This window comes from Prorops nasuta, unplaced genomic scaffold (genome assembly GCF_024137725.1).
Source record: "Prorops nasuta isolate Cenicafe-Biocafe unplaced genomic scaffold, Cenicafe_Pnas_1.2 PNAS00029, whole genome shotgun sequence".
NCBI classification, from domain to species: domain Eukaryota; kingdom Metazoa; phylum Arthropoda; class Insecta; order Hymenoptera; family Bethylidae; genus Prorops; species Prorops nasuta.
This window is the reverse complement of record NW_027116826.1, coordinates 2,776,214-2,848,302: the sequence shown is the minus strand read 5'-3', so window position 1 is coordinate 2,848,302 and position 72,089 is coordinate 2,776,214.

Genomic DNA, 72,089 nt, shown 5'->3' with positions numbered 1-72,089 from the left:
AGTACTTATATAGGTCATGGGGGGTCACATGGGGTCATAGAGTACTTATATAGGACTAGGGGGGTCACATGGGGTCATTGAGTGCTTATATAGGACTAGGGGGGTCACAAGGGGTCATTGAGTACTTATATAGGACATGGGGGGGTCACATGTGGTCATTGAGTACTTATATAGGTCATGGGGGAGTGACATGGGGTCATTGAGTACTTATATAGGACTAGGTTGGGTCACATGGGGTCATTGAGTACTTATATAGGACTAGGGGGGTCACATGGGGTCATTGAGTACTTATATAGGACTAGGGGGGTCACATGGGGTCATTGAGTACTTATATAGGTCATGGGGTGGTCACATGGGGTCATTGAGTACTTATATAGGACTAGGATGGGTCACATGGGGTCATTGAGTATTTATATAGGACTAGGGGGGTCACATGGGGTCATTGAGTACTTATATAGGACTAGGGGGGTCACATGGGGTCATTGAGTACTTATATAGGTCATGGGGGGTCACATGGGGTCATTGAGTACTTATATAGGTCATGGGGGGGTCACATGGGGTCATTGAGTACTTATATAGGACTAGGGTGGGTCACATGGGGTCATTGAGTATTTATATAGGACTAGGGGGGTCACATGGGGTCATTGAGTACTTATATAGGACTAGGGTGGGTCACATGGGGTCATTGAGTACTTATATAGGACTAGGGGGGTCACATGGGGTCATTGAGTACTTATATAGGACTAGGGGGGTCACATGGGGTCATTGAGTACTTATATAGGACTAGGGGGGTCACATGAGGTCATTGAGTACTTATATAGGACTAGGTTGGGTCACATGGGGTCATTGAGTACTGATATAGGACTAGGGGGGTCACATGGTGTCATTGAGTACTTATATAGAACTAGGGGGGTCACATGGGGTCATTGAGTACTTATATAGGACTAGGGTGGGTCACATGGGGTCATTGAGTACTTATATAGGACTAGGGGGGTCACATGGGGTCATTGAGTACTTATATAGGACTAGGGGGGTCACAAGGGGTCATTGAGTACTTATATAGGACATGGGGGGGTCACATGGGGTCATTGAGTACTTATATAGGACTAGGGTGGGTCACATGGGGTCATTGAGTACTTATATAGGACTAGGGGGGTCACATGGGGTCATTGAGTACTTATATAGGACTAGGGGGGTCACAAGGGGTCATTGAGTACTTATATAGGACATGGGGGGGTCACATGGGGTCATTGAGTACTTATATAGGACTAGGGGGGTCACATGGGGTCATTGAGTACTTATATAGGACATGGGGGGTCACATGGGGTCATTGAGTACTTATATAGGACTAGGGGGGTCACATGGGGTCATTGAGTACTTATATAGGACTAGGGTGGGTCACATGGGGTCATTGAGTATTTATATAGGACTAGGGGGGTCACATGGGGTCATTGAGTACTTATATAGGACTAGGGGGGTCACATGGGGTCATTGAGTACTTATATAGGTCATGGGGGAGTCACATGGGGTCATTGAGTACTTATATAGGACTAGGGGGGTCACATGGGGTCATTGAGTACTTATATAGGACTAGGGGGGTCACATGGGGTCATTGAGTACTTATATAGGTCATGGGGGGGTCACATGGGGTCATTGAGTACTTATATAGGACTAGGGTGGGTCACATGGGGTCATTGAGTATTTATATAGGACTAGGGGAGTCACATGGGGTCATTGAGTACTTATATAGGACTAGGGGGGTCACATGGGGTCATTGAGTACTTATATAGGTCATGGGGGGGTCACATGGGGTCATTGAGTACTTATATAGGACTAGGGTGGGTCACATGGGGTCATTGAGTATTTATATAGGACTAGGGGGGTCACATGGGGTCATTGAGTACTTATATAGGACTAGGAGGGTCACATGGGGTCATTGAGTACTTATATAGGACTAGGGTGGGTCACATGGGGTCATTGAGTACTTATATAGGACTAGTGGGGTCACATGGGGTCATTGAGTACTTATATAGGACTAGGGGGGTCAAATGGGGACATTGAGTACTTTTATAGGACATGGGGGGGTCACATGGGGTCATTGAGTACTTATATAAGACTAGGGGGGTCACATGGGGTCATGGAGTACTTATATAGGACATGGGGGGGTCACATGGGGTCATTGAGTTCTTATATAGGACTAGGGTGGGTCACATGGGGTCATTGAGTACTTATATAGGACTAGGGGGGTCACATGGGGTCATTGAGTACTTATATAGGACTAGGGTGGGTCACATGTGGTCATTGAGTACTTATATAGGAGTAGGGGGGTCACATGGGGTCATTGAGTACTTATATAGGACTAGGGGGGTCACATGGGGTCATTGAGTACTTATATAGGACTAGGGTGGGTCACATGGGGTCATTGAGTACTTATATAGGACTAGGGGGGTCACATGGGGTCATTGAGTACTTATATAGGACTAGGGGGGTCACAAGGGGTCATTGAGTACTTATATAGGACATGGGGGGGTCACATGGGGTCATTGAGTACTTATATAGGACTAGGGGGGTCACATGGGGTCATTGAGTACTTATATAGGACATGGGGGGTCACATGGGGTCATTGAGTACTTATATAGGACTAGGGGGGTCACATGGGGTTATTGAGTACTTATATAGGACTAGGGGGGTCACATGGGGTCATTGAGTACTTATATAGTTCATGGGGGGGTCACATGGGGTCATTGAGTACTTATATAGGACTAGGGTGGGTCACATGGGGTCATTGAGTATTTATATAGGACTAGGGGGGTCACATGGGGTCATTGAGTACTTATATAGGACTAGGGGTGTCACATGGGGTCATTGAGTACTTATATAGGTCATGGGGGAGTCACATGGGGTCATTGAGTACTTATATAGGACTAGGGGGGTCACATGGGGTCATTGAGTACTTATATAGGTCATGGGGGGGTCACATGGGGTCATTGAGTACTTATATAGGACTAGGGTGGGTCACATGGGGTCATTGAGTACTTATATAGGACTAGTGGGGTCACATGGGGTCATTGAGTACTTATATAGGACTAGGGGGGTCAAATGGGGACATTGAGTACTTTTATAGGACATGGGGGGGTCACATGGGGTCATTGAGTACTTATATAAGACTAGGGGGGTCACATGGGGTCATGGAGTACTTATATAGGACATGGGGGGGTCACATGGGGTCATTGAGTTCTTATATAGGACTAGGGTGGGTCACATGGGGTCATTGAGTACTTATATAGGACTAGGGGGATCACATGGGGTCATTGAGTACTTATATAGGACTAGGGGGGTCACATGGGGTCATTGAGTACTTATATAGGACTAGGGGGGTCACATGGGGTCATTGAGTACTTATATAGGACTAGGGGGGTCACATGGGGTCATTGAGTACTTATATAGGTCATGGGGGGTCACATGGGGTCATAGAGTACTTATATAGGTCATGGGGGGGTCACATGGGGTCATTGAGTACTTATATAGGACTAGGGTGGGTCACATGGGGTCATTGAGTACTTATATAGGACTAGGGGGGTCACATGGGGTCATTGAGTACTTATATAGGACTAGGGGGGTCACAAGGGGTCATTGAGTACTTATATAGGACATGGGGGGGTCACATGGGGTCATTGAGTACTTATATAGGACTAGGGGGGTCACATGGGGTCATTGAGTACTTATATAGGACATGGGGGGTCACATGGGGTCATTCAGTACTTATATAGGACTAGGGGGGTCACATGGGGACATTGAGTACTTATAAAGGACTAGGGTGGGTCACATGGGGTCATTGAGTATTTATATAGGACTAGGGGGGTCACATGGGGTCATTGAGTACTTATATAGGACTAGGGGTGTCACATGGGGTCATTGAGTACTTATATAGGTCATGGGGGAGTCACATGGGGTCATTGAGTACTTATATAGGACTAGGGGGGTCACATGGGGTCATTGAGTACTTATATAGGTCATGGGGGGGTCACATGGGGTCATTGAGTACTTATATAGGACTAGGGTGGGTCACATGGGGTCATTGAGTATTTATATAGGACTAGGGGGGTCACATGGGGTCATTGAGTACTTATATAGGACTAGGGGGGTCACATGGGGTCATTGAGTACTTATATAGGACTAGGGGGGTCACATGGGGTCATTGAGTACTTATATAGGACTAGGGGGGTCACATGGGGTCATTGAGTACTTATATAGGACTAGGGTGGGTCACATGGGGTCATTGAGTATTTATATAGGACTAGGGGGGTCACATGGGGTCATTGAGTACTTATATAGGACTAGGAGGGTCACATGGGGTCATTGAGTACTTATATAGGACTAGGGTGGGTCACATGGGGTCATTGAGTACTTATATAGGACTAGTGGGGTCACATGGGGTCATTGAGTACTTATATAGGACTAGGGGGGTCAAATGGGGACATTGAGTACTTTTATAGGACATGGGGGGGTCACATGGGGTCATTGAGTACTTATATAAGACTAGGGGGGTCACATGGGGTCATGGAGTACTTATATAGGACATGGGGGGGTCACATGGTGTCATTGAGTTCTTATATAGGACTAGGGTGGGTCACATGGGGTCATTGAGTACTTATATAGGACTAGGGGGGTCACAAGGGGTCATTGAGTACTTATATAGGACATGGGGGGGTCACATGGGGTCATTGAGTACTTATATAGGACTAGGGGGGTCACATGGGGTCATTGAGTACTTATATAGGACATGGGGGGTCACATGGGGTCATTCAGTACTTATATAGGACTAGGGGGGTCACATGGGGACATTGAGTACTTATATAGGACTAGGGTGGGTCACATGGGGTCATTGAGTATTTATATAGGACTAGGGGGGTCACATGGGGTCATTGAGTACTTATATAGGACTAGGGGTGTCACATGGGGTCATTGAGTACTTATATAGGTCATGGGGGAGTCACATGGGGTCATTGAGTACTTATATAGGACTAGGGGGGTCACATGGGGTCATTGAGTACTTATATAGGTCATGGGGGGGTCACATGGGGTCATTGAGTACTTATATAGGACTAGGGTGGGTCACATGGGGTCATTGAGTATTTATATAGGACTAGGGGGGTCACATGGGGTCATTGAGTACTTATATAGGACTAGGGGGGTCACATGGGGTCATTGAGTACTTATATAGGTCATGGGGGGGTCACATGGGGTCATTGAGTACTTATATAGGACTAGGGGGGTCACATGGGGTCATTGAGTACTTATATAGGACTAGGGGGGTCACATGGGGTCATTGAGTACTTATATAGGACTAGGGGGGTCACATGAGGTCATTGAGTACTTATATAGGACTAGGTTGGGTCACATGGGGTCATTGAGTACTGATATAGGACTAGGGGGGTCACATGGGGTCATTGAGTACTTATATAGGTCATGGGGGGGTCACATGGGGTCATTGAGTACTTATATAGGACTAGGGGGGTCACATGGGGTCATTGAGTACTTATATAGGACTAGGGGGGTCACATGGGGTCATTGAGTACTTATATAGGTCATGGGGGGGTCACATGGGGTCATTGAGTACTTATATAGGTCATGGGGGAGTCACATGGGGTCATTGAGTACTTATATAGGACTAGGGTGGGTCACATGGGGTCATTGAGTACTTATATAGGACTAGGTTGGGTCACATGGGGTCATTGAGTACTTATATAGGACTAGGGGGGTCACATGGGGTCATTGAGTACTTATATAGGACTAGGATGGGTCACATGGGGTCATTGAGTATTTATATAGGACTAGGGGTGTCACATGGGGTCATTGAGTATTTATATAGGACTAGGGGGGTCACATGGGGTCATTGAGTACTTATATAGGTTATGGGGGGTCACATGGGGTCATTGAGTACTTATATAGGTCATGGGGGGTCACATGGGGTCATTGAGTACTTATATAGGACTAGGGTGGGTCACATGGGGTCATTGAGTATTTATATAGGACTAGGGGGGTCACATGGGGTCATTGAGTACTTATATAGGACTAGGGGGGTCACATGGGGTCATTGAGTACTTATATAGGTCATGGGGGGGTCACGTGGGGTCATTGAGTACTTATATAGGACTAGGGTGGGTCACATGGGGTCATTGAGTACTTATATAGGACTAGGGGGGTCACATGGGGTCATTGAGTACTTATATAGGACTAGGGGGGTCACATGAGGTCATTGAGTACTTATATAGGACTAGGTTGGGTCACATGGGGTCATTGAGTACTGATATAGGACTAGGGGGGTCACATGGTGTCATTGAGTACTTATATAGAACTAGGGGGGTCACATGGGGTCATTGAGTACTTATATAGGACTAGGGTGGGTCACATGGGGTCATTGAGTACTTATATAGGACTAGGGGGGTCACATGGGGTCATTGAGTACTTATATAGGACTAGGGGGGTCACAAGCGGTCATTGAGTACTTATATAGGACATGGGGGGGGTCACATGGGGTCATTGAGTACTTATATAGGACTAGGGTGGGTCACATGGGGTCATTGAGTACTTATATAGGACTAGGGGGGTCACATGGGGTCATTGAGTACTTATATAGGACTAGGGGGGTCACAAGGGGTCATTGAGTACTTATATAGGACATGGGGGGGTCACATGGGGTCATTGAGTACTTATATAGGACTAGGGGGGTCACATGGGGTCATTGAGTACTTATATAGGACATGGGGGGTCACATGGGGTCATTGAGTACTTATATAGGACTAGGGGGGTCACATGGGGTTATTGAGCACTTATATAGGACTAGGGGAGTCACATGGGGTCATTGAGTACTTATATAGGTCATGGGGGGGTCACATGGGGTCATTGAGTACTTATATAGGACTAGGGTGGGTCACATGGGGTCATTGAGTACTTATATAGGACTAGGGGGGTCACATGGGGTCATTGAGTACTTATATAGGACTAGGGGGGTCACATGGGGTCATTGAGTACTTATATAGGACTAGGGTGGGTCACATGGGGTCATTGAGTATTTATATAGGACTAGGGGGGTCACATGGGGTCATTGAGTACTTATATAGGACTAGGGGGGTCACATGGGGTCATTGAGTACTTATATAGGACTAGGAGGGTCACATGGGGTCATTGAGTACTTATATAGGTCATGGGGGGGTCACAAGGGGTCATTGAGTACTTATATAGAACTAGGGTGGGTCACATGGGGTCATTGAGTATTTATATAGGACTAGGGGAGTCACATGGGGTCATTGAGTACTTATAAAGGACTAGGGGGGTCACATGGGGTCATTGAGTACTTATATAGGTCATGGGGGGGTCACATGGGGTCATTGAGTACTTATATAGGACTAGGGTGGGTCACATGGGGTCATTGAGTATTTATATAGGACTAGGGGGGTCACATGGGGTCATTGAGTACTTATATAGGACTAGGGGGGTCACATGGGGTCATTGAGTACTTATATAGGACTAGGGGGGTCACATGAGGTCATTGAGTACTTATATAGGACTAGGTTGGGTCACATGGGGTCATTGAGTACTGATATAGGACTAGGGGGGTCACATGGTGTTATTGAGTACTTATATAGAACTAGGGGGGTCACATGGGGTCATTGAGTACTTATATAGGACTAGGGTGGGTCACATGGGGTCATTGAGTACTTATATAGGACTAGGGGGGTCACATGGGGTCATTGAGTACTTATATAGGACTAGGGGGGTCACATGGGGTCATTGAGTACTTATATAGGACATGGGGGGGGTCACATGGGGTCATTGAGTACTTATATAGGACTAGGGTGGGTCACATGGGGTCATTGAGTACTTATATAGGACTAGGGGGGTCACATGGGGTCATTGAGTACTTATATAGGACTAGGGGGGTCACAAGGGGTCATTGAGTACTTATATTGGACATGGGGGGGTCACATGGGGTCATTGAGTACTTATATAGGACTAGGGGGGTCACATGGGGTCATTGAGTACTTATATAGGACATGGGGGGTCACATGGGGTCATTGAGTACTTATATAGGACTAGGGGGGTCACATGGGGTTATTGAGCACTTATATAGGACTAGGGGAGTCACATGGGGTCATTGAGTACTTATATAGGTCATGGGGGGGTCACATGGGGTCATTGAGTACTTATATAGGACTAGGGTGGGTCACATGGGGTCATTGAGTACTTATATAGGACTAGGGGGGTCACATGGGGTCATTGAGTACTTATATAGGACTAGGGGGGTCACATGGGGTCATTGAGTACTTATATAGGACTAGGGTGGGTCACATGGGGTCATTGAGTATTTATATAGGGCTAGGGGGGTCACATGGGGTCATTGAGTACTTATATAGGACTAGGGGGGTCACATGGGGTCATTGAGTACTTATATAGGTCATGGGGGAGTCACATGGGGTCATTGAGTACTTATATAGGACTAGGGGGGTCACATGGGGTCATTGAGTACTTATATAGGACTAGGGGGGTCACATGGGGTCATTGAGTACTTATATAGGTCATGGGGGGGTCACAAGGGGTCATTGAGTACTTATATAGGACTAGGGTGGGTCACATGGGGTCATTGAGTATTTATATAGGACTAGGGGAGTCACATGGGGTCATTGAGTACTTATAAAGGACTAGGGGGGTCACATGGGGTCATTGAGTACTTATATAGGTCATGGGGGGGTCACATGGGGTCATTGAGTACTTATATAGGACTAGGGTGGGTCACATGGGGTCATTGAGTATTTATATAGGACTAGGGGGGTCACATGGGGTCATTGAGTACTTATATAGGACTAGGAGGGTCACATGGGGTCATTGAGTACTTATATAGGACTAGGGTGGGTCACATGGGGTCATTGAGTACTTATATAGGACTAGTGGGGTCACATGGGGTCATTGAGTACTTATATAGGACTAGGGGGGTCAAATGGGGACATTGAGTACTTTTATAGGACATGGGGGGGTCACATGGGGTCATTGAGTACTTATATAAGACTAGGGGGGTCACATGGGGTCATGGAGTACTTATATAGGACATGGGGGGGTCACATGGGGTCATTGAGTTCTTATATAGGACTAGGGTGGGTCACATGGGGTCATTGAGTACTTATATAGGACTAGGGGGGCCACATGGGGTCATTGAGTACTTATATAGGACTAGGGTGGGTCACATGTGGTCATTGAGTACTTATATAGGACTAGGGGGGTCACATGGGGTCATTGAGTACTTATATAGGACTAGGGGGGTCACATGGGGTCATTGAGTACTTATATAGGACTAGGGTGGGTCACATGGGGTCATTGAGTACTTATATAGGACTAGGGGGGTCACATGGGGTCATTGAGTACTTATATAGGACTAGGGGGGTCACAAGGTATCATTGAGTACTTATATAGGACTAGGGGGGTCACATGTGGTCATTGAGTACTTATATAGGACTAGGGGGGTCACATGGGGTCATTGAGTACTTATATAGGACTAGGGTGGGTCACATGGGGTCATTGAGTATTTATATAGGACTAGGGGGGTCACATGGGGTCATTGAGTACTTATATAGGACTAGGAGGGTCACATGGGGTCATTGAGTACTTATATAGGACTAGGGTGGGTCACATGGGGTCATTGAGTACTTATATAGGACTAGGGGGGTCACATGGGGTCATTGAGTATTTATATAGGACTAGGGGAGTCACATGGGGTCATTGAGTACTTATAAAGGACTAGGGGGGTCACATGGGGTCATTGAGTACTTATATAGGTCATGGGGGGGTCACATGGGGTCATTGAGTACTTATATAGGACTAGGGTGGGTCACATGGGGTCATTGAGTATTTATATAGGACTAGGGGGGTCACATGGGGTCATTGAGTACTTATATAGGACTAGGAGGGTCACATGGGGTCATTGAGTACTTATATAGGACTAGGGTGGGTCACATGGGGTCATTGAGTACTTATATAGGACTAGTGGGGTCACATGGGGTCATTGAGTACTTATATAGGACTAGGGGGGTCAAATGGGGACATTGAGTACTTTTATAGGACATGGGGGGGTCACATGGGGTCATTGAGTACTTATATAAGACTAGGGGGGTCACATGGGGTCATGGAGTACTTATATAGGACATGGGGGGGTCACATGGGGTCATTGAGTTCTTATATAGGACTAGGGTGGGTCACATGGGGTCATTGAGTACTTATATAGGACTAGGGGGGCCACATGGGGTCATTGAGTACTTATATAGGACTAGGGTGGGTCACATGTGGTCATTGAGTACTTATATAGGACTAGGGGGGTCACATGGGGTCATTGAGTACTTATATAGGACTAGGGGGGTCACATGGGGTCATTGAGTACTTATATAGGACTAGGGTGGGTCACATGGGGTCATTGAGTACTTATATAGGACTAGGGGGGTCACATGGGGTCATTGAGTACTTATATAGGACTAGGGGGGTCACAAGGTATCATTGAGTACTTATATAGGACTAGGGGGGTCACATGTGGTCATTGAGTACTTATATAGGACTAGGGGGGTCACATGGGGTCATTGAGTACTTATATAGGACTAGGGGGGTCACATGGGGTCATGGAGTACTTATATAGGACATGGGGGGGTCACATGGGGTCATTGAGTTCTTATATAGGACTAGGGTGGGTCACATGGGGTCATTGAGTACTTATATAGGACTAGGGGGGTCACATGGGGTCATTGAGTACTTATATAGGACTAGGGTGGGTCACATGTGGTCATTGAGTACTTATATAGGACTAGGGGGGTCACATGGGGTCATTGAGTACTTATATAGGACTAGGGGGGTCACATGGGGTCATTGAGTACTTATATAGGACTAGGGGGGTCACATGGGGTCATTGAGTACTTATATAGGTCATGGGGGGGTCACATGGGGTCATTGAGTACTTATATAAGACTAGGGGGGTCACATGGGGTCATTGAGTACTTATATAGGACTAGGGGGGTCAAATGGGGACATTGAGTACTTTTATAGGACATGGGGGGGTCACATGGGGTCATTGAGTACTTATATAAGACTAGGGGGGTCACATGGGGTCATTGAGTACTTATATAGGACTAGGGGGGTCACATGGGGTCATTGAGTACTTATATAGGACTAGGGGGGTCACATGGGGTCATTGAGTACTTATATAGGACTAGGGGGGTCACATGGGGTCATTGAGTACTTATATAGGACTAGGGGGGTCACATGGGGTCATTGAGTACTTATATAGGACTAGGGGGGTCACATGAGGTCATTGAGTACTTATATAGGACTAGGTTGGGTCACATGGGGTCATTGAGTACTTATATAGGTCATGGGGGGTCACATGGGGTCATAGAGTACTTATATAGGTCATGGGGGGGGTCACATGGGGTCATTGAGTACTTATATAGGACTAGGGTGGGTCACATGGGGTCATTGAGTACTTATATAGGACTAGGGGGGTCACATGGGGTCATTGAGTACTTATATAGGTCATGGGGGGTCACATGGGGTCATAGAGTACTTATATAGGTCATGGGGGGGTCACATGGGGTCATTGAGTACTTATATAGGACTAGGGTGGGTCACATGGGGTCATTGAGTACTTATATAGGACTAGGGGGGTCACATGGGGTGATTGAGTACTTATATAGGACTAGGGGGGTCACATGGGGTCATTGAGTACTTATATAGGACTAGGGGGGTCACATGGGGTCATTGAGTACTTATATAGGACATGGGGGGGTCACATGGTGTCATTGAGTACTTATATAGGACATGGGGGGGTCACATGGGGTCATTGAGTACTTATATAGGACTAGGGTGGGTCACATGGGGTCATTGAGTACTTATATAGGACTAGGGGGGTCACATGGGGTCATTGAGTACTTATATAGGACTAGGGGGGTCACATGGGGTCATTGAGTACTTATATAGGACTAGGGGGGTCAAATGGGGACATTGAGTACTTTTATAGGACATGGGGGGGTCACATGGGGTCATTGAGTACTTATATAGGACTAGGGGGGTCACATGGGGTCATTGAGTACTTTTATAGGACTAGGGGGGTCAGATGGGGTCATTGAGTACATATATAGGTCATGGGGGGGTCACATGGGGTCATTGAGTACTTATATAGGACTAGGGTGGGTCACATGGGGTCATTGAGTATTTATATAGGACTAGGGGGGTCACATGGGGTCATTGAGTACTTATATAGGACTAGGGGGGTCACATGGGGTCATTGAGTACTTATATAGGACTAGGGGGGTCACATGGGGTCATTGAGTACTTATATAGGACTAGGGGGGTCACATGGGGTCATTGAGTACTTATATAGGACTAGGGGGGTCACATGGGGTCATTGAGTACTTATATAGGACTAGGGGGGTCACAAGGGGTCATTGAGTACTTATATAGGACTAGGGGGGTCACATGTGGTCATTGAGTACTTATATAGGACTAGGGGGGTCACATGGGGTCATTGAGTACTTATATAGGACTAGGGGGGTCACATGGGGTCATTGAGTACTTATATAGGACTAGGGGGGTCACATGGGGTCATTGAGTACTTATATAGGACTAGGGGGGTCACATGGGGTCATTGAGTACTTTTATAGGACATGGGGGGGTCACATGGGGTCATTGAGTACTTATATAGGACTAGGGTGGGTCACATGGGGTCATTGAGTACTTATATAGGACTAGGGGGGTCACATGGGGTCATTGAGTACTTATATAGGACTAGGGGGGTCACATGGGGTCATTGAGTACTTATATAGGACTAGGGGGGTCACAAGGGGTCATTGAGTACTTATATAGGACTAGGGGGGTCACATGTGGTCATTGAGTACTTATATAGGACTAGGGGGGTCACATGGGGTCATTGAGTACTTATATAGGACTAGGGGGGTCACATGGGGTCATTGAGTACTTATATAGGACTAGGGGGGTCACATTGGGTCATTGAGTACTTATATAGGACTAGGGGGGTCAAATGGGGACATTGAGTACTTTTATAGGACATGGGGGGGTCACATGGGGTCATTGAGTACTTATATAGGACTAGGGTGGGTCACATGGGGTCATTGAGTACTTATATAGGACTAGGGGGGTCACATGGGGTCATTGAGTACTTATATAGGTCATGGGGGGTCACATGGGGTCATAGAGTACTTATATAGGTCATGGGGGGGTCACATGGGGTCATTGAGTACTTATATAGGACTAGGGTGGGTCACATGGGGTCATTGAGTACTTATATAGGACTAGGGGGGTCACATGGGGTCATTGATTACTTATATAGGACTAGGGGGGTCACATGGGGTCATTGAGTACTTATATAGGACTAGGGGGGTCACATGGGGTCATTGAGTACTTATATAGGACTAGGGGGGTCACATGGGGTCATTGAGTACTTATATAGGACTAGGGGGGTCACATGGGGTCATTGAGTACTTATATAGGACTAGGGGGGTCACATGGGGTCATTGAGTACTTATATAGGACTAGGGGGGTCACATGGGGTCATTGAGTACTTATATAGGACTAGGGGGGTCACATGGGGTCATTGAGTACTTATATAGGACTAGGGGGGTCACATGGGGTCATTGAGTACTTATATAGGACTAGGGGGGTCACATGGGGTCATTGAGTACTTATATAAAACTAGGGGGGTCACATGGGGTCATTGAGTACTTATATAGGACTAGGGGGGTCACATGGGGTCATTGAGTACTTATATAAGACTAGGGGGGTCACATGGGGTCATTGAGTACTTATATAGGACTAGGGGGGTCACATGGGGTCATTGAGTACTTATATAGGACTAGGGGGGTCACATGGGGTCATTGAGTACTTATATAGGACTAGGGGGGTCACATGGGGTCATTGAGTACTTATATAGGACTAGGGGGGTCACATGGGGTCATTGAGTACTTATATAGGACTAGGGGGGTCACATGAGGTCATTGAGTACTTATATAGGACTAGGTTGGGTCACATGGGGTCATTGAGTACTTATATAGGTCATGGGGGGTCACATGGGGTCATAGAGTACTTATATAGGTCATGGGGGGGGTCACATGGGGTCATTGAGTACTTATATAGGACTAGGGTGGGTCACATGGGGTCATTGAGTACTTATATAGGACTAGGGGGGTCACATGGGGTCATTGAGTACTTATATAGGTCATGGGGGGTCACATGGGGTCATAGAGTACTTATATAGGTCATGGGGGGGTCACATGGGGTCATTGAGTACTTATATAGGACTAGGGTGGGTCACATGGGGTCATTGAGTACTTATATAGGACTAGGGGGGTCACATGGGGTGATTGAGTACTTATATAGGACTAGGGGGGTCACATGGGGTCATTGAGTACTTATATAGGACTAGGGGGGTCACATGGGGTCATTGAGTACTTATATAGGACATGGGGGGGTCACATGGTGTCATTGAGTACTTATATAGGACATGGGGGGGTCACATGGGGTCATTGAGTACTTATATAGGACTAGGGTGGGTCACATGGGGTCATTGAGTACTTATATAGGACTAGGGGGGTCACATGGGGTCATTGAGTACTTATATAGGACTAGGGGGGTCACATGGGGTCATTGAGTACTTATATAGGACTAGGGGGGTCAAATGGGGACATTGAGTACTTTTATAGGACATGGGGGGGTCACATGGGGTCATTGAGTACTTATATAGGACTAGGGGGGTCACATGGGGTCATTGAGTACTTTTATAGGACTAGGGGGGTCAGATGGGGTCATTGAGTACATATATAGGTCATGGGGGGGTCACATGGGGTCATTGAGTACTTATATAGGACTAGGGTGGGTCACATGGGGTCATTGAGTATTTATATAGGACTAGGGGGGTCACATGGGGTCATTGAGTACTTATATAGGACTAGGGGGGTCACATGGGGTCATTGAGTACTTATATAGGACTAGGGGGGTCACATGGGGTCATTGAGTACTTATATAGGACTAGGGGGGTCACATGGGGTCATTGAGTACTTATATAGGACTAGGGGGGTCACATGGGGTCATTGAGTACTTATATAGGACTAGGGGGGTCACATGGGGTCATTGAGTACTTATATAGGACTAGGGGGGTCACAAGGGGTCATTGAGTACTTATATAGGACTAGGGGGGTCACATGTGGTCATTGAGTACTTATATAGGACTAGGGGGGTCACATGGGGTCATTGAGTACTTATATAGGACTAGGGGGGTCACATGGGGTCATTGAGTACTTATATAGGACTAGGGGGGTCACATGGGGTCATTGAGTACTTATATAAGACTAGGGGGGTCACATGGGGTCATTGAGTACTTTTATAGGACATGGGGGGGTCACATGGGGTCATTGAGTACTTATATAGGACTAGGGGGGTCACATGTGGTCATTGAGTACTTATATAGGACTAGGGGGGTCACATGGGGTCATTGAGTACTTATATAGGACTAGGGGGGTCACATGGGGTCATTGAGTACTTATATAGGACTAGGGGGGTCACATGGGGTCATTGAGTACTTATATAGGACTAGGGGGGTCAAATGGGGACATTGAGTACTTTTATAGGACATGGGGGGGTCACATGGGGTCATTGAGTACTTATATAGGACTAGGGTGGGTCACATGGGGTCATTGAGTATTTATATAGGACTAGGGGGGTCACATGGGGTCATTGAGTACTTATATAGGTCATGGGGGGTCACATGGGGTCATAGAGTACTTACATAGGTCATGGGGAGGTCACATGGGGTCATTGAGTACTTATATAGGACTAGGGTGGGTCACATGGGGTCATTGAGTACTTATATAGGACTAGGGGGGTCACATGGGGTCATTGAGTACTTATATAGGACTAGGGGGGTCACATGGGGTCATTGAGTACTTATATAGGACTAGGGGGGTCACATGGGGTCATTGAGTACTTATATAGGACTAGGGGGGTCACATGGGGTCATTGAGTACTTATATAGGACTAGGGGGGTCACATGGGGTCATTGAGTACTTATATAGGACTAGGGGGGTCACATGGGGTCATTGAGTACTTATATAGGACTAGGGGGGTCACAAGGGGTCATTGAGTACTTATATAGGACTAGGGGGGTCACATGTGGTCATTGAGTACTTATATAGGACTAGGGGGGTCACATGGGGTCATTGAGTACTTATATAGGACTAGGGGGGTCACATGGGGTCATTGAGTACTTATATAGGACTAGGGGGGTCACATGGGGTCATTGAGTACTTATATAGGACTAGGGGGGTCACATGGGGTCATTGAGTACTTATATAGGACTAGGGGGGTCACATGGGGTCATTGAGTACTTATATAGGACTAGGGGGGTCACATGGGGTCATTGAGTACTTATATAGGACTAGGGGGGTCACAAGGGGTCATTGAGTACTTATATAGGACTAGGGGGGTCACATGTGGTCATTGAGTACTTATATAGGACTAGGGGGGTCACATGGGGTCATTGAGTACTTATATAGGACTAGGGGGGTCACATGGGGTCATTGAGTACTTATATAGGACTAGGGGGGTCACATGGGGTCATTGAGTACTTATATAGGACTAGGGGGGTCACATGGGGTCATTGAGTACTTTTATAGGACATGGGGGGGTCACATGGGGTCATTGAGTACTTATATAGGACTAGGGTGGGTCACATGGGGTCATTGAGTACTTATATAGGACTAGGGGGGTCACATGGGGTCATTGAGTACTTATATAGGACTAGGGGGGTCACATGGGGTCATTGAGTACTTATATAGGACTAGGGGGGTCACAAGGGGTCATTGAGTACTTATATAGGACTAGGGGGGTCACATGTGGTCATTGAGTACTTATATAGGACTAGGGGGGTCACATGGGGTCATTGAGTACTTATATAGGACTAGGGGGGTCACATGGGGTCATTGAGTACTTATATAGGACTAGGGGGGTCACATGGGGTCATTGAGTACTTATATAGGACTAGGGGGGTCAAATGGGGACATTGAGTACTTTTATAGGACATGGGGGGGTCACATGGGGTCATTGAGTACTTATATAGGACTAGGGTGGGTCACATGGGGTCATTGAGTACTTATATAGGACTAGGGGGGTCACATGGGGTCATTGAGTACTTATATAGGTCATGGGGGGTCACATGGGGTCATAGAGTACTTATATAGGTCATGGGGGGGTCACATGGGGTCATTGAGTACTTATATAGGACTAGGGTGGGTCACATGGGGTCATTGAGTACTTATATAGGACTAGGGGGGTCACATGGGGTGATTGAGTACTTATATAGGACTAGGGGGGTCACATGGGGTCATTGAGTACTTATATAGGACTAGGGGGGTCACATGGGGTCATTGAGTACTTATATAGGACATGGGGGGGTCACATGGTGTCATTGACTACTTATATAGGACATGGGGGGGTCACATGGGGTCATTGAGTACTTATATAGGACTAGGGTGGGTCACATGGGGTCATTGAGTACTTATATAGGACTAGGGGGGTCACATGGGGTCATTGAGTACTTATATAGGACTAGGGGGGTCACATGGGGTCATTGAGTACTTATATAGGACTAGGGGGGTCAAATGGGGACATTGAGTACTTTTATAGGACATGGGGGGGTCACATGGGGTCATTGAGTACTTATATAGGACTAGGGGGGTCACATGGGGTCATTGAGTACTTATATAGGACTAGGGGGGTCACATGGGGTCATTGAGTACTTATATAGGTCATGGGGGGGTCACATGGGGTCATTGAGTACTTATATAGGACTAGGGTGGGTCACATGGGGTCATTGAGTATTTATATAGGACTAGGGGGGTCACATGGGGTCATTGAGTACTTATATAGGACTAGGGGGGTCACATGGGGTCATTGAGTACTTATATAGGACTAGGGGGGTCACATGGGGTCATTGAGTACTTATATAGGACTAGGGGGGTCACATGGGGTCATTGAGTACTTATATAGGACTAGGGGGGTCACATGGGGTCATTGAGTACTTATATAGGACTAGGGGGGTCACATGGGGTCATTGAGTACTTATATAGGACTAGGGGGGTCACAAGGGGTCATTGAGTACTTATATAGGACTAGGGGGGTCACATGTGGTCATTGAGTACTTATATAGGACTAGGGGGGTCACATGGGGTCATTGAGTACTTATATAGGACTAGGGGGGTCACATGGGGTCATTGAGTACTTATATAGGACATGGGGGGGTCACATGGTGTCATTGAGTACTTATATAGGACATGGGGGGGTCACATGGGGTCATGGAGTACTTATATAGGACATGGGGGGGTCACATGGGGTCATTGAGTTCTTATATGGGACTAGGGTGGGTCACATGGGGTCATTGAGTACTTATATAGGACTAGGGGGGTCACATGGGGTCATTGAGTACTTATATAGGACTAGGGTGGGTCACATGTGGTCATTGAGTACTTATATAGGACTAGGGGGGTCACATGGGGTCATTGAGTACTTATATAGGACTAGGGGGGTCACATGGGGTCATTGAGTACTTATATAGGACTAGGGTGGGTCACATGGGGTCATTGAGTACTTATATAGGACTAGGGGGGTCACATGGGGTCATTGAGTACTTATATAGGACTAGGGGGGTCACATGGGGTCATTGAGTACTTATATAGGACTGGGGGGGTCAGATGGGGACATTGAGTACTTTTATAGGACATGGGGGGGTCACATGGGGTCATTGAGTACTTATATAAGACTAGGGGGGTCACATGGGGTCATTGAGTACTTATATAGGACTAGGGGGGTCACATGGGGTCATTGAGTACTTATATAGGACTAGGGGGGTCACATGGGGTCATTGAGTACTTATATAGGACTAGGGGGGTCACATGGGGTCATTGAGTACTTATATAGGACTAGGGGGGTCACATGGGGTCATTGAGTACTTATATAGGACTAGGGGGGTCACATGAGGTCATTGAGTACTTATATAGGACTAGGTTGGGTCACATGGGGTCATTGAGTACTTATATAGGTCATGGGGGGTCACATGGGGTCATAGAGTACTTATATAGGTCATGGGGGGGTCACATGTGGTCATTGAGTACTTATATAGGACTAGGGTGGGTCACATGGGGTCATTGAGTACTTATATAGGACTAGGGGGGTCACATGGGGTCATTGAGTACTTATATAGGTCATGGGGGGTCACATGGGGTCATAGAGTACTTATATAGGTCATGGGTGGGTCACATGGGGTCATTGAGTACTTATATAGGACTAGGGTGGGTCACATGGGGTCATTGAGTACTTATATAGGACTAGGGGGGTCACATGGGGTCATTGAGTACTTATATAGGACTAGGGGGGTCACATGGGGTCATTGAGTACTTATATAGGACTAGGGGGGTCACATGGGGTCATTGAGTACTTATATAGGACATGGGGGGGTCACATGGTGTCATTGAGTACTTATATAGGACATGGGGGGGTCACATGGGGTCATTGAGTACTTATATAGGACTAGGGTGGGTCACATGGGGTCATTGAGTACTTATATAGGACTAGGGGGGTCACATGGGGTCATTGAGTACTTATATAGGACTAGGGGGGTCACATGGGGTCATTGAGTACTTATATAGGACTAGGGGGGTCAAATGGGGACATTGAGTACTTTTATAGGACATGGGGGGGTCACATGGGGTCATTGAGTACTTATATAGGACTAGGGGGGTCACATGGGGTCATTGAGTACTTATATAGGACTAGGGGGGTCACATGGGGTCATTGAGTACTTATATAGGTCATGGGGGGGTCACATGGGGTCATTGAGTACTTATATAGGACTAGGGTGGGTCACATGGGGTCATTGAGTATTTATATAGGACTAGGGGGGTCACATGGGGTCATTGAGTACTTATATAGGACTAGGGGGGTCACATGGGGTCATTGAGTACTTATATAGGACTAGGGGGGTCACATGGGGTCATTGAGTACTTATATAGGACTAGGGGGGTCACATGGGGTCATTGAGTACTTATATAGGACTAGGGGGGTCACATGGGGTCATTGAGTACTTATATAGGACTAGGGGGGTCACATGAGGTCATTGAGTACTTATATAGGACTAGGTTGGGTCACATGGGGTCATTGAGTACTGATATAGGACTAGGGGGGTCACATGGGGTCATTGAGTACTTATATAGGACTAGGGGGGTCACATGGGGTCATTGAGTACTTATATAGGTCATGGGGGGGTCACATGGGGTCATTGAGTACTTATATAGGACTAGGGTGGGTCACATGGGGTCATTGAGTATTTATATAGGACTAGGGGAGTCACATGGGGTCATTGAGTACTTATATAGGACTAGGGGGGTCACATGGGGTCATTGAGTACTTATATAGGTCATGGGGGGGTCACATGGGGTCATTGAGTACTTATATAGGACTAGGGTGGGTCACATGGGGTCATTGAGTATTTATATAGGACTAGGGGGGTCACATGGGGTCATTGAGTACTTATATAGGACTAGGAGGGTCACATGGGGTCATTGAGTACTTATATAGGACTAGGGTGGGTCACATGGGGTCATTGAGTACTTATATAGGACTAGTGGGGTCACATGGGGTCATTGAGTACTTATATAGGACTAGGGGGGTCAAATGGGGACATTGAGTACTTTTATAGGACATGGGGGGGTCACATGGGGTCATTGAGTACTTATATAAGACTAGGGGGGTCACATGGGGTGATGGAGTACTTATATAGGACATGGGAGGGTCACATGGGGTCATTGAGTTCTTATATAGGACTAGGGTGGGTCACATGGGGTCATTGAGTACTTATATAGGACTAGGGGGGTCACATGGGGTCATTGAGTACTTATATAGGACTAGGGGGGTCAAATGGGGACATTGAGTACTTTTATAGGACATGGGGGGGTCACATGGGGTCATTGAGTACTTATATAGGACTAGGGGGGTCACATGGGGTCATTGAGTACTTATATAGGACTAGGGGGGTCACATGGGGTCATTGAGTATTTATATAGGACTAGGGGAGTCACATGGGGTCATTGAGTACTTATATAGGACTAGGGGGGTCACATGGGGTCATTGAGTACTTATATAGGTCATGGGGGGGTCACATGGGGTCATTGAGTACTTATATAGGACTAGGGTGGGTCACATGGGGTCATTGAGTATTTATATAGGACTAGGGGGGTCACATGGGGTCATTGAGTACTTATATAGGACTAGGAGGGTCACATGGGGTCATTGAGTACTTATATAGGACTAGGGTGGGTCACATGGGGTCATTGAGTACTTATATAGGACTAGTGGGGTCACATGGGGTCATTGAGTACTTATATAGGACTAGGGGGGTCAAATGGGGACATTGAGTACTTTTATAGGACATGGGGGGGTCACATGGGGTCATTGAGTACTTATATAAGACTAGGGGGGTCACATGGGGTGATGGAGTACTTATATAGGACATGGGAGGGTCACATGGGGTCATTGAGTTCTTATATAGGACTAGGGTGGGTCACATGGGGTCATTGAGTACTTATATAGGACTAGGGGGGTCACATGGGGTCATTGAGTACTTATATAGGACTAGGGGGGTCAAATGGGGACATTGAGTACTTTTATAGGACATGGGGGGGTCACATGGGGTCATTGAGTACTTATATAGGACTAGGGGGGTCACATGGGGTCATTGAGTACTTATATAGGACTAGGGGGGTCACATGGGGTCATTGAGTACTTATATAGGTCATGGGGGGTCACATGGGGTCATTGAGTACTTATATAGGACTAGGGTGGGTCACATGGGGTCATTGAGTATTTATATAGGACTAGGGGGGTCACATGGGGTCATTGAGTACTTATATAGGACTAGGGGGGTCACATGGGGTCATTGAGTACTTATATAGGACTAGGGGGGTCACATGGGGTCATTGAGTACTTATATAGGACTAGGGGGGTCAAATGGGGACATTGAGTACTTTTATAAGACATGGGGGGGTCACATGGGGTCATTGAGTACTTATATAGGACTAGGGGGGTCACATGGGGTCATTGAGTACTTATATAGGACTAGGGGGGTCACATGGGGTCATTGAGTACTTATATAGGTCATGGGGGTTCACATGGGGTCATTGAGTACTTATATAGGACTAGGGTGGGTCACATGGGGTCATTGAGTACTTATATAGGACTAGTGGGGTCACATGGGGTCATTGAGTACTTATATAGGACTAGGGGGGTCAAATGGGGACATTGAGTACTTTTATAGGACATGGGGGGGTCACATGGGGTCATTGAGTACTTATATAAGACTAGGGGGGTCACATGGGGTGATGGAGTACTTATATAGGACATGGGAGGGTCACATGGGGTCATTGAGTTCTTATATAGGACTAGGGTGGGTCACATGGGGTCATTGAGTACTTATATAGGACTAGGGGGGTCACATGGGGTCATTGAGTACTTATATAGGACTAGGGGGGTCAAATGGGGACATTGAGTACTTTTATAGGACATGGGGGGGTCACATGGGGTCATTGAGTACTTATATAGGACTAGGGGGGTCACATGGGGTCATTGAGTACTTATATAGGACTAGGGGGGTCACATGGGGTCATTGAGTACTTATATAGGTCATGGGGGGTCACATGGGGTCATTGAGTACTTATATAGGACTAGGGTGGGTCACATGGGGTCATTGAGTATTTATATAGGACTAGGGGGGTCACATGGGGTCATTGAGTACTTATATAGGACTAGGGGGGTCACATGGGGTCATTGAGTACTTATATAGGACTAGGGGGGTCACATGGGGTCATTGAGTACTTATATAGGACTAGGGGGGTCAAATGGGGACATTGAGTACTTTTATAAGACATGGGGGGGTCACATGGGGTCATTGAGTACTTATATAGGACTAGGGGGGTCACATGGGGTCATTGAGTACTTATATAGGACTAGGGGGGTCACATGGGGTCATTGAGTACTTATATAGGTCATGGGGGTTCACATGGGGTCATTGAGTACTTATATAGGACTAGGGTGGGTCACATGGGGTCATTGAGTATTTATATAGGACTAGGGGGGTCACATGGGGTCATTGAGTACTTATATAGGACTAGGGGGGTCACATGGGGTCATTGAGTACTTATATAGGACTAGGGGGGTCACATGGGGTCATTGAGTACTTATATAGGACTAGGGGGGTCACATGGGGTCATTGAGTACTTATATAGGACTAGGGGGGTCACATGAGGTCATTGAGTACTTATATAGGACTAGGTTGGGTCACATGGGGTCATTGAGTACTGATATAGGACTAGGGGGGTCACATGGGGTCATTGAGTACTTATATAGGACTAGGTTGGGTCACATGGGGTCATTGAGTACTGATATAGGACTAGGGGGGTCACATGGGGTCATTGAGTACTTATATAGGACTAGGGGGGTCACATGGGGTCATTGAGTACTTATATAGGTCATGGGGGGGTCACATGGGGTCATTGAGTACTTATATAGGTCATGGGGGAGTCACATGGGGTCATTGAGTACTTATATAGGACTAGGGTGGGTCTCATGGGGTCATTGAGTACTTATATAGGACTAGGTTGGGTCACATGGGGTCATTGAGTACTTATATAGGACTAGGGGGGTCACATGGGGTCATTGAGTACTTATATAGGACTAGGGGGGTCACATGGGGTCATTGAGTACTTATATAGGTCATGGGGGGGTCACATGGGGTCATTGAGTACTTATATAGGTCATGGGGGGGTCACATGGGGTCATTGTGTACTTATATGGGACTAGGGGGGTCACATGGGGTCATTGAGTACTTATATAGGACTAGGGGGGTAACAATGGGGTCATTGAGTTCTTATATAGGACTAGGGGGGTCACATGGGGTCATTGAGTACTTATATAGGACTAGGGTGGGTCAATTGTGGTCATTGAGTACTTATATAGGAGTAGGGGGGTCACATGGGGTCATTGTGTACTTATATGGGACTAGGGGGGTCACATGGGGTCATTGAGTACTTATATGGGACTAGGGGGGTCACATGAGGTCATTGAGTACTTATATAGGACATGGGGGGATCACATGGGGTCATTGAGTACTTATATAGGACATGGGAGGGACACATGGGGTTATTGAGTACTTATATAAGACTAGGGGGGTCACATGGGGTCATTGAGTACTTATATAGGACATGGGGGGGGGATCACATGGGGTCATTGAGTACTTATATAGGACTAGGGTGGGTCAATTGGGGTCATTGAGTACTTATATAGGACTAGGGGGGTCACATGGGGTTATTGAGTACTTATATAGGACTAGGGTGGGTCACATGGGGTCATTGAGTACTTATATAGGACTAGGGTGGGTCACATGGGGTCATTGAGTACTTACATAGGACTAGGGGGGTAACAATGGGGTCATTGAGTTCTTATATAGGTCTAGGGAGGTCACATGGGGTCATTAAGTACTTATATAGGACATGGGGGGGTCACATGGGGTCATTGAGTACTTATATAGGACTAGGGTGGGTCACATGGGGTCATTGAGTACTTATATAGGACTAGGGGGGGCACATGGGGTCATTGAGTACTTATATAGAACATGGGGGGGTCACATGGGGTCATTGAGTACTTATATAGGACTAGGGGGGTCACATGGGGTCATTGAGTACTTGTATAGGACTAGGGGGGGCACATTGGGTCATTGAGTACTTATATAGGACATGGGGAGTCACATGGGGTCATTGAGTACTTATATACGACTAGGGGGGTCACATGGGGTCATTGAGTACTTATATAGGACTAGGGGGGTCACATGAGGTCATTGAGTACTTATATAGGACTAGGTTGGGTCACATGGGGTCATTGAGTACTGATATAGGACTAGGGGGGTCACATGGTGTCATTGAGTACTTATATAGAACTAGGGGGGTCACATGGGGTCATTGAGTACTTATATAGGACTAGGGTGGGTCACATGGGGTCATTGAGTACTTATATAGGACTAGGGTGGGACACATGGAGTCATTGAGTACTTATATAGGACTAGGGGGGTCACATGGGGTCATTGAGTTCTTATATAGGACTAGGGGGGTCACATGGGGTCATTGAGTACTTATATAGGACATGGGGGGGTCACATGTGGTCATTGAGTACTTATATAGGACTAGGGGGGTCACATGAGGTCATTGAGTACTTATATAGGACTAGGTTGGGTCACATGGGGTCATTGAGTACTGATATAGGACTAGGGGGGTCACATGGTGTCATTGAGTACTTATATAGAACTAGGGGGGTCACATGGGGTCATTGAGTACTTATATAGGACTAGGGTGGGTCACATGGGGTCATTGAGTACTTATATAGGACTAGGGGGGTCACATGGGGTCATTGAGTACTTATATAGGACTAGGGGGGTCACATGGGGTCATTGAGTACTTATATAGGACATGGGGGGTCACATGGGGTCATTGAGTACTTATATAGGACTAGGGGGGTCACATGGGGTCATTGAGTACTTATATAGGACATGGGGGGTCACATGGGGTCATTGAGTACTTATATAGGACTAGGGGGGTCAATTGGGGTCATTGAGTACTTATATAGGACTAGGGGGGTCACATGGGGTTATTGAGTACTTATATAGGACTAGGGTGGGTCACATGGGGTCATTGAGTACTTATATAGGACTAGGGTGGGTCACATGGGGTCATTGAGTACTTACATAGGACTAGGGGGGTAACAATGGGGTCATTGAGTTCTTATATAGGTCTAGGGAGGTCACATGGGGTCATTAAGTACTTATATAGGACATGGGGGGGTAACAATGGGGTCATTGAGTTCTTATATAGGTCTAGGGAGGTCACATGGGGTCATTGAGTTCTTATATAGGACATGGGGGGGTCACATGGGGTCATTGAGTACTTATATACGACATGGGGGGGTCACATGTGGTCATTGAGTACTTATAAAGGACTAGGGTGGGACACATGGAGTCATTGAGTACTTATATAGGACTAGGGGGGTCACATGGGGTCATTGAGTTCTTATATAGGACTAGGGGGGTCACATGGGGTCATTGAGTACTTATATAGGACATGGGGGGGTCACATGTGGTCATTGAGTACTTATATAGGACTAGGGGGGTCACATGAGGTCATTGAGTACTTATATAGGACTAGGTTGGGTCACATGGGGTCATTGAGTACTGATATAGGACTAGGGGGGTCACATGGTGTCATTGAGTACTTATATAGAACTAGGGGGGTCACATGGGGTCATTGAGTACTTATATAGGACTAGGGTGGTTCACATGGGGTCATTGAGTACTTATATAGGACTAGGGGGGTCACATGGGGTCATTGAGTACTTATATAGGACTAGGGGGGTCACAAGGGGTCATTGAGTACTTATATAGGACATGGGGGGGGTCACATGGGGTCATTGAGTACTTATATAGGACTAGGGTGGGTCACATGGGGTCATTGAGTACTTATATAGGACTAGGGGGGTCACATGGGGTCATTGAGTACTTATATAGGACTAGGGGGGTCACATGGGGTCATTGAGTACTTATATAGGACATGGGGGGTCACATGGGGTCATTGAGTACTTATATAGGACTAGGGGGGTCACATGGGGTTATTGAGCACTTATATAGGACTAGGGTGGGTCACATGGGGTCATTGAGTACTTATATAGGACTAGGGGGGTCACATGGGGTCATTGAGTACTTATATAGGACTAGGGGGGTCACATGGGGTCATTGAGTACTTATATAGGACATGGGGGGTCACATGGGGTCATTGAGTACTTATATAGGACTAGGGGGGTCACATGGGGTCATTGAGTACTTATATAGGACTAGGGGGGTCACAAGGGGTCATTGAGTACTTATATAGGACATGGGGGGGTCACATGGGGTCATTGAGTACTTATATAGGACTAGGGGGGTCACATGGGGTCATTGAGTACTTATATAGGACATGGGGGGTCACATGGGGTCATTGAGTACTTATATAGGACTAGGGGGGTCACATGGGGTTATTGAGCACTTATATAGGACTAGGGGAGTCACATGGGGTCATTGAGTACTTATATAGGTCATGGGGGGGTCACATGGGGTCATTGAGTACTTATATAGGACTAGGGTGGGTCACATGGGGTCATTGAGTACTTATATAGGACTAGGGGGGTCACATGGGGTCATTGAGTACTTATATAGGACTAGGGGGGTCACATGGGGTCATTGAGTACTTATATAGGACTAGGGTGGGTTACATGGGGTCATTGAGTATTTATATAGGACTAGGGGGGTCACATGGGGTCATTGAGTACTTATATAGGACTAGGGGGGTCACATGGGGTCATTGAGTACTTATATAGGTCATGGGGGAGTCACATGGGGTCATTGAGTACTTATATAGGACTAGGGGGGTCACATGGGGTCATTGAGTACTTATATAGGACTAGGGGGGTCACATGGGGTCATTGAGTACTTATATAGGTCATGGGGGGGTCACAAGGGGTCATTGAGTACTTATATAGGACTAGGGTGGGTCACATGGGGTCATTGAGTATTTATATAGGACTAGGGGAGTCACATGGGGTCATTGAGTACTTATAAAGGACTAGGGGGGTCACATGGGGTCATTGAGTACTTATATAGGTCATGGGGGGGTCACATGGGGTCATTGAGTACTTATATAGGACTAGGGTGGGTCACATGGGGTCATTGAGTATTTATATAGGACTAGGGGGGTCACATGGGGTCATTGAGTACTTATATAGGACTAGGAGGGTCACATGGGGTCATTGAGTACTTATATAGGACTAGGGTGGGTCACATGGGGTCATTGAGTACTTATATAGGACTAGTGGGGTCACATGGGGTCATTGAGTACTTATATAGGACTAGGGGGGTCAAATGGGGACATTGAGTACTTTTATAGGACATGGGGGGGTCACATGGGGTCATTGAGTACTTATATAAGACTAGGGGGGTCACATGGGGTCATGGAGTACTTATATAGGACATGGGGGGGTCACATGGGGTCATTGAGTTCTTATATAGGACTAGGGTGGGTCACATGGGGTCATTGAGTACTTATATAGGACTAGGGGGGCCACATGGGGTCATTGAGTACTTATATAGGACTAGGGTGGGTCACATGTGGTCATTGAGTACTTATATAGGACTAGGGGGGTCACATGGGGTCATTGAGTACTTATATAGGACTAGGGGGGTCACATGGGGTCATTGAGTACTTATATAGGACTAGGGTGGGTCACATGGGGTCATTGAGTACTTATATAGGACTAGGGGGGTCACATGGGGTCATTGAGTACTTATATAGGACTAGGGGGGTCACAAGGGGTCATTGAGTACTTATATAGGACTAGGGGGGTCACATGTGGTCATTGAGTACTTATATAGGACTAGGGGGGTCACATGGGGTCATTGAGTACTTATATAGGACTAGGGGGGTCACATGGGGTCATTGAGTAGTTATATAGGACATGGGGGGGTCACATGGTGTCATTGAGTACTTATATAGGACATGGGGGGGTCACATGGGGTCATGGAGTACTTATATAGGACATGGGGGGGTCACATGGGGTCATTGAGTTCTTATATAGGACTAGGGTGGGTCACATGGGGTCATTGAGTACTTATATAGGACTAGGGGGGTCACATGGGGTCATTGAGTACTTATATAGGACTAGGGTGGGTCACATGTGGTCATTGAGTACTTATATAGGACTAGGGGGGTCACATGGGGTCATTGAGTACTTATATAGGACTAGGGGGGTCACATGGGGTCATTGAGTACTTATATAGGACTAGGGGGGTCACATGGGGTCATTGAGTACTTATATAGGTCATGGGGGGGTCACATGGGGTCATTGAGTACTTATATAAGACTAGGGGGGTCACATGGGGTCATTGAGTACTTATATAGGACTAGGGGGGTCAAATGGGGACATTGAGTACTTTTATAGGACATGGGGGGGTCACATGGGGTCATTGAGTACTTATATAAGACTAGGGGGGTCACATGGGGTCATTGAGTACTTATATAGGACTAGGGGGGTCACATGGGGTCATTGAGTACTTATATAGGACTAGGGGGGTCACATGGGGTCATTGAGTACTTATATAGGACTAGGGGGGTCACATGGGGTCATTGAGTACTTATATAGGACTAGGGGGGTCACATGGGGTCATTGAGTACTTATATAGGACTAGGGGGGTCACATGCGGTCATTGAGTACTTATATAGGACTAGGTTGGGTCACATGGGGTCATTGAGTACTTATATAGGTCATGGGGGGTCACATGGGGTCATAGAGTACTTATATAGGTCATGGGGGGGTCACATGGGGTCATTGAGTACTTATATAGGACTAGGGTGGGTCACATGGGGTCATTGAGTACTTATATAGGACTAGGGGGGTCACATGGGGTCATTGAGTACTTATATAGGTCATGGGGGGTCACATGGGGTCATAGAGTACTTATATAGGTCATGGGGGGGTCACATGGGGTCATTGAGTACTTATATAGGACTAGGGTGGGTCACATGGGGTCATTGAGTACTTATATAGGACTAGGGGGGTCACATGGGGTGATTGAGTACTTATATAGGACTAGGGGGGTCACATGGGGTCATTGAGTACTTATATAGGACTAGGGGGGTCACATGGGGTCATTGAGTACTTATATAGGACATGGGGGGGTCACATGGTGTCATTGAGTACTTATATAGGACATGGGGGGGTCACATGGGGTCATTGAGTACTTATATAGGACTAGGGTGGGTCACATGGGGTCATTGAGTACTTATATAGGACTAGGGGGGTCACATGGGGTCATTGAGTACTTATATAGGACTAGGGGGGTCACATGGGGTCATTGAGTACTTATATAGGACTAGGGGGGTCAAATGGGGACATTGAGTACTTTTATAGGACATGGGGGGGTCACATGGGGTCATTGAGTACTTATATAGGACTAGGGGGGTCACATGGGGTCATTGAGTACTTTTATAGGACTAGGGGGGTCAGATGGGGTCATTGAGTACATATATAGGTCATGGGGGGGTCACATGGGGTCATTGAGTACTTATATAGGACTAGGGTGGGTCACATGGGGTCATTGAGTATTTATATAGGACTAGGGGGGTCACATGGGGTCATTGAGTACTTATATAGGACTAGGTTGGGTCACATGGGGTCATTGAGTACTTATATAGGTCATGGGGGGTCACATGGGGTCATAGAGTACTTATATAGGTCATGGGGGGGTCACATGTGGTCATTGAGTACTTATATAGGACTAGGGTGGGTCACATGGGGTCATTGAGTACTTATATAGGACTAGGGGGGTCACATGGGGTCATTGAGTACTTATATAGGTCATGGGGTGTCACATGGGGTCATAGAGTACTTATATAGGTCATGGGTGGGTCACATGGGGTCATTGAGTACTTATATAGGACTAGGGTGGGTCACATGGGGTCATTGAGTACTTATATAGGACTAGGGGGGTCACATGGGGTCATTGAGTACTTATATAGGACTAGGGGGGTCACATGGGGTCATTGAGTACTTATATAGGACTAGGGGGGTCACATGGGGTCATTGAGTACTTATATAGGACTAGGGGGGTCAGATGGGGACATTGAGTACTTTTATAGGACATGGGGGGGTCACATGGGGTCATTGAGTACTTATATAAGACTAGGGGGGTCACATGGGGTCATTGAGTACTTATATAGGACTAGGGGGGTCACATGGGGTCATTGAGTACTTATATAGGACTAGGGGGGTCACATGGGGTCATTGAGTACTTATATAGGACTAGGGGGGTCACATGGGGTCATGGAGTACTTATATAGGACTAGGGGGGTCACATGGGGTCATTGAGTACTTATATAGGACTAGGGGGGTCACATGAGGTCATTGAGTACTTATATAGGACTAGGTTGGGTCACATGGGGTCATTGAGTACTTATATAGGTCATGGGGGGTCACATGGGGTCATAGAGTACTTATATAGGTCATGGGGGGGTCACATGTGGTCATTGAGTACTTATATAGGACTAGGGTGGGTCACATGGGGTCATTGAGTACTTATATAGGACTAGGGGGGTCACATGGGGTCATTGAGTACTTATATAGGTCATGGGGGGTCACATGGGGTCATAGAGTACTTATATAGGTCATGGGTGGGTCACATGGGGTCATTGAGTACTTATATAGGACTAGGGTGGGTCACATGGGGTCATTGAGTACTTATATAGGACTAGGGGGGTCACATGGGGTCATTGAGTACTTATATAGGACTAGGGGGGTCACATGGGGTCATTGAGTACTTATATAGGACTAGGGGGGTCACATGGGGTCATTGAGTACTTATATAGGACATGGGGGGGTCACATGGTGTCATTGAGTACTTATATAGGACATGGGGGGGTCACATGGGGTCATTGAGTACTTATATAGGACTAGGGTGGGTCACATGGGGTCATTGAGTACTTATATAGGACTAGGGGGGTCACATGGGGTCATTGAGTACTTATATAGGACTAGGGGGGTCACATGGGGTCATTGAGTACTTATATAGGACTAGGGGGGTCAAATGGGGACATTGAGTACTTTTATAGGACATGGGGGGGTCACATGGGGTCATTGAGTACTTATATAGGACTAGGGGGGTCACATGGGGTCATTGAGTACTTATATAGGACTAGGGGGGTCACATGGGGTCATTGAGTACTTATATAGGTCATGGGGGGGTCACATGGGGTCATTGAGTACTTATATAGGACTAGGGTGGGTCACATGGGGTCATTGAGTATTTATATAGGACTAGGGGGGTCACATGGGGTCATTGAGTACTTATATAGGACTAGGGGGGTCACATGGGGTCATTGAGTACTTATATAGGACTAGGGGGGTCACATGGGGTCATTGAGTACTTATATAGGACTAGGGGGGTCACATGGGGTCATTGAGTACTTATATAGGACTAGGGGGGTCACATGGGGTCATTGAGTACTTATATAGGACTAGGGGGGTCACATGAGGTCATTGAGTACTTATATAGGACTAGGTTGGGTCACATGGGGTCATTGAGTACTGATATAGGACTAGGGGGGTCACATGGGGTCATTGAGTACTTATATAGGACTAGGGGGGTCACATGGGGTCATTGAGTACTTATATAGGTCATGGGGGGGTCACATGGGGTCATTGAGTACTTATATAGGACTAGGGTGGGTCACATGGGGTCATTGAGTATTTATATAGGACTAGGGGAGTCACATGGGGTCATTGAGTACTTATATAGGACTAGGGGGGTCACATGGGGTCATTGAGTACTTATATAGGTCATGGGGGGGTCACATGGGGTCATTGAGTACTTATATAGGACTAGGGTGGGTCACATGGGGTCATTGAGTATTTATATAGGACTAGGGGGGTCACATGGGGTCATTGAGTACTTATATAGGACTAGGAGGGTCACATGGGGTCATTGAGTACTTATATAGGACTAGGGTGGGTCACATGGGGTCATTGAGTACTTATATAGGACTAGTGGGGTCACATGGGGTCATTGATTACTTATATAGGACTAGGGGGGTCAAATGGGGACATTGAGTACTTTTATAGGACATGGGGGGGTCACATGGGGTCATTGAGTACTTATATAAGACTAGGGGGGTCACATGGGGTGATGGAGTACTTATATAGGACATGGGAGGGTCACATGGGGTCATTGAGTTCTTATATAGGACTAGGGTGGGTCACATGGGGTCATTGAGTACTTATATAGGACTAGGGGGGTCACATGGGGTCATTGAGTACTTATATAGGACTAGGGGGGTCAAATGGGGACATTGAGTACTTTTATAGGACATGGGGGGGTCACATGGGGTCATTGAGTACTTATATAGGACTAGGGGGGTCACATGGGGTCATTGAGTACTTATATAGGACTAGGGGGGTCACATGGGGTCATTGAGTATTTATATAGGACTAGGGGAGTCACATGGGGTCATTGAGTACTTATATAGGACAAGGGGGGTCACATGGGGTCATTGAGTACTTATATAGGTCATGGGGGGGTCACATGGGGTCATTGAGTACTTATATAGGACTAGGGTGGGTCACATGGGGTCATTGAGTATTTATATAGGACTAGGGGGGTCACATGGGGTCATTGAGTACTTATATAGGACTAGGAGGGTCACATGGGGTCATTGAGTACTTATATAGGACTAGGGTGGGTCACATGGGGTCATTGAGTACTTATATAGGACTAGTGGGGTCACATGGGGTCATTGAGTACTTATATAGGACTAGGGGGGTCAAATGGGGACATTGAGTACTTTTATAGGACATGGGGGGGTCACATGGGGTCATTGAGTACTTATATAAGACTAGGGGGGTCACATGGGGTGATGGAGTACTTATATAGGACATGGGAGGGTCACATGGGGTCATTGAGTTCTTATATAGGACTAGGGTGGGTCACTTGGGGTCATTGAGTACTTATATAGGACTAGGGGGGTCACATGGGGTCATTGAGTACTTATATAGGACTAGGGGGGTCAAATGGGGACATTGAGTACTTTTATAGGACATGGGGGGGTCACATGGGGTCATTGAGTACTTATATAGGACTAGGGGGGTCACATGGGGTCATTGAGTACTTATATAGGTCATGGGGGGTCACATGGGGTCATTGAGTACTTATATAGGACTAGGGTGGGTCACATGGGGTCATTGAGTATTTATATAGGACTAGGGGGGTCACATGGGGTCATTGAGTACTTATATAGGACTAGGGGGGTCACATGGGGTCATTGAGTACTTATATAGTACTAGGGGGGTCACATGGGGTCATTGAGTACTTATATAGGACTAGGGGGGTCAAATGGGGACATTGAGTACTTATATAGGACTAGGGGGGTCACATGGGGTCATTGAGTACTTTTATAGGACATGGGGGGGTCACATGGGGTCATTGAGTACTTATATAAGACTAGGGGGGTCACATGGGGTGATGGAGTACTTATATAGGACATGGGAGGGTCACATGGGGTCATTGAGTTCTTATATAGGACTAGGGTGGGTCACATGGGGTCATTGAGTACTTATATAGGACTAGGGGGGTCACATGGGGTCATTGAGTACTTATATAGGACTAGGGGGGTCAAATGGGGACATTGAGTACTTTTATAGGACATGGGGGGGTCACATGGGGTCATTGAGTACTTATATAGGACTAGGGGGGTCACATGGGGTCATTGAGTACTTATATAGGACTAGGGGGGTCACATGGGGTCATTGAGTACTTATATAGGACTAGGGGGGTTAAATGGGGACATTGAGTACTTTTATAAGACATGGGGGGGTCACATGGGGTCATTGAGTACTTATATAGGACTAGGGGGGTCACATGGGGTCATTGAGTACTTATATAGGACTAGGGGGGTCACATGGGGTCATTGAGTACTTATATAGGTCATGGGGGTTCACATGGGGTCATTGAGTACTTATATAGGACTAGGGTGGGTCACATGGGGTCATTGAGTATTTATATAGGACTAGGGGGGTCACATGGGGTCATTGAGTACTTATATAGGACTAGGGGGGTCACATGGGGTCATTGAGTACTTATATAGGACTAGGGGGGTCACATGGGGTCATTGAGTACTTATATAGGACTAGGGGGGTCACATGGGGTCATTGAGTACTTATATAGGACTAGGGGGGTCACATGAGGTCATTGAGTACTTATATAGGACTAGGTTGGGTCACATGGGGTCATTGAGTAATGATATAGGACTAGGGGGGTCACATGGGGTCATTGAGTACTTATATAGGAATAGGGTGGGTCACATGGGGTCATTGAGTATTTATATAGGACTAGGGGGGTCACATGGGGTCATTGAGTACTTATATAGATCATGGGGGGTCACATGGGGTCATTGAGTACTTATATAGGAATAGGGTGGGTCACATGGGGTCATTGAGTATTTATATAGGACTAGGGGGGTCACATGGGGTCATTGAGTACTTATATAGGACTAGGGGGGTCACATGGGGTCATTGAGTACTTATATAGGACTAGGGGGGTCACATGGGGTCATTGAGTACTTATATAGGACTAGGGGGGTTAAATGGGGACATTGAGTACTTTTATAAGACATGGGGGGGTCACATGGGGTCATTGAGTACTTATATAGGACTAGGGGGGTCACATGGGGTCATTGAGTACTTATATAGGACTAGGGGGGTCACATGGGGTCATTGAGTACTTATATAGGTCATGGGGGTTCACATGGGGTCATTGAGTACTTATATAGGACTAGGGTGGGTCACATGGGGTCATTGAGTATTTATATAGGACTAGGGGGGTCACATGGGGTCATTGAGTACTTATATAGGACTAGGGGGGTCACATGGGGTCATTGAGTACTTATATAGGACTAGGGGGGTCACATGGGGTCATTGAGTACTTATATAGGACTAGGGGGGTCACATGGGGTCATTGAGTACTTATATAGGACTAGGGGGGTCACATGAGGTCATTGAGTACTTATATAGGACTAGGTTGGGTCACATGGGGTCATTGAGTAATGATATAGGACTAGGGGGGTCACATGGGGTCATTGAGTACTTATATAGGACTAGGTTGGGTCACATGGGGTCATTGAGTACTGATATAGGACTAGGGGGGTCACATGGGGTCATTGAGTACTTATATAGGACTAGGGGGGTCACATGGGGTCATTGAGTACTTATATAGGTCATGGGGGGGGTCACATGGGGTCATTGAGTACTTATATAGGTCATGGGGGAGTCACATGGGGTCATTGAGTACTTATATAGGACTAGGGTGGGTCTCATGGGGTCATTGAGTACTTATATAGGACTAGGTTGGGTCACATGGGGTCATTGAGTACTTATATAGGACTAGGGGGGTCACATGGGGTCATTGAGTACTTATATAGGACTAGGGGGGTCACATGGGGTCATTGAGTACTTATATAGGTCATGGGGGGGTCACATGGGGTCATTGAGTACTTATATAGGTCATGGGGGGGTCACATGGGGTCATTGTGTACTTATATGGGACTAGGGGGGTCACATGGGGTCATTGAGTTCTTATATAGGACTAGGGTGGGTCAATTGGGGTCATTGAGTACTTATATAGGACTAGGGGGGTCACATGGGGTTATTGAGTACTTATATAGGACTAGGGTGGGTCACATGGGGTCATTGAGTACTTATATAGGACTAGGGTGGGTCACATGGGGTCATTGAGTACTTACATAGGACTAGGGGGGTAACAATGGGGTCATTGAGTTCTTATATAGGTCTAGGGAGGTCACATGGGGTCATTAAGTACTTATATAGGACATGGGGGGGTCACATGGGGTCATTGAGTACTTATATAGGACTAGGGTGGGTCACATGGGGTCATTGAGTACTTATATAGGACTAGGGGGGGCACATGGGGTCATTGAGTACTTATATAGAACATGGGGGGGTCACATGGGGTCATTGAGTACTTATATAGGACTAGGGGGGTCACATGGGGTCATTGAGTACTTGTATAGGACTAGGGGGGGCACATTGGGTCATTGAGTACTTATATAGGACATGGGGAGTCACATGGGGTCATTGAGTACTTATATACGACTAGGGGGGTCACATGGGGTCATTGAGTACTTATATAGGACTAGGGGGGTAACAATGGGTTCATTGAGTTCTTATATAGGTCTAGGGAGGTCACATGGGGTCATTGAGTTCTTATATAGGACATGGGGGGGTCACATGGGGTCATTGAGTACTTATATACGACATGGGGGGGTCACATGTGGTCATTGAGTACTTATAAAGGACTAGGGTGGGACACATGGAGTCATTGAGTACTTATATAGGACTAGGGGGGTCACATGGGGTCATTGAGTTCTTATATAGGACTAGGGGGGTCACATGGGGTCATTGAGTACTTATATAGGACATGGGGGGGTCACATGGGGTCATTGAGTACTTATATAGGACATGGGGGGGTCACATGTGGTCATTGAGTACTTATAAAGGACTAGGGTGGGACACATGGAGTCATTGAGTACATATATAGGACTAGGGGGGTCACATGGGGTCATTGAGTACTTATATAGGACTAGGGGGGTCACATGGGGTCATTGAGTACTTATATAGGACTAGGGGGGTCACATGGGGTCATTGAGTACTTATATAGGACTAGGGGGGTCAAATTGGGACATTGAGTACTTTTATAGGACATGGGGGGGTCACATGGGGTCATTGAGTACTTATATAGGACTAGGGGGGTCACATGGGGTCATTGAGTACTTATATAGGACTAGGGGGGTCACATGGGGTCATTGAGTACTTATATAGGTCATGGGGGGGTCACATGGGGTCATTGAGTACTTATATAGGACTAGGGTGGGTCACATGGGGTCATTGAGTATTTATATAGGACTAGGGGGGTCACATGGGGTCATTGAGTACTTATATAGGACTAGGGGGGTCACATGGTGTCATTGAGTACTTATATAGGACATGGGGGGGTCACATGGGGTCATGGAGTACTTATATAGGACATGGGGTGGTCACATGGGGTCATTGAGTTCTTATATAGGACTAGGGTGGGTCACATGGGGTCATTGAGTACTTATATAGGACTAGGGGGGTCACATGGGGTCATTGAGTACTTATATAGGACTAGGGGGGTCACATGGGGTCATTGAGTACTTATATAGGACTAGGGGGGTCACAAGGGGTCATTGCGTACTTATATAGGACTAGGGGGGTCACATGTGGTCATTGAGTACTTATATAGGACTAGGGGGGTCACATGGTGTCATTGAGTACTTATATAGGACATGGGGGGGTCACATGGGGTCATGGAGTACTTATATAGGACATGGGGTGGTCACATGGGGTCATTGAGTTCTTATATAGGACTAGGGTGGGTCACATGGGGTCATTGAGTACTTATATAGGACTAGGGGGGTCACATGGGGTCATTGAGTACTTATATAGGACTAGGGTGGGTCACATGTGGTCATTGAGTACTTATATAGGACTAGGGGGGGTCACATGGGGTCATTGAGTACTTATATAGGACTAGGGGGGTCACATGGGGTCATTGAGTACTTATATAGGACTAGGGTGGGTCACATGGGGTCATTGAGTACTTATATAGGACTAGGGGGGTCACATGGGGTCATTGAGTACTTATATAGGACTAGGGGGGTCACATGGGGTCATTGAGTACTTATATAGGACTAGGGGGGTCAAATGGGGACATTGAGTACTTTTATAGGACATGGGGGGGTCACATGGGGTCATTGAGTACTTATATAAGACTAGGGGGGTCACATGGGGTCATTGAGTACTTATATAGGACTAGGGGGGTCACATGGGGTCATTGAGTACTTATATAGGACTAGGGGGGTCACATGGGGTCATTGAGTACTTATATAGGACTAGGGGGGTCACATGGGGTCATTGAGTACTTATATAGGACTAGGGGGGTCACATGGGGTCATTGAGTACTTATATAGGACTAGGGGGGTCACATGGGGTCATTGAGTACTTATATAGGACTAGGGGGGTCACATGGGGTCATTGAGTACTTATATAGGACTAGGGGGGTCAAATGGGGACATTGAGTACTTTTATAGGACATGGGGGGGTCACATGGGGTCATTGAGTACTTATATAAGACTAGGGGGATCACATGGGGTCATTGAGTACTTATATAGGACTAGGGGGGTCACATGGGGTCATTGAGTACTTATATAGGACTAGGGGGGTCACATGGGGTCATTGAGTACTTATATAGGACTAGGGGGGTCACATGGGGTCATTGAGTACTTATATAGGACTAGGGGGGTCACATGGGGTCATTGAGTACTTATATAAGACTAGGGGGGTCACATGGGGTGATGGAGTACTTATATAGGACATGGGAGGGTCACATGGGGTCATTGAGTTCTTATATAGGACTAGGGTGGGTCACATGGGGTCATTGAGTACTTATATAGGACTAGGGTGGGACACATGGAGTCATTGAGTACATATATAGGACTAGGGGGGTCACATGGGGTCATTGAGTATTTATATAGGACAAGGGGGGTCACATGGGGTCATTGAGTACTTATATAGGACTAGGAGGGTCACATGGGGTCATTGAGTACTTATATAGGACTAGGGGGGTCACATGGGGTCATTGAGTACTTATATAGGACTAGGGGGGTCACATGGGGTCATTGAGTACTTATATAGGACTAGGGGGGTCACATGGGGTCATTGAGTACTTATATAGGACTAGGGGGGTCACATGGGGTCATTGAGTACTTATATAGGACTAGGGGGGTCAAATGGGGACATTGAGTACTTTTATAGGACATGGGGGGGTCACATGGGGTCATTGAGTACTTATATAGGACTAGGGGGGTCACATGGGGTCATTGAGTACTTATATAGGACTAGGGGGGTCACATGGGGTCATTGAGTACTTATATAGGTCATGGGGGGGTCACATGGGGTCATTGAGTATTTATATAGGACTAGGGTGTGTCACATGGGGTCATTGAGTATTTATATAGGACTAGGGGGGTCACATGGGGTCATTGAGTACTTATATAGGACTAGGGGGGTTACATGGGGTCATTGAGTACTTATATAGGACTAGGGGGGTCACATGGGGTCATTGAGTACTTATATAGGACTAGGGGGGTCACATGGGGTCATTGAGTACTTATATAGGACTAGGGGGGTCACATGGGGTCATTGAGTACTTATATAGGACTAGGGGGGTCACATGGGGTCATTGAGTACTTATATAGGACTAGGGGGGTCACATGGGGTCATTGAGTACTTATATAGGACTAGGGGGGTCACATGGGGTCATTGAGTACTTATATAGGACTAGGGGGGTCACATGTGGTCATTGAGTACTTATATAAGACTAGGGGGGTCACATGGGGTCATTGAGTACTTATATAGGACTAGGGGGGTCACATGGGGTCATTGAGTACTTATATAGGACATGGGGGGGTCACATGGGGTCATTGAGTATTTATATAGGACTAGGGTGTGTCACATGGGGTCATTGAGTATTTATATAGGACTAGGGGGGTCACATGGGGTCATTGAGTACTTATATAGGACTAGGGGGGTCACATGGGGTCATTGAGTACTTATATAGGACTAGGGGGGTCACATGGGGTCATTGAGTACTTATATAGGACTAGGGGGGTCAAATGGGGACATTGAGTACTTTTATAGGACATGGGGGGGTCACATGGGGTCATTGAGTACTTATATAGGACTAGGGGGGTCACATGGGGTCATTGAGTACTTATATAGGACTAGGGGGGTCACATGGGGTCATTGAGTACTTATATAGGTCATGGGGGGGTCACATGGGGTCATTGAGTATTTATATAGGACTAGGGTGTGTCACATGGGGTCATTGAGTATTTATATAGGACTAGGGGGGTCACATGGGGTCATTGAGTACTTATATAGGACTAGGGGGGTTACATGGGGTCATTGAGTACTTATATAGGACTAGGGGGGTCACATGGGGTCATTGAGTACTTATATAGGACTAGGGGGGTCACATGGGGTCATTGAGTACTTATATAGGACTAGGGGGGTCACATGGGGTCATTGAGTACTTATATAGGACTAGGGGGGTCACATGGGGTCATTGAGTACTTATATAGGACTAGGGGGGTCACATGGGGTCATTGAGTACTTATATAGGACTAGGGGGGTCACATGGGGTCATTGAGTACTTATATAGGACTAGGGGGGTCACATGTGGTCATTGAGTACTTATATAAGACTAGGGGGGTCACATGGGGTCATTGAGTACTTATATAGGACTAGGGGGGTCACATGGGGTCATTGAGTACTTATATAGGACATGGGGGGGTCACATGGTGTCATTGAGTACTTATATAGGACATGGGGGGGTCACATGGGGTCATGGAGTACTTATATAGGACATGGGGGGGTCACATGGGGTCATTGAGTTCTTATATAGGACTAGGGTGGGTCACATGGGGTCATTGAGTACTTATATAGGACTAGGGGGGTCACATGGGGTCATTGAGTACTTATATAGGACTAGGGTGGGTCACATGTGGTCATTGAGTACTTATATAGGACTAGGGGGGTCACATGGGGTCATTGAGTACTTGTATAGGACTAGGGGGGTCACATGGGGTCATTGAGTACTTATATAGGACTAGGGTGGGTCACATGGGGTCATTGAGTACTTATATAGGACTAGGGGGGTCACATGGGGTCATTGAGTACTTATATAGGACTCGGGGGGTCACATGGGGTCATTGAGTACTTATATAGGACTAGGGGGGTCAAATGGGGACATTGAGTACTTTTATAGGACATGGGGGGGTCACATGGGGTCATTGAGTACTTATATAAGACTAGGGGGGTCACATGGGGTCATTGAGTACTTATATAGGACTAGGGGGTCACATGGGGTCATTGAGTACTTATATAGGACTAGGGGGGTCACATGGGGTCATTGAGTACTTATATAGGACTAGGGGGGTCACATGGGGTCATTGAGTACTTATATAGGACTAGGGGGGTCACATGGGGTCATTGAGTACTTATATAGGACTAGGGGGGTCACATGAGGTCATTGAGTACTTATATAGGACTAGGTTGGGTCACATGGGGTCATTGAGTACTTATATAGGTCATGGGGGGTCACATGGGGTCATAGAGTACTTATATAGGTCATGGGGGGGTCACATGTGGTCATTGAGTACTTATATAGGACTAGGGTGGGTCACATGGGGTCATTGAGTACTTATATAGGACTAGGGGGGTCACATGGGGTCATTGAGTACTTATATAGGACTAGGGGGGTCACATGGGGTCATTGAGTACTTATATAGGTCATGGGGGGGTCACATGGGGTCATTGAGTACTTATATAGGACTAGGGTGGGTCACATGGGGTCATTGAGTATTTATATAGGACTAGGGGGGTCACATGGGGTCATTGAGTACTTATATAGGACTAGGGGGGTCACATGGGGTCATTGAGTACTTATATAGGACTAGGGGGGTCACATGGGGTCATTGAGTACTTATATAGGACTAGGGGGGTCACATGGGGTCATTGAGTACTTATATAGGACTAGGGGGGTCACATGGGGTCATTGAGTACTTATATAGGACTAGGGGGGTCACATGAGGTCATTGAGTACTTATATAGGACTAGGTTGGGTCACATGGGGTCATTGAGTACTGATATAGGACTAGGGGGGTCACATGGGGTCATTGAGTACTTATATAGGACTAGGGGGGTCACATGGGGTCATTGAGTACTTATATAGGTCATGGGGGGGTCACATGGGGTCATTGAGTACTTATATAAGACTAGGGGGGTCACATGGGGTGATGGAGTACTTATATAGGACATGGGAGGGTCACATGGGGTCATTGAGTACTTATATAGGACTAGGGTGGGTCACATGGGGTCATTGAGTATTTATATAGGACTAGGGGAGTCACATGGGGTCATTGAGTACTTATATAGGACTAGGGGGGTCACATGGGGTCATTGAGTACTTATATAGGTCATGGGGGGGTCACATGGGGTCATTGAGTATTTATATAGGACTAGGGGGGTCACATGGGGTCATTGAGTACTTATATAAGACTAGGAGGGTCACATGGGGTCATTGAGTACTTATATAGGACTAGGGTGGGTCACATGGGGTCATTGAGTACTTATATAGGACTAGTGGGGTCACATGGGGTCATTGAGTACTTATATAGGACTAGGGGGGTCAAATGGGGACATTGAGTACTTTTATAGGACATGGGGGGGTCACATGGGGTCATTGAGTACTTATATAAGACTAGGGGGGTCACATGGTGTGATGGAGTACTTATATAGGACATGGGAGGGTCACATGGGGTCATTGAGTTCTTATATAGGACTAGGGTGGGTCACATGGGGTCATTGAGTACTTATATAGGACTAGGGGGGTCACATGGGGTCATTGAGTACTTATATAGGACTAGGGGGGTCAAATGGGGACATTGAGTACTTTTATAGGACATGGGGGGGTCACATGGGGTCATTGAGTACTTATATAGGACTAGGGGGGTCACATGGGGTCATTGAGTACTTATATAGGACCTGGGGGGTCACATGGGGTCATTGAGTACTTATATAGGTCATGGGGGGTCACATGGGGTCATTGAGTACTTATATAGGACTAGGGTGGGTCACATGGGGTCATTGAGTATTTATATAGGACTAGGGGGGTCACATGGGGTCATTGAGTACTTATATAGGACTAGGGGGGTCACATGGGGTCATTGAGTACTTATATAGGACTAGGGGGGTCACATGGGGTCATTGAGTACTTATATAGGACTAGGGGGGTCACATGGGGTCATTGAGTACTTATATAGGACTAGGGGGGTCACATGGGGTCATTGAGTACTTATATAGGACTAGGGGGGTCAAATGGGGACATTGAGTACTTTTATAGGACATGGGGGGGTCACATGGGGTTATTGAGTACTTATATAGGACTAGGGGGGTCACATGGGGTCATTGAGTACTTATATAGGACTAGGGGGGTCACATGGGGTCATTGAGTACTTATATAGGTCATGGGGGGGTCACATGGGGTCATTGAGTACTTATATAGGACTAGGGTGGGTCACATGGGGTCATTGAGTATTTATATAGGACTAGGGGGGTCACATGGGGTCATTGAGTACTTATATAGGACTAGGGGGGTCACATGGGGTCATTGAGTACTTATATAGGACTAGGGGGGTCACATGGGGTCATTGAGTACTTATATAGGACTAGGGGGGTCACATGGGGTCATTGAGTACTTATATAGGACTAGGGGGGTCACATGGGGTCATTGAGTACTTATATAGGACTAGGGGGGTCACATGGGGTCATTGAGTACTTATATAGGACTAGGGTGGTCACAAGGGGTCATTGAGTACTTATATAGGACTAGGGGGGTCACATGTGGTCATTGATTACTTATATAGGACTAGGGGGATCACATGGGGTCATTGAGTACTTATATAGGACTAGGGGGGTCACATGGGGTCATTGAGTACTTATATAGGACATGGGGGGGTCACATGGTGTCATTGAGTACTTATATAGGACATGGGGGGGTCACATGGGTTCAATGAGTACTTATATAGGACATGGGGGGGTCACATGGGGTCATTGAGTTCTTATATAGGACTAGGGTGGGTCACATGGGGTCATTGAGTACTTATATAGGACTAGGGGGGTCACATGGGGTCATTGAGTACTTATATAGGACTAGGGTGGGTCACATGTGGTCATTGAGTACTTATATAGGACTAGGGGGGTCACATGGGGTCATTGAGTACTTATATAGGACTAGGGGGGTCACATGGGGTCATTGAGTACTTATATAGGACTAGGGTGGGTCACATGGGGTCATTGAGTACTTATATAGGACATGGGGGGGTCACATGGTGTCATTGAGTACTTATATAGGACATGGGGGGGTCACATGGGTTCAATGAGTACTTATATAGGACATGGGGGGGTCACATGGGGTCATTGAGTTCTTATATAGGACTAGGGTGGGTCACATGGGGTCATTGAGTACTTATATAGGACTAGGGGGGTCACATGGGGTCATTGAGTACTTATATAGGACTAGGGTGGGTCACATGTGGTCATTGAGTACTTATATAGGACTAGGGTGGGTCACATGGGGTCATTGAGTACTTATATAGGACTAGGGGGGTCACATGGGGTCATTGAGTACTTATATAGGACTAGGGTGGGTCACATGTGGTCATTGAGTACTTATATAGGACTAGGGGGGTCACATGGGGTCATTGAGTACTTATATAGGACTAGGGGGGTCACATGGGGTCATTGAGTACTTATATAGGACTAGGGGGGTCACATGGGGTCATTGAGTACTTATATAGGACATGGGGGGGTCACATGGTGTCATTGAGTACTTATATAGGACATGGGGGGGTCACATGGGTTCAATGAGTACTTATATAGGACATGGGGGGGTCACATGGGGTCATTGAGTTCTTATATAGGACTAGGGTGGGTCACATGGGGTCATTGAGTACTTATATAGGACTAGGGGGGTCACATGGGGTCATTGAGTACTTATATAGGACTAGGGTGGGTCACATGTGGTCATTGAGTACTTATATAGGACTAGGGGGGTCACATGGGGTCATTGAGTACTTATATAGGACTAGGGGGGTCACATGGGGTCATTGAGTACTTATATAGGACTAGGGTGGGTCACATGGGGTCATTGAGTACTTATATAGGACTAGGGGGGTCACATGGGGTCATTGAGTACTTATATAGGACTAGGGGGGTCACATGGGGTCATTGAGTACTTATATAGGACTAGGGGGGTCAAATGGGGACATTGAGTACTTTTATAGGACATGGGGGGGTCACATGGGGTCATTGAGTACTTATATAAGACTAGGGGGGTCACATGGGGTCATTGAGTACTTATATAGGACTAGGGGGGTCACATGGGGTCATTGAGTACTTATATAGGACTAGGGGGGTCACATGGGGTCATTGAGTACTTATATAGGACTAGGGGGGTCACATGGGGTCATTGAGTACTTATATAGGACTAGGGTGGTCACAAGGGGTCATTGAGTACTTATATAGGACTAGGGGGGTCACATGTGGTCATTGATTACTTATATAGGACTAGGGGGGTCACATGGGGTCATTGAGTACTTATATAGGACTAGGGGGGTCACATGGGGTCATTGAGTACTTATATAGGACATGGGGGGGTCACATGGTGTCATTGAGTACTTATATAGGACATGGGGGGGTCACATGGGTTCAATGAGTACTTATATAGGACATGGGGGGGTCACATGGGGTCATTGAGTTCTTATATAGGACTAGGGTGGGTCACATGGGGTCATTGAGTACTTATATAGGACTAGGGGGGTCACATGGGGTCATTGAGTACTTATATAGGACTAGGGTGGGTCACATGTGGTCATTGAGTACTTATATAGGACTAGGGGGGTCACATGGGGTCATTGAGTACTTATATAGGACTAGGGGGGTCACATGGGGTCATTGAGTACTTATATAGGACTAGGGTGGGTCACATGGGGTCATTGAGTACTTATATAGGACATGGGGGGGTCACATGGTGTCATTGAGTACTTATATAGGACATGGGGGGGTCACATGGGTTCAATGAGTACTTATATAGGACATGGGGGGGTCACATGGGGTCATTGAGTTCTTATATAGGACTAGGGTGGGTCACATGGGGTCATTGAGTACTTATATAGGACTAGGGGGGTCACATGGGGTCATTGAGTACTTATATAGGACTAGGGTGGGTCACATGTGGTCATTGAGTACTTATATAGGACTAGGGTGGGTCACATGGGGTCATTGAGTACTTATATAGGACTAGGGGGGTCACATGGGGTCATTGAGTACTTATATAGGACTAGGGTGGGTCACATGTGGTCATTGAGTACTTATATAGGACTAGGGGGGTCACATGGGGTCATTGAGTACTTATATAGGACTAGGGGGGTCACATGGGGTCATTGAGTACTTATATAGGACTAGGGGGGTCACATGGGGTCATTGAGTACTTATATAGGACATGGGGGGGTCACATGGTGTCATTGAGTACTTATATAGGACATGGGGGGGTCACATGGGTTCAATGAGTACTTATATAGGACATGGGGGGGTCACATGGGGTCATTGAGTTCTTATATAGGACTAGGGTGGGTCACATGGGGTCATTGAGTACTTATATAGGACTAGGGGGGTCACATGGGGTCATTGAGTACTTATATAGGACTAGGGTGGGTCACATGTGGTCATTGAGTACTTATATAGGACTAGGGGGGTCACATGGGGTCATTGAGTACTTATATAGGACTAGGGGGGTCACATGGGGTCATTGAGTACTTATATAGGACTAGGGTGGGTCACATGGGGTCATTGAGTACTTATATAGGACTAGGGGGGTCACATGGGGTCATTGAGTACTTATATAGGACTAGGGGGGTCACATGGGGTCATTGAGTACTTATATAGGACTAGGGGGGTCAAATGGGGACATTGAGTACTTTTATAGGACATGGGGGGGTCACATGGGGTCATTGAGTACTTATATAAGACTAGGGGGGTCACATGGGGTCATTGAGTACTTATATAGGACTAGGGGGGTCACATGGGGTCATTGAGTACTTATAGAGGACTAGGGGGGTCACATGGGGACATTGAGTACTTTTATAGGACATGGGGGGGTCACATGGGGTCATTGAGTACTTATATAAGACTAGGGGGGTCACATGGGGTCATTGAGTACTTATATAGGACTAGGGTGGCTGACCTGGGGTCATTGAGTACTTATATAGGACTAGGTGGGGTCACATGGGGTCATTGAGTACTTATATAGGACTATGGTGGGTCACATGCCGTCATTGAGTACTTATATAGGACTAGGGTGGGTCACATGGGGTCATTGAGTCCTTACATGGGACTAGAGTGGGTCACATGGGGTCATCGAGGACTTATATAGGACTAGGCTGGGTCACACGGGGTCATTGAGTACTTAGATAGGACTAAGTGTGGTCAAATGGAGTCATTGAGTACTTATATAGTACTAGGGTGGGTCACATGGGGTGATTGAGTACTTATATAAGACTAGGGTGGGTCACATGGGGTCATTGAGTACTTATATAGGACTAGGGGGGGTCACATGGGGTCATTGGGTACTTATATAGGACTATGGTGGGTCACATGGCGTCATGGAGAACTTATATACGAATAGGGTGGGAGACATGGGGTCATTTAGTACTTATATAGGACATGGGGGGGTCACATGGGGTCATTGAGTACTTATATAGGACTAGGGTGGGTCACATGGGGTTATTGAGTACTTATATAGGACTAGGGTGGGTCACATGGGGTCATTGAGTACTTATATAGGACTAGGGTGGGTCACACGGGGTCATTGAGTACTTAGATAGGACTAAGTGTGGTCACATGGAGTCATTGAGTACTTATATAGTACTACGGTGGGTCACATGGGGTGATTGAGTATTTATATAAGACTAGGGTGGGTCACATGGGGTCATTGAGTACTTATATAAGACTAGGGTGGGTCACATGGGGTCATTGAGTACTTATATAGGACTAGGGGGGTCACCTGGGGTCATTGAGTACTTATATAGGAATTGGGTGGGTCACATGGGGTCATTGAGTACTTATATAAGACTAGGGTGGGTCACATGGGGTCATTGAGTACTTATATAGGACTATGGTGGGTCACATGCCGTCATTGAGTACTTATATAGGAATAGGGTGGGTCAAATGGGGTCATTGAGTACTTGTATAGGACTGGGGTGGGTCACATGGGGTCATTGAGTACATATATAGGACTAGGGGGGTCACATGGGGTCACTGAGTACTTATATAGGACTGGGGTGGGTCACATGGGGTCATTGAGTACTTATATAGGACTAATGTTGGTCACATGGGGTCATTGAGTACTTATATAGGACTAGGGAGGGGTCACATGTGGTCATTCAGTACTTATATAGGACTAGGGTGGGTCACATGGGGTCATTGAGTACTTATATAAGACTAGGGTGGGTCACCTGCGGTCATTGAGTACTTATATAGGAATTGGGTGGGTCAAATGGGGTCATTGAGTACTTATATAGGACTAGGGTGGGTCACCTGGGGTCATTGAGTACTTATATAGGAATTGGGTGGGTCACATGGGGTCATTGAGTACTTATATAGGACTATGGTGTGTCACCTGGGGTCATTGAGTACATATATAGGAATTGGGTGGATCACATGGGGTCATTGAGTACTTATATAGGAATTGGGTGGGTCACATGGGGTCATTGAGTACTTATATAGGACTATGGTGGGTCACATGCCGTCATTGAGTACTTATATAGGACTAGGGTGGGTCACATGGGGTCATTGAGTACTTATATAGGACTAATGTTGGTCACATGGGGTCATTGAGTACTTATATAGGACTAGGGAGAGGCCACATGTGGTCATTCAGTACTTATATAGGACTAGGGTGGGTCACATGGGGTCATTGAGTACTTATATAAGACTAGGGTGGGTCACCTGCGGTCATTGAGTACTTATATAGGAATTGGGTGGGTCACATGGGGTCATTGAGTACTTATATAGGACTAGGGTGGGTCACATGGGGTCATTGTGAACTTATATAGGACTAGGGTTGGTGACATGGGGTCATTTAGTACTTATATAGGACTAGGGTGGGTCACATGGGGTCATTGAGTACTTATATAGGACTAGGGTGGGTCACATGGGGACATTGAGTACTTATATAGGACTAGGGTGGGTCACATTGGGTCATTGAGTACTTATATAGGACATGGGGGGGGGTCGCATGGGGTCAATGAGTACTTATATAAGACTAGGGTGGGTGACATGGGGTCATTGTGAATTTATATAGGACTAGGGGGGGTCATATGGGGTCATTGAGTACTTATATAGGACGGGTGTGGGTCACATGGGGTCATTCAGTACTTATATAGGACTAGGGGGGTCACATGGGGTCACTGAGTACTTATATAGGACTAGGGTGGGTCACATGGGGTCATTGAGTACTTATATAGGACTAATGTTGGTCACATGGGGTCATTGAGTACTTATATAGGACTAGGGAGAGGCCACATGTGGTCATTCAGTACTTATATAGGACTAGGGTGGGTCACATGGGGTCATTGAGTACTTATATGGGACTAGGGGGGGTCACATGGGGTCATTTAGTACTTATATAGGACTAGGGTGGGTCACCTGGGGTCATTGAGTACTTATATAGGAATTGGGTGGGTCACATGGGGTCATTGTGAACTTATATAGGACTAGGGTTGGTGACATGGGGTCATTGAGTACTTATATAGGACTAGGGGGGGTCACATGGGGTCATTGAGTACTTAAATAGGACTAGGGTGGGTCACATGGGGTCATTGTGAACTTATAAAGGACTAGGGTGGGTGACATGGGGTCATTTAGTACTTATATAGGACTAGGGTGGGTCACCTGGGGTCATTGAGTACTTATATAGGAATTGGGTGGGTCACATAGGGTCATTGAGTACTTATATAGGACTAGGGTGGCTGACCTGGGGTCATTGAGTACTTATATAGGACTAGGGGGGGTCACATGGGGTCATTGAGTACTTATATAGGACTAGGGGGGGTCACATGGGGTCATTGAGTACTTATATAGGACTAGGGGGGGTCACATGGGGTCATTGAGTACTTATATAGGACTAGGGAGAGGTCACATGTGGTCATTCAGTACTTATATAGGACTAGGGTGGGTGACATGGGGTCATTGTGAATTTATATAGGACTAGGGGGGGTCATATGGGGTCATTGAGTACTTATATAGGACGGGTGTGGGTCACATGGGGTCATTCAGTACTTATATAGGACTAGGGGGGTCACAAGGGGTCACTGAGTACTTATATAGGACTAGGGTGGGTCACATGGGGTCATTGAGTACTTATATAGGACTAATGTTGGTCACATGGGGTCATTGAGTACTTATATAGGACTAGGGAGAGGCCACATGTGGTCATTCAGTACTTATATAGGACTAGGGTGGGTCACATGGGGTCATTGAGTACTTATATAAGACTAGGGTGGGTCACCTGCGGGCATTGAGTACTTATATAGGAATTGGGTGGGTCACATGGGGTCATTGAGTACTTATATAGGACTAGGGTGGGTCACATGGGGTCATTGTGAACTTATATAGGACTAGGGTTGGTGACATGGGGTCATTTAGTACTTATATAGGACTAGGGTGGGTCACATGGGGTCATTGAGTACTTATATAGGACTAGGGTGGGTCACATGGGGACATTGAGTACTTATATAGGACTAGGGTGGGTCACATTGGGTCATTGAGTACTTATATAGGACATGGGGGGGGGGTCGCATGGGGTCAATGAGTACTTATATAAGACTAGGGTGGGTGACATGGGGTCATTGTGAATTTATATAGGACTAGGGGGGGTCATATGGGGTCATTGAGTACTTATATAGGACGGGTGTGGGTCACATGGGGTCATTTAGTACTTATATAGGACTAGGGGGGTCACATGGGGTCACTGAGTACTTATATAGGACTAGGGTGGGTCACATGGGGTCATTGAGTACTTATATAGGACTAATGTTGGTCACATGGGGTCATTGAGTACTTATATAGGACTAGGGAGAGGCCACATGTGGTCATTCAGTATTTATATAGGACTAGGGTGGGTCACATGGGGTCATTGAGTACTTATATGGGACTAGGGGGGGTCACATGGGGTCATTGAGTACATATATAGGACTAGGGTGGGTGACATGGGGTCATTGTGAATTTATATAGGACTAGGGGGGGTCATATGGGGTCATTGAGTACTTATATAGGACGGGTGTGGGTCACATGGGGTCATTCAGTACTTATATAGGACTAGGGGGGTCACATGGGGTCACTGAGTACTTATATAGGACTGGGGTGGGTCACATGGGGTCATTGAGTACTTATATAGGACTAATGTTGGTCACATGGGGTCATTGAGTACTTATATAGGACTAGGGAGGGGTCACATGTGGTCATTCAGTACTTATATAGGACTAGGGTGGGTCACATGGGGTCATTGAGTACTTATATAAGACTAGGGTGGGTCACCTGCGGTCATTGAGTACTTATATAGGAATTGGGTGGGTCAAATGGGGTCATTGAGTACTTATATAGGACTAGGGTGGGTCACCTGGGGTCATTGAGTACTTATATAGGAATTGGGTGGGTCACATGGGGTCATTGAGTACTTATATAGGACTATGGTGTGTCACCTGGGGTCATTGAGTACATATATAGGAATTGGGTGGATCACATGGGGTCATTGAGTACTTATATAGGAATTGGGTGGGTCACATGGGGTCATTGAGTACTTATATAGGACTATGGTGGGTCACATGCCGTCATTGAGTACTTATATAGGACTAGGGTGGGTCACATGGGGTCATTGAGTACTTATATAGGACTAATGTTGGTCACATGGGGTCATTGAGTACTTATATAGGACTAGGGAGAGGCCACATGTGGTCATTCAGTACTTATATAGGACTAGGGTGGGTCACATGGGGTCATTGAGTACTTATATAAGACTAGGGTGGGTCACCTGCGGTCATTGAGTACTTATATAGGAATTGGGTGGGTCACATGGGGTCATTGAGTACTTATATAGGACTAGGGTGGGTCACATGGGGTCATTGTGAACTTATATAGGACTAGGGTTGGTGACATGGGGTCATTTAGTACTTATATAGGACTAGGGTGGGTCACATGGGGTCATTGAGTACTTATATAGGACTAGGGTGGGTCACATGGGGACATTGAGTACTTATATAGGACTAGGGTGGGTCACATTGGGTCATTGAGTACTTATATAGGACATGGGGGGGGGGTCGCATGGGGTCAATGAGTACTTATATAAGACTAGGGTGGGTGACATGGGGTCATTGTGAATTTATATAGGACTAGGGGGGGTCATATGGGGTCATTGAGTACTTATATAGGACGGGTGTGGGTCACATGGGGTCATTCAGTACTTATATAGGACTGGGGGGGTCACATGGGGTCACTGAGTACTTATATAGGACTAGGGTGGGTCACATGGGGTCATTGAGTACTTATATAGGACTAATGTTGGTCACATGGGGTCATTGAGTACTTATATAGGACTAGGGAGAGGCCACATGTGGTCATTCAGTACTTATATAGGACTAGGGTGGGTCACATGGGGTCATTGAGTACTTATATGGGACTAGGGGGGGTCACATGGGGTCATTTAGTACTTATATAGGACTAGGGTGGGTCACCTGGGGTCATTGAGTACTTATATAGGAATTGGGTGGGTCACATGGGGTCATTGTGAACTTATATAGGACTAGGGTTGGTGACATGGGGTCATTGAGTACTTATATAGGACTAGGGGGGGTCACATGGGGTCATTGAGTACTTAAATAGGACTAGGGTGGGTCACATGGGGTCATTGTGAACTTATAAAGGACTAGGGTGGGTGACATGGGGTCATTTAGTACTTATATAGGACTAGGGTGGGTCACCTGGGGTCATTGAGTACTTATATAGGAATTGGGTGGGTCACATGGGGTCATTGAGTACTTATATAGGACTAGGGTGGGTCACATGGGGTCATTGAGTACTTATATAGGACTAGGGTGGGTCACATGGGGACATTGAGTACTTATATAGGACTAGGATGGGTCACCTGGGGTCATTGAGTACTTATATAGGAATTGGGTGGGTCACATGGGGTCATTTAGTACTTATATAGGACTAGGGGGGATCACATGGGGCCATTGAGTACTTATATAGGAGTAGGGGGGGGTCACATAGGGTCATTGAGTACTTATATAGGACTAGGGTGGCTGACCTGGGGTCATTGAGTACTTATATAGGACTAGGGGGGGTCACATGGGGTCATTGAGTACTTATATAGGACTAGGGGGGGTCACATGGGGTCATTGAGTACTTATATAGGACTAGGGGGGGTCACATGGGGTCATTGAGTACTTATATAGGACTAGGGAGAGGTCACATGTGGTCATTCAGTACTTATATAGGACTAGGGTGGGTGACATGGGGTCATTGTGAATTTATATAGGACTAGGGGGGGTCATATGGGGTCATTGAGTACTTATATAGGACGGGTGTGGGTCACATGGGGTCATTCAGTACTTATATAGGACTAGGGGGGTCACAAGGGGTCACTGAGTACTTATATAGGACTAGGGTGGGTCACATGGGGTCATTGAGTACTTATATAGGACTAATGTTGGTCACATGGGGTCATTGAGTACTTATATAGGACTAGGGAGAGGCCACATGTGGTCATTCAGTACTTATATAGGACTAGGGTGGGTCACATGGGGTCATTGAGTACTTATATAAGACTAGGGTGGGTCACCTGCGGGCATTGAGTACTTATATAGGAATTGGGTGGGTCACATGGGGTCATTGAGTACTTATATAGGACTAGGGTGGGTCACATGGGGTCATTGTGAACTTATATAGGACTAGGGTTGGTGACATGGGGTCATTTAGTACTTATATAGGACTAGGGTGGGTCACATGGGGTCATTGAGTACTTATATAGGACTAGGGTGGGTCACATGGGGACATTGAGTACTTATATAGGACTAGGGTGGGTCACATTGGGTCATTGAGTACTTATATAGGACATGGGGGGGGGTCGCATGGGGTCAATGAGTACTTATATAAGACTAGGGTGGGTGACATGGGGTCATTGTGAATTTATATAGGACTAGGGGGGGTCATATGGGGTCATTGAGTACTTATATAGGACGGGTGTGGGTCACATGGGGTCATTTAGTACTTATATAGGACTAGGGGGGTCACATGGGGTCACTGAGTACTTATATAGGACTAGGGTGGGTCACATGGGGTCATTGAGTACTTATATAGGACTAATGTTGGTCACATGGGGTCATTGAGTACTTATATAGGACTAGGGAGAGGCCACATGTGGTCATTCAGTATTTATATAGGACTAGGGTGGGTCACATGGGGTCATTGAGTACTTATATGGGACTAGGGGGGGTCACATGGGGTCATTGAGTACATATATAGGACTAGGGTGGGTGACATGGGGTCATTGTGAATTTATATAGGACTAGGGGGGGTCATATGGGGTCATTGAGTACTTATATAGGACGGGTGTGGGTCACATGGGGTCATTCAGTACTTATATAGGACTAGGGGGGTCACATGGGGTCACTGAGTACTTATATAGGACTAGGGTGGGTCACATGGGGTCATTGAGTACTTATATAGGACTAATGTTGGTCACATGGGGTCATTGAGTACTTATATAGGACTAGGGAGAGGCCACATGTGGTCATTCAGTACTTATATAGGACTAGGGTGGGTCACATGGGGTCATTGAGTACTTATATAAGACTAGGGTGGGTCACCTGCGGTCATTGAGTACTTATATAGGAATTGGGTGGGTCACATGGGGTCATTGAGTACTTATATAGGACTAAGGTGGGTCACATGGGGTCATTGTGAACTTATATAGGACTAGGGTTGGTGACATGGGGTCATTGAGTACTTATATAGGACTAGGGGGGGTCACATGGGGTCATTGAGTACTTAAATAGGACTAGGGTGGGTCACATGGGGTCATTGTGAACTTATAAAGGACTAGGGTGGGAGACATGGGGTCATTTAGTACTTATATAGGACTAGGGTGGGTCACCTGGGGTCATTGAGTACTTATATAGGAATTGGGTGGGTCACATGGGGTCATTGAGTACTTATATAGGACTAGGGTGGGTCACATGGGGTCATTGAGTACTTATATAGGACTAGGGTGGGTCACATGGGGACATTGAGTACTTATATAGGACTAGGATTGGTCACCTGGGGTCATTGAGTACTTATATAGGAATTGGGTGGGTCACATGGAGTCATTGAGTACTTATATAGTACTAGGGTGGGTCACATGGGGTGATTGAGTACTTATATAAGACTAGGGTGGGTCACATGGGGTCATTGAGTACTTATATAGGACTAGGGGGGGTCACATGGGGTCATTGGGTACTTATATAGGACTATGGTGGGTCACATGGCGTCATGGAGAACTTATATACGAATAGGGTGGGAGACATGGGGTCATTTAGTACTTATATAGGACATGGGGGGGTCACATGGGGTCATTGAGTACTTATATAGGACTAGGGTGGGTCACATGGGGTTATTGAGTACTTATATAGGACTAGGGTGGGTCACATGGGGTCATTGAGTACTTATATAGGACTAGGGTGGGTCACACGGGGTCATTGAGTACTTAGATAGGACTAAGTGTGGTCACATGGAGTCATTGAGTACTTATATAGTACTACGGTGGGTCACATGGGGTGATTGAGTATTTATATAAGACTAGGGTGGGTCACATGGGGTCATTGAGTACTTATATAAGACTAGGGTGGGTCACATGGGGTCATTGAGTACTTATATAGGACTAGGGGGGTCACCTGGGGTCATTGAGTACTTATATAGGAATTGGGTGGGTCACATGGGGTCATTGAGTACTTATATAAGACTAGGGTGGGTCACATGGGGTCATTGAGTACTTATATAGGACTATGGTGGGTCACATGCCGTCATTGAGTACTTATATAGGAATAGGGTGGGTCAAATGGGGTCATTGAGTACTTGTATAGGACTGGGGTGGGTCACATGGGGTCATTGAGTACATATATAGGACTAGGGGGGGTCACATGGGGTCACTGAGTACTTATATAGGACTGGGGTGGGTCACATGGGGTCATTGAGTACTTATATAGGACTAGGGAGGGGTCACATGTGGTCATTCAGTACTTATATAGGACTAGGGTGGGTCACATGGGGTCATTGAGTACTTATATAAGACTAGGGTGGGTCACCTGCGGTCATTGAGTACTTATATAGGAATTGGGTGGGTCAAATGGGGTCATTGAGTACTTATATAGGACTAGGGTGGGTCACCTGGGGTCATTGAGTACTTATATAGGAATTGGGTGGGTCACATGGGGTCATTGAGTACTTATATAGGACTATGGTGTGTCACCTGGGGTCATTGAGTACATATATAGGAATTGGGTGGATCACATGGGGTCATTGAGTACTTATATAGGAATTGGGTGGGTCACATGGGGTCATTGAGTACTTATATAGGACTATGGTGGGTCACATGCCGTCATTGAGTACTTATATAGGACTAGGGTGGGTCACATGGGGTCATTGAGTACTTATATAGGAATTGGGTGGGTCACATGGGGTCATTGAGTACTTATATAAGACTAGGGTGGGTCACATGGGGTCATTGAGTACTTATATAGGACTAGGGGGGGTCACATGGGGTCATTGGGTACTTATATAGGACTATGGTGGGTCACATGGCGTCATGGAGAACTTATATACGAATAGGGTGGGAGACATGGGGTCATTTAGTACTTATATAGGACATGGGGGGGTCACATGGGGTCATTGAGTACTTATATAGGACTAGGGTGGGTCACATGGGGTTATTGAGTACTTATATAGGACTAGGGTGGGTCACATGGGGTCATTGAGTACTTATATAGGACTAGGGTGGGTCACACGGGGTCATTGAGTACTTAGATAGGACTAAGTGTGGTCACATGGAGTCATTGAGTACTTATATAGTACTACGGTGGGTCACATGGGGTGATTGAGTATTTATATAAGACTAGGGTGGGTCACATGGGGTCATTGAGTACTTATATAAGACTAGGGTGGGTCACATGGGGTCATTGAGTACTTATATAGGACTAGGGGGGTCACCTGGGGTCATTGAGTACTTATATAGGAATTGGGTGGGTCACATGGGGTCATTGAGTACTTATATAAGACTAGGGTGGGTCACATGGGGTCATTGAGTACTTATATAGGACTATGGTGGGTCACATGCCGTCATTGAGTACTTATATAGGAATAGGGTGGGTCAAATGGGGTCATTGAGTACTTGTATAGGACTGGGGTGGGTCACATGGGGTCATTGAGTACATATATAGGACTAGGGGGGGTCACATGGGGTCACTGAGTACTTATATAGGACTGGGGTGGGTCACATGGGGTCATTGAGTACTTATATAGGACTAGGGAGGGGTCACATGTGGTCATTCAGTACTTATATAGGACTAGGGTGGGTCACATGGGGTCATTGAGTACTTATATAAGACTAGGGTGGGTCACCTGCGGTCATTGAGTACTTATATAGGAATTGGGTGGGTCAAATGGGGTCATTGAGTACTTATATAGGACTAGGGTGGGTCACCTGGGGTCATTGAGTACTTATATAGGAATTGGGTGGGTCACATGGGGTCATTGAGTACTTATATAGGACTATGGTGTGTCACCTGGGGTCATTGAGTACATATATAGGAATTGGGTGGATCACATGGGGTCATTGAGTACTTATATAGGAATTGGGTGGGTCACATGGGGTCATTGAGTACTTATATAGGACTATGGTGGGTCACATGCCGTCATTGAGTACTTATATAGGACTAGGGTGGGTCACATGGGGTCATTGAGTACTTATATAGGAATTGGGTGGGTCACATGGGGTCATTGAGTACTTATATAGGACTAGGGTGGGTCACATGGGGTCATTGAGTACTTATATAGGACATGGGGGGGTCACATGGTGTCATTGAGTACTTATATAGGACATGGGGGGGTCACATGGGTTCAATGAGTACTTATATAGGACATGGGGGGGTCACATGGGGTCATTGAGTTCTTATATAGGACTAGGGTGGGTCACATGGGGTCATTGAGTACTTATATAGGACTAGGGGGGTCACATGGGGTCATTGAGTACTTATATAGGACTAGGGTGGGTCACATGTGGTCATTGAGTACTTATATAGGACTAGGGTGGGTCACATGGGGTCATTGAGTACTTATATAGGACTAGGGGGGTCACATGGGGTCATTGAGTACTTATATAGGACTAGGGTGGGTCACATGTGGTCATTGAGTACTTATATAGGACTAGGGGGGTCACATGGGGTCATTGAGTACTTATATAGGACTAGGGGGGTCACATGGGGTCATTGAGTACTTATATAGGACTAGGGGGGTCACATGGGGTCATTGAGTACTTATATAGGACATGGGGGGGTCACATGGTGTCATTGAGTACTTATATAGGACATGGGGGGGTCACATGGGTTCAATGAGTACTTATATAGGACATGGGGGGGTCACATGGGGTCATTGAGTTCTTATATAGGACTAGGGTGGGTCACATGGGGTCATTGAGTACTTATATAGGACTAGGGGGGTCACATGGGGTCATTGAGTACTTATATAGGACTAGGGTGGGTCACATGTGGTCATTGAGTACTTATATAGGACTAGGGGGGTCACATGGGGTCATTGAGTACTTATATAGGACTAGGGGGGTCACATGGGGTCATTGAGTACTTATATAGGACTAGGGTGGGTCACATGGGGTCATTGAGTACTTATATAGGACTAGGGGGGTCACATGGGGTCATTGAGTACTTATATAGGACTAGGGGGGTCACATGGGGTCATTGAGTACTTATATAGGACTAGGGGGGTCAAATGGGGACATTGAGTACTTTTATAGGACATGGGGGGGTCACATGGGGTCATTGAGTACTTATATAAGACTAGGGGGGTCACATGGGGTCATTGAGTACTTATATAGGACTAGGGGGGTCACATGGGGTCATTGAGTACTTATATAGGACTAGGGGGGTCACATGGGGTCATTGAGTACTTATATAGGACTAGGGGGGTCACATGGGGTCATTGAGTACTTATATAGGACTAGGGTGGTCACAAGGGGTCATTGAGTACTTATATAGGACTAGGGGGGTCACATGTGGTCATTGATTACTTATATAGGACTAGGGGGGTCACATGGGGTCATTGAGTACTTATATAGGACTAGGGGGGTCACATGGGGTCATTGAGTACTTATATAGGACATGGGGGGGTCACATGGTGTCATTGAGTACTTATATAGGACATGGGGGGGTCACATGGGTTCAATGAGTACTTATATAGGACATGGGGGGGTCACATGGGGTCATTGAGTTCTTATATAGGACTAGGGTGGGTCACATGGGGTCATTGAGTACTTATATAGGACTAGGGGGGTCACATGGGGTCATTGAGTACTTATATAGGACTAGGGTGGGTCACATGTGGTCATTGAGTACTTATATAGGACTAGGGGGGTCACATGGGGTCATTGAGTACTTATATAGGACTAGGGGGGTCACATGGGGTCATTGAGTACTTATATAGGACTAGGGTGGGTCACATGGGGTCATTGAGTACTTATATAGGACATGGGGGGGTCACATGGTGTCATTGAGTACTTATATAGGACATGGGGGGGTCACATGGGTTCAATGAGTACTTATATAGGACATGGGGGGGTCACATGGGGTCATTGAGTTCTTATATAGGACTAGGGTGGGTCACATGGGGTCATTGAGTACTTATATAGGACTAGGGGGGTCACATGGGGTCATTGAGTACTTATATAGGACTAGGGTGGGTCACATGTGGTCATTGAGTACTTATATAGGACTAGGGTGGGTCACATGGGGTCATTGAGTACTTATATAGGACTAGGGGGGTCACATGGGGTCATTGAGTACTTATATAGGACTAGGGTGGGTCACATGTGGTCATTGAGTACTTATATAGGACTAGGGGGGTCACATGGGGTCATTGAGTACTTATATAGGACTAGGGGGGTCACATGGGGTCATTGAGTACTTATATAGGACTAGGGGGGTCACATGGGGTCATTGAGTACTTATATAGGACATGGGGGGGTCACATGGTGTCATTGAGTACTTATATAGGACATGGGGGGGTCACATGGGTTCAATGAGTACTTATATAGGACATGGGGGGGTCACATGGGGTCATTGAGTTCTTATATAGGACTAGGGTGGGTCACATGGGGTCATTGAGTACTTATATAGGACTAGGGGGGTCACATGGGGTCATTGAGTACTTATATAGGACTAGGGTGGGTCACATGTGGTCATTGAGTACTTATATAGGACTAGGGGGGTCACATGGGGTCATTGAGTACTTATATAGGACTAGGGGGGTCACATGGGGTCATTGAGTACTTATATAGGACTAGGGTGGGTCACATGGGGTCATTGAGTACTTATATAGGACTAGGGGGGTCACATGGGGTCATTGAGTACTTATATAGGACTAGGGGGGTCACATGGGGTCATTGAGTACTTATATAGGACTAGGGGGGTCAAATGGGGACATTGAGTACTTTTATAGGACATGGGGGGGTCACATGGGGTCATTGAGTACTTATATAAGACTAGGGGGGTCACATGGGGTCATTGAGTACTTATATAGGACTAGGGGGGTCACATGGGGTCATTGAGTACTTATAGAGGACTAGGGGGGTCACATGGGGACATTGAGTACTTTTATAGGACATGGGGGGGTCACATGGGGTCATTGAGTACTTATATAAGACTAGGGGGGTCACATGGGGTCATTGAGTACTTATATAGGACTAGGGTGGCTGACCTGGGGTCATTGAGTACTTATATAGGACTAGGTGGGGTCACATGGGGTCATTGAGTACTTATATAGGACTATGGTGGGTCACATGCCGTCATTGAGTACTTATATAGGACTAGGGTGGGTCACATGGGGTCATTGAGTCCTTACATGGGACTAGAGTGGGTCACATGGGGTCATCGAGGACTTATATAGGACTAGGCTGGGTCACACGGGGTCATTGAGTACTTAGATAGGACTAAGTGTGGTCACATGGAGTCATTGAGTACTTATATAGTACTAGGGTGGGTCACATGGGGTGATTGAGTACTTATATAAGACTAGGGTGGGTCACATGGGGTCATTGAGTACTTATATAGGACTAGGGGGGGTCACATGGGGTCATTGGGTACTTATATAGGACTATGGTGGGTCACATGGCGTCATGGAGAACTTATATACGAATAGGGTGGGAGACATGGGGTCATTTAGTACTTATATAGGACATGGGGGGGTCACATGGGGTCATTGAGTACTTATATAGGACTAGGGTGGGTCACATGGGGTTATTGAGTACTTATATAGGACTAGGGTGGGTCACATGGGGTCATTGAGTACTTATATAGGACTAGGGTGGGTCACACGGGGTCATTGAGTACTTAGATAGGACTAAGTGTGGTCACATGGAGTCATTGAGTACTTATATAGTACTACGGTGGGTCACATGGGGTGATTGAGTATTTATATAAGACTAGGGTGGGTCACATGGGGTCATTGAGTACTTATATAAGACTAGGGTGGGTCACATGGGGTCATTGAGTACTTATATAGGACTAGGGGGGTCACCTGGGGTCATTGAGTACTTATATAGGAATTGGGTGGGTCACATGGGGTCATTGAGTACTTATATAAGACTAGGGTGGGTCACATGGGGTCATTGAGTACTTATATAGGACTATGGTGGGTCACATGCCGTCATTGAGTACTTATATAGGAATAGGGTGGGTCAAATGGGGTCATTGAGTACTTGTATAGGACTGGGGTGGGTCACATGGGGTCATTGAGTACATATATAGGACTAGGGGGGTCACATGGGGTCACTGAGTACTTATATAGGACTGGGGTGGGTCACATGGGGTCATTGAGTACTTATATAGGACTAATGTTGGTCACATGGGGTCATTGAGTACTTATATAGGACTAGGGAGGGGTCACATGTGGTCATTCAGTACTTATATAGGACTAGGGTGGGTCACATGGGGTCATTGAGTACTTATATAAGACTAGGGTGGGTCACCTGCGGTCATTGAGTACTTATATAGGAATTGGGTGGGTCAAATGGGGTCATTGAGTACTTATATAGGACTAGGGTGGGTCACCTGGGGTCATTGAGTACTTATATAGGAATTGGGTGGGTCACATGGGGTCATTGAGTACTTATATAGGACTATGGTGTGTCACCTGGGGTCATTGAGTACATATATAGGAATTGGGTGGATCACATGGGGTCATTGAGTACTTATATAGGAATTGGGTGGGTCACATGGGGTCATTGAGTACTTATATAGGACTATGGTGGGTCACATGCCGTCATTGAGTACTTATATAGGACTAGGGTGGGTCACATGGGGTCATTGAGTACTTATATAGGACTAATGTTGGTCACATGGGGTCATTGAGTACTTATATAGGACTAGGGAGAGGCCACATGTGGTCATTCAGTACTTATATAGGACTAGGGTGGGTCACATGGGGTCATTGAGTACTTATATAAGACTAGGGTGGGTCACCTGCGGTCATTGAGTACTTATATAGGAATTGGGTGGGTCACATGGGGTCATTGAGTACTTATATAGGACTAGGGTGGGTCACATGGGGTCATTGTGAACTTATATAGGACTAGGGTTGGTGACATGGGGTCATTTAGTACTTATATAGGACTAGGGTGGGTCACATGGGGTCATTGAGTACTTATATAGGACTAGGGTGGGTCACATGGGGACATTGAGTACTTATATAGGACTAGGGTGGGTCACATTGGGTCATTGAGTACTTATATAGGACATGGGGGGGGGTCGCATGGGGTCAATGAGTACTTATATAAGACTAGGGTGGGTGACATGGGGTCATTGTGAATTTATATAGGACTAGGGGGGGTCATATGGGGTCATTGAGTACTTATATAGGACGGGTGTGGGTCACATGGGGTCATTCAGTACTTATATAGGACTAGGGGGGTCACATGGGGTCACTGAGTACTTATATAGGACTAGGGTGGGTCACATGGGGTCATTGAGTACTTATATAGGACTAATGTTGGTCACATGGGGTCATTGAGTACTTATATAGGACTAGGGAGAGGCCACATGTGGTCATTCAGTACTTATATAGGACTAGGGTGGGTCACATGGGGTCATTGAGTACTTATATGGGACTAGGGGGGGTCACATGGGGTCATTTAGTACTTATATAGGACTAGGGTGGGTCACCTGGGGTCATTGAGTACTTATATAGGAATTGGGTGGGTCACATGGGGTCATTGTGAACTTATATAGGACTAGGGTTGGTGACATGGGGTCATTGAGTACTTATATAGGACTAGGGGGGGTCACATGGGGTCATTGAGTACTTAAATAGGACTAGGGTGGGTCACATGGGGTCATTGTGAACTTATAAAGGACTAGGGTGGGTGACATGGGGTCATTTAGTACTTATATAGGACTAGGGTGGGTCACCTGGGGTCATTGAGTACTTATATAGGAATTGGGTGGGTCACATGGGGTCATTGAGTACTTATATAGGACTAGGGTGGGTCACATGGGGTCATTGAGTACTTATATAGGACTAGGGTGGGTCACATGGGGACATTGAGTACTTATATAGGACTAGGATGGGTCACCTGGGGTCATTGAGTACTTATATAGGAATTGGGTGGGTCACATGGGGTCATTTAGTACTTATATAGGACTAGGGGGGATCACATGGGGCCATTGAGTACTTATATAGGAGTAGGGGGGGGTCACATAGGGTCATTGAGTACTTATATAGGACTAGGGTGGCTGACCTGGGGTCATTGAGTACTTATATAGGACTAGGGGGGGTCACATGGGGTCATTGAGTACTTATATAGGACTAGGGGGGGTCACATGGGGTCATTGAGTACTTATATAGGACTAGGGGGGGTCACATGGGGTCATTGAGTACTTATATAGGACTAGGGAGAGGTCACATGTGGTCATTCAGTACTTATATAGGACTAGGGTGGGTGACATGGGGTCATTGTGAATTTATATAGGACTAGGGGGGGTCATATGGGGTCATTGAGTACTTATATAGGACGGGTGTGGGTCACATGGGGTCATTCAGTACTTATATAGGACTAGGGGGGTCACAAGGGGTCACTGAGTACTTATATAGGACTAGGGTGGGTCACATGGGGTCATTGAGTACTTATATAGGACTAATGTTGGTCACATGGGGTCATTGAGTACTTATATAGGACTAGGGAGAGGCCACATGTGGTCATTCAGTACTTATATAGGACTAGGGTGGGTCACATGGGGTCATTGAGTACTTATATAAGACTAGGGTGGGTCACCTGCGGGCATTGAGTACTTATATAGGAATTGGGTGGGTCACATGGGGTCATTGAGTACTTATATAGGACTAGGGTGGGTCACATGGGGTCATTGTGAACTTATATAGGACTAGGGTTGGTGACATGGGGTCATTTAGTACTTATATAGGACTAGGGTGGGTCACATGGGGTCATTGAGTACTTATATAGGACTAGGGTGGGTCACATGGGGACATTGAGTACTTATATAGGACTAGGGTGGGTCACATTGGGTCATTGAGTACTTATATAGGACATGGGGGGGGGGTCGCATGGGGTCAATGAGTACTTATATAAGACTAGGGTGGGTGACATGGGGTCATTGTGAATTTATATAGGACTAGGGGGGGTCATATGGGGTCATTGAGTACTCATATAGGACGGGTGTGGGTCACATGGGGTCATTTAGTACTTATATAGGACTAGGGGGGTCACATGGGGTCACTGAGTACTTATATAGGACTAGGGTGGGTCACATGGGGTCATTGAGTACTTATATAGGACTAATGTTGGTCACATGGGGTCATTGAGTACTTATATAGGACTAGGGAGAGGCCACATGTGGTCATTCAGTACTTATATAGGACTAGGGTGGGTCACATGGGGTCATTGAGTACTTATATGGGACTAGGGGGGGTCACATGGGGTCATTGAGTACATATATAGGACTAGGGTGGGTGACATGGGGTCATTGTGAATTTATATAGGACTAGGGGGGGTCATATGGGGTCATTGAGTACTTATATAGGACGGGTGTGGGTCACATGGGGTCATTCAGTACTTATATAGGACTAGGGGGGTCACATGGGGTCACTGAGTACTTATATAGGACTAGGGTGGGTCACATGGGGTCATTGAGTACTTATATAGGACTAATGTTGGTCACATGGGGTCATTGAGTACTTATATAGGACTAGGGAGAGGCCACATGTGGTCATTCAGTACTTATATAGGACTAGGGTGGGTCACATGGGGTCATTGAGTACTTATATAAGACTAGGGTGGGTCACCTGCGGTCATTGAGTACTTATATAGGAATTGGGTGGGTCACATGGGGTCATTGAGTACTTATATAGGACTAAGGTGGGTCACATGGGGTCATTGTGAACTTATATAGGACTAGGGTTGGTGACATGGGGTCATTGAGTACTTATATAGGACTAGGGGGGGTCACATGGGGTCATTGAGTACTTAAATAGGACTAGGGTGGGTCACATGGGGTCATTGTGAACTTATAAAGGACTAGGGTGGGAGACATGGGGTCATTTAGTACTTATATAGGACTAGGGTGGGTCACCTGGGGTCATTGAGTACTTATATAGGAATTGGGTGGGTCACATGGGGTCATTGAGTACTTATATAGGACTAGGGTGGGTCACATGGGGTCATTGAGTACTTATATAGGACTAGGGTGGGTCACATGGGGACATTGAGTACTTATATAGGACTAGGATTGGTCACCTGGGGTCATTGAGTACTTATATAGGAATTGGGTGGGTCACATGGAGTCATTGAGTACTTATATAGTACTAGGGTGGGTCACATGGGGTGATTGAGTACTTATATAAGACTAGGGTGGGTCACATGGGGTCATTGAGTACTTATATAGGACTAGGGGGGGTCACATGGGGTCATTGGGTACTTATATAGGACTATGGTGGGTCACATGGCGTCATGGAGAACTTATATACGAATAGGGTGGGAGACATGGGGTCATTTAGTACTTATATAGGACATGGGGGGGTCACATGGGGTCATTGAGTACTTATATAGGACTAGGGTGGGTCACATGGGGTTATTGAGTACTTATATAGGACTAGGGTGGGTCACATGGGGTCATTGAGTACTTATATAGGACTAGGGTGGGTCACACGGGGTCATTGAGTACTTAGATAGGACTAAGTGTGGTCACATGGAGTCATTGAGTACTTATATAGTACTACGGTGGGTCACATGGGGTGATTGAGTATTTATATAAGACTAGGGTGGGTCACATGGGGTCATTGAGTACTTATATAAGACTAGGGTGGGTCACATGGGGTCATTGAGTACTTATATAGGACTAGGGGGGTCACCTGGGGTCATTGAGTACTTATATAGGAATTGGGTGGGTCACATGGGGTCATTGAGTACTTATATAAGACTAGGGTGGGTCACATGGGGTCATTGAGTACTTATATAGGACTATGGTGGGTCACATGCCGTCATTGAGTACTTATATAGGAATAGGGTGGGTCAAATGGGGTCATTGAGTACTTGTATAGGACTGGGGTGGGTCACATGGGGTCATTGAGTACATATATAGGACTAGGGGGGGTCACATGGGGTCACTGAGTACTTATATAGGGCTGGGGTGGGTCACATGGGGTCATTGAGTACTTATATAGGACTAGGGAGGGGTCACATGTGGTCATTCAGTACTTATATAGGACTAGGGTGGGTCACATGGGGTCATTGAGTACTTATATAAGACTAGGGTGGGTCACCTGCGGTCATTGAGTACTTATATAGGAATTGGGTGGGTCAAATGGGGTCATTGAGTACTTATATAGGACTAGGGTGGGTCACCTGGGGTCATTGAGTACTTATATAGGAATTGGGTGGGTCACATGGGGTCATTGAGTACTTATATAGGACTATGGTGTGTCACCTGGGGTCATTGAGTACATATATAGGAATTGGGTGGATCACATGGGGTCATTGAGTACTTATATAGGAATTGGGTGGGTCACATGGGGTCATTGAGTACTTATATAGGACTATGGTGGGTCACATGCCGTCATTGAGTACTTATATAGGACTAGGGTGGGTCACATGGGGTCATTGAGTACTTATATAGGACTAATGTTGGTCACATGGGGTCATTGAGTACTTATATAGGACTAGGGAGAGGCCACATGTGGTCATTCAGTACTTATATAGGACTAGGATGGGTCACATGGGGTCATTGAGTACTTATATAAGACTAGGGTGGGTCACCTGCGGTCATTGAGTACTTATATAGGAATTGGGTGGGTCACATGGGGTCATTGAGTACTTATATAGGACTAGGGTGGGTCACATGGGGTCATTGTGAACTTATATAGGACTAGGGTTGGTGACATGGGGTCATTTAGTACTTATATAGGACTAGGGTGGGTCACATGGGGTCATTGAGTACTTATATAGGACTAGGGTGGGTCACATGGGGACATTGAGTACTTATATAGGACTAGGGTGGGTCACATTGGGTCATTGAGTACTTATATAGGACATGGGGGGGGGGGGTCGCATGGGGTCAATGAGTACTTATATAAGACTAGGGTGGGTGACATGGGGTCATTGTGAATTTATATAGGACTAGGGGGGGTCATATGGGGTCATTGAGTACTTATATAGGACGGGTGTGGGTCACATGGGGTCATTCAGTACTTATATAGGACTAGGGGGGTCACATGGGGTCACTGAGTACTTATATAGGACTAGGGTGGGTCACATGGGGTCATTGAGTACTTATATAGGACTAATGTTGGTCACATGGGGTCATTGAGTACTTATATAGGACTAGGGAGAGGCCACATGTGGTCATTCAGTACTTATATAGGACTAGGGTGGGTCACATGGGGTCATTGAGTACTTATATGGGACTAGGGGGGGTCACATGGGGTCATTTAGTACTTATATAGGACTAGGGTGGGTCACCTGGGGTCATTGAGTACTTATATAGGAATTGGGTGGGTCACATGGGGTCATTGTGAACTTATATAGGACTAGGGTTGGTGACATGGGGTCATTGAGTACTTATATAGGACTAGGGGGGGGTCACATGGGGTCATTGAGTACTTAAATAGGACTAGGGTGGGTCACATGGGGTCATTGTGAACTTATAAAGGACTAGGGTGGGTGACATGGGGTCATTTAGTACTTATATAGGACTAGGGTGGGTCACCTGGGGTCATTGAGTACTTATATAGGAATTGGGTTAGTCACATGGGGTCATTGAGTACTTATATAGGACTAGGGTGGGTCACATGGGGTCATTGAGTACTTATATAGGACTAGGGTGGGTCACATGGGGACATTGAGTACTTATATAGGACTAGGATGGGTCACCTGGGGTCATTGAGTACTTATATAGGAATTGGGTGGGTCACATGGGGTCATTTAGTACTTATATAGGACTAGGGGGGATCACATGGGGCCATTGAGTACTTATATAGGAGTAGGGGGGGGTCACATAGGGTCATTGAGTACTTATATAGGACTAGGGTGGCTGACCTGGGGTCATTGAGTACTTATATAGGACTAGGGGGGGTCACATGGGGTCATTGAGTACTTATATAGGACTAGGGGGGGTCACATGGGGTCATTGAGTACTTATATAGGACTAGGGGGGGTCACATGGGGTCATTGAGTACTTATATAGGACTAGGGAGAGGTCACATGTGGTCATTCAGTACTTATATAGGACTAGGGTGGGTGACATGGGGTCATTGTGAATTTATATAGGACTAGGGGGGGTCATATGGGGTCATTGAGTACTTATATAGGACGGGTGTGGGTCACATGGGGTCATTCAGTACTTATATAGGACTAGGGGGGTCACAAGGGGTCACTGAGTACTTATATAGGACTAGGGTGGGTCACATGGGGTCATTGAGTACTTATATAGGACTAATGTTGGTCACATGGGGTCATTGAGTACTTATATAGGACTAGGGAGAGGCCACATGTGGTCATTCAGTACTTATATAGGACTAGGGTGGGTCACATGGGGTCATTGAGTACTTATATAAGACTAGGGTGGGTCACCTGCGGGCATTGAGTACTTATATAGGAATTGGGTGGGTCACATGGGGTCATTGAGTACTTATATAGGACTAGGGTGGGTCACATGGGGTCATTGTGAACTTATATAGGACTAGGGTTGGTGACATGGGGTCATTTAGTACTTATATAGGACTAGGGTGGGTCACATGGGGTCATTGAGTACTTATATAGGACTAGGGTGGGTCACATGGGGACATTGAGTACTTATATAGGACTAGGGTGGGTCACATTGGGTCATTGAGTACTTATATAGGACATGGGGGGGGGTCGCATGGGGTCAATGAGTACTTATATAAGACTAGGGTGGGTGACATGGGGTCATTGTGAATTTATATAGGACTAGGGGGGGTCATATGGGGTCATTGAGTACTTATATAGGACGGGTGTGGGTCACATGGGGTCATTTAGTACTTATATAGGACTAGGGGGGTCACATGGGGTCACTGAGTACTTATATAGGACTAGGGTGGGTCACATGGGGTCATTGAGTACTTATATAGGACTAATGTTGGTCACATGGGGTCATTGAGTACTTATATAGGACTAGGGAGAGGCCACATGTGGTCATTCAGTACTTATATAGGACTAGGGTGGGTCACATGGGGTCATTGAGTACTTATATGGGACTAGGGGGGGTCACATGGGGTCATTGAGTACATATATAGGACTAGGGTGGGTGACATGGGGTCATTGTGAATTTATATAGGACTAGGGGGGGTCATATGGGGTCATTGAGTACTTATATAGGACGGGTGTGGGTCACATGGGGTCATTCAGTACTTATATAGGACTAGGGGGGTCACATGGGGTCACTGAGTACTTATATAGGACTAGGGTGGGTCACATGGGGTCATTGAGTACTTATATAGGACTAATGTTGGTCACATGGGGTCATTGAGTACTTATATAGGACTAGGGAGAGGCCACATGTGGTCATTCAGTACTTATATAGGACTAGGGTGGGTCACATGGGGTCATTGAGTACTTATATAAGACTAGGGTGGGTCACCTGCGGTCATTGAGTACTTATATAGGAATTGGGTGGGTCACATGGGGTCATTGAGTACTTATATAGGACTAGGGTGGGTCACATGGGGTCATTGTGAACTTATATAGGACTAGGGTTGGTGACATGGGGTCATTGAGTACTTATATAGGACTAGGGGGGGTCACATGGGGTCATTGAGTACTTAAATAGGACTAGGGTGGGTCACATGGGGTCATTGTGAACTTATAAAGGACTAGGGTGGGAGACATGGGGTCATTTAGTACTTATATAGGACTAGGGTGGGTCACCTGGGGTCATTGAGTACTTATATAGGAATTGGGTGGGTCACATGGGGTCATTGAGTACTTATATAGGACTAGGGTGGGTCACATGGGGTCATTGAGTACTTATATAGGACTAGGGTGGGTCACATGGGGACATTGAGTACTTATATAGGACTAGGATGGGTCACCTGGGGTCATTGAGTACTTATATAGGAATTGGGTGGGTCACATGGGGTCATTTAGTACTTATATAGGACTAGGGGGGATCACATGGGGCCATTGAGTACTTATATAGGACTAGGGGGGGGTCACATAGGGTCATTGAGTACTTATATAGGACTAGGGTGGCTGACCTGGGGTCATTGAGTACTTATATAGGACTAGGGGGGGTCACATGGGGTCATTGAGTACTTATATAGGACTAGGGGGGGTCACATGGGGTCATTGAGTACTTATATAGGACTAGGGGGGGTCACATGGGGTCATTGAGTACTTATATAGGACTAGGGAGAGGTCACATGTGGTCATTCAGTACTTATATAGGACTAGGGTGGGTCACATGGGGTCATTGAGTACTTCTATAAGACTAGGGTGGGTCACCTGCGGTCATTGAGTACTTATATAGGAATTGGGTGTGTCACATGGGGTCATTGAGTACTTATATAGGACTAGGGGGGGTCACATGGGGTCACTGAGTACTTATATAGGACTGGGGTGGGTCACATGGGGTCATTGAGTACTTATATAGGACTAATGTTGGTCACATGGGGTCATTGAGTACTTATATAGGACTAGGGAGAGGTCACATGTGGTCATTCAGTACTTATATAGGACTAGGGTGGGTCACATGGGGTCATTGAGTACTTATATAGGACTAGGGTGGGTCACATGGGGTCATTGTGAACTTATATAGGAC